The sequence below is a fragment of the Argentina silus genome (assembly GCF_951799395.1).
Source record: "Argentina silus genome assembly, chromosome: X".
Taxonomy (NCBI): Eukaryota; Metazoa; Chordata; class Actinopteri; order Argentiniformes; family Argentinidae; genus Argentina; species Argentina silus.
In genome coordinates this window covers 8,278,439-8,350,527 of record NC_139653.1, presented here as the reverse complement: position 1 = coordinate 8,350,527, position 72,089 = coordinate 8,278,439, and the positions used below count along the sequence as shown (strand labels likewise).

Here is a 72,089-nt window from a genome sequence, read left to right as displayed (position 1 = left end):
TCTGCTACCTGATTATACCAGGTAAAAGATTCCTTAAACAGAGATGTTGCCACTGTCCTTTATTTTCTTACAAATGGAGAGCCAGCCAGGAGACAATTGTAGAATAACATAGGATTTGATTCCAAAGCACTGGAATTGAAGAAGAGTAACTGGATCAACTGGATTCTGGACATTGTTATCGAACACTTAAACCATATTCCCCTCAGTACACAACCTAGGAATTAAAGGACACTTTGGGAACCTTTCAAGTAACTGGCAGATGGAATTGGGATTCTAAAGTACTGGAATTGGAAGAGAAGATTCAAAAGCATCAATATTTTGGTCTACTGTGCCGAACAAATTGAGGAAGAGGTTTGTAGTTCTCCAGAGTGCAGAGTCATAGCAGCCTAAAGTAACTGGCCAGCTAGGCCCACAATAGTAGACACATTTGGTTGTTCTCTTTTTCTAAAACAACAGGAATACAAGGGGGTTTAAAGCAGCAGCTTTAATAGTACATTATATTTAGAGATTTGGACTCTTATGTCAAATAGTTTCCAATCCTAAAGTAAATGGATGTGTTATTGTTTTACCTTAAAGTAGATGGGATAGGAGAGACAGTATATATCCTAAAGTAAATGAATATAAATCTTTTTTAAGGTAACAGACCTAAAGTATTTGATTCATGACTTTGAGTCCAAGGTTAGGGCCAATAGATGTGTGGACTGTTTCTAAAGTATTTAGAATATGGTTGGTAACTTGCTAAAGTTACTGGTTTTGTTTTCTAAAGTAATTGGATAGACAGCCATTGGGAACAGTTTCGTTTTGTTTTGTTTTTGAGCAAGGGATACAGTTTGAGTTTTTCATATTGGTTTTCATTAGATTTGAGTGTTGCATTGGTTTCACAATGCTATTGGGGCAGTATATTGATAAGCATGGGGTACATGACATACTATAGCGGTTAGACAGCCAAAATGAGCCCTATGTCTGAGCTCAACAGTAACACAAAGATGTTAAATAATAAGAAAGAAAAACTGGCCACAGCATTACAAGCACTCCTTGTTTCTCACAAAAAGTTCAAGACAAGAATATCTACACTAGAAAAGGAGAATAGTGTACTACAGGATCGGACCGAACAGCAAGCCTCTACAATCAAAACATGTCAATCGCAGGCTAACCTTAGTGCAGAAGTTCAGTGACAGCTAATGAAGGAAGTTGCTGGGCAAAAGGAAATCATGGCTGCCACACAAACATCCTTAGAGGACACATCTGCATATTTAGCGAAAGTACAGACAGCTTATGCAATAAGAGTCTAATAAGACAGTAACACACTTTTCCTCAAAACAGCGCTCTTCCTCAGAATATACAGACTAGGAATGCAGATGCGGAAGCTAGGAAAAAGGCTGTGCTTGCTGTATTGGGCACTTTTACAAAGATAAAGGAGGTAGAAATGGCCCCAAGGAATTATCCGGCAGAAAGAATTTAAGCTTTCAATCCATACAGTGGCATTGTTGGGCTAACTTAGCAGCACCCCCTTTTCAAGTCAGCACTGATTACACAGAGCGATGCTAACACACAACAAGCCCTTGCACTACACATAGATTCTAACACCCTGTACACAGACATAGTGATAACAATGACCAAAGTCTACAACACTACTGTCAGAACCTGAATGCCAACTACAAGCTACCCTGTAGCTGCTTATGGGGACACACAATGTTCCCACTTTGGTAGGAGAGCTTCAAGGAAGCATATGGGTTCCAATACCCCAAATGAAACATAGGGGCCGAGGAGAGAGAGACCCCCAACATATGACTCAGATTAGTATAATTGTATACATTATTGTATACATTATTGTTATTGTTAGTATAATTGTATAATTTCGGATGGGGTGGCAGCGGCATGTGCAATGGTACACTTTAGACTAAGGGTTTATGAGATCTTGTTCTGGGTTCTGTAGATAAACCAAAGACAATTCAGAAAGATTGAGTAACAAATTGAATTGGTCGGCTCTGAAAGGAAGGTCTAAATGTACAGGAACTGGAGTGATCCACTTTTGCATTAACTAATCAACTCTTGCAGCATTGCTTAATCATTACATTGATTGAAGGCAGCATGGTAGGCATGCGATCATGACTCACATGTTTGGTTAGATCACATTACCAATAATGTGATCTACCTCTGATAGTTTGCATGTTTTCCATCTAATGATTGTTTATAAATAATTGTCTAACTGCACATTTTGTTCGTGAATGGTCAATGTATTCCAAATAAACTGAATATCATTTACACATTACCCATGTACTTCAGCTGTAGTTTCTGCGTCCTACCTCTTAACTCTAACTATTACCATACACCAGTATTTCTTGAACATTACAAGTCGGCTCACCAAAAAGGACTGATAAACATAATGTTTATTGGTGAATCTGAAAGTCAGCTGCTCTGCATGTTTAGGGTCTCCATAGTAACATAGTAACAGGTCATCCCTAAGAGAGGACAAAGTAAGTACATACAGTACACCAGTGAATTAATCTAGGCATGATAAGATTGGTGAAAATACCTCAAAATGCAACTACAAAATGTATGAACTCACCTGGTTCATGTCCTTCACTTTTTGATAGACGCATCTTCCACCTCATGGGTCTGTGATACTTTCAGCTAAAACAATAGAAAAGATCATTGATTAGACTTTGATATGATACAGAAGTCTCTACAGGAATTAAAAACAAATCTGTTTATTTATTTATGTATGCATTTATTTTTCATATTATTTAGTAATCCCTAAGCCCTCCCCCAGCTGGTGGTAGTAGTTTGTTTTTTTATGATAGAGGACCTACCTTCTGCTCTTTTCCTCTGATCTTTTCTCCTGCCTGTGTCAGGTCCCCCTTGTGGTATATAATTGACAGTGATGTTAAATGAAGTCAGAGTCATAATAATGACACTTTAGTTCCAGTTCAAGGCCCAGTGGGCAACACCCACCTGTGGAATGTGGCTGGTCAACCTTGGGAGCACTGTCCATCAGAGCTGAAATCAACATAGTCCAGTCTTTGCAAACATACATCCAAATACACTCACCGGCCACTTTATTAGGTACACCTGTTCAACTGCTCGTTAACGCAAATATCTAATAGTGTGGGGGATATTTTCTTGGCACACTTTGGGCCCCTTAATACCAATTGAGCATCGTTTAAACGCCACAGCTTACCTGAGTATTGTTTCTGACCATGTTCATCCCTTTATGACGACAGTGTACCCATCTTCTGAGGCTACTTCCAGCAGGATAACGTGCCATGTCACAAAGCTCACATCATCTCAAACAGGTTTCTTGAACATGACAATGAGTTCACTGTACTCCAATGGCCTCCACAGTCACCAGATCTCAATCCAATAGAGCACCTTTGGGATGTGGTGGAACGGGAGATTCGCATCATGCATGTGCAGCCGACAAATCTGCAGCAATGACGCTATCATGTCAATATGGACCAAAATCTCGGAGGAATGTTTCCAGCACTTTGTTGAATCTATGCCACAAAGAATTAAGGCAGTTCTGAAGGCAAAAGGGGGTCCAACCCGGTACTAGCAAGGTGTACCTAATAAAGTGGCCGGTGAGTGTATATAGAAAGCATATACAGTAGATCCTGTTAAACCTAGAAAAATATCATACAGCAAAAAAGTATTCCTTCTCAGGATTCTTTGTCCTTACCCCATGCTTGACTGTGGTGAGCTTGTCTGCAGGCTTTTACAGGACGGCTGCTGGCCCTACATGCGCACCCTGAGTGCCTCTGCCCTGAACACTGCACTCTGTGCTGCTGGGATCATCTGTTCATCCTTAAAAGAGGGCAAAGGACTAAAAATATTGATGAAAATACCTAAATTAGAGTTATATTTACAATATATGTTGGAGTTGGATACGAGAAGGTTCTGTAGAACACTAAAACATTCCTGATTATAAAAACATGTCTGACAAGACTGACAGTGACAAAATCCACTCACATTGAGCCTCTTGAGCCTCACATTGAGTTAGTTTTTGAGCTGGTTCATTATCAACCTCTGTTGATCGTTTCAACAGTCTGCAGTCTGTTGAAGGCTGGTTATTGGCCCTACGGGCATGCCCTGACTGCCACTGGTCCCTCTGATCCCTTTGGCCTGGGCAGTGGGTTGACTGCAGGAGGGTGGTCTTTAGCTGAAGCTGCTGGTATCCTGACTGCATTAGCATCTGAGCGAGGGCTCCAGCACTCTGGAGCAAAATGAAGGTAAGGGCATACATCAGAGAACTGATAGAGTGAGCTGTGAATGACAGCCTGCTGTGTGGTGGACGGATTTACAAGTACAATATACTATATGTTGAAGTTGGATTTGGTGCAACAAAACAAAAAAGTCTGATTAAGAAAACAGGCGTATGTCTGGTAAGACCATGCTGGACCACCCTCTACCTCATCTGTGGACTGATAACAGAGTCCAATGATTTTGGAGGTGACTGGCGGGTTGTCTGAAGCAGAGACAGGAGTCCTCTTAGGACAGCAGCAGAAGGAGGTGGCCTGTCTGGCCTGGTCCCCTGGGGCCTGCAGTGTTTCAGGGACAGCTGAGGCAAACCTGGAGCACTGTGGTACTGTTAGGATCATCAGGGCATCCTTAAGTGAGGGAAAAGGTAAGGACATACATCAGAGAACGGATTCAGAGAATTAGGGCATCCTTAAGAAAGAGAGAGAGCAAAAGTATATAAATCAATGGACTGACATTGTGTGCCTGCAGTGGAAAAAATGACTCACGCTGGGGTCCATTTCTCTTGTGTAAACTGACAAATCTCCCACCTCATCAGTAGGGTTGGTCTCCAGGAGGAGCATCATACTGCTGAGCAGGGGCTCAGGCAGCAGTCCACTCAGTACCTCAAGACCGACAGGGAATCTATCTATGACTTTCTAACATACTACCTATCTTCAGACTATCTCACTTTCTTTCAACTACCCAGCAAATCTATCTTTTATCTAAACCATCTTTAAACATTTTCTCGTACCAAAATAAGACCTTGCAAGCCGACAAAGTTTGTTCTGGAGCTTCTTTTTCGAGTTATTTACAGTTATGGTTAGCAACCTAATACACATAATTGAGCAAAATGAGCATTCATTCCAATAAATAACCACACTATAAGTGTTGGTTTACTCATGGACCAATATGACCAAGATATTTATTTGCCTAAACTGAGTTTCTAATTGATCCCATTGGGAATCTAAAATATTGTTGTGTTGTATATGTTTGTATGTGTAGTATATGTATACTAAAATATATATTCAATTACATGACAATAAAGTATACTTTTTGCAGGTATACTACATTATAATTTAAAGTACATTCAATTCTAGTATACTTTTTGCAAGTATAGTAAAGCACAAATTTAATGGCATGACATTAAAGTATACTTGGAGTAAGTACACAAAAGTAGAAAGTCAATACAACTTTAGTGTACTTTAAGTATAGAAAAACATGAATACAGTAAGAATGACTTACTGTAGTGTATTCATCATATGTAGCAGAGAATCAATTACAGACTGCATGCAAATTCATCTTAGTTAATCATAAGCAACAGGGAATCAATAGCTGTGACAACAGTTCATACAATTTCAGCAAGTCTCTATGCACTCAATAAAGCTTCAGGGACCTTCAGTGGATCATTTGTTTTCAGATATTTTAACTGAAGTAGTCTCTGGGCTATATTTTAATGCCGTAAAAAACAATCAATGCTTTGTCTGAAATATCAGTGCTATTTTCAAGGCCAGACTTTTTCAGCGTACCTGATGGCACTTGACCTGCTCATTGTCATAAACACGCCTCAATTACTGCTACTCCACCCACCTGAGCACAGACTTCAGCACTGTAGTCATTACACCAGTTACGGGCGAAAACAAATTGCCAATACGCTTGGGTTTGAACTTGTGTGCATTTTGCGATGGCTGAAAATAGAGCCCTCTGAGTGCCTCTCTTTCAAACAGCGGTTCTGTTAAAATTCACATAGACAAGCACACTCAGTACATCGACTGTGATTATGATAGATCTCTCTGTCTCTTTCTCTGCAAGATCTATGATCTACAATCTTCAGTACTGGCTTGAGCTATGGTGAATGACTTGCAGGAGACCCAGGTTCAAAACCTGCTTGATCACATGACCTCACACAGCACTTTGCACTTTGCAATAGAAACTGGTTCTATTTGAGACGCTATGTGGCCAGTGTATTTTCTGTGTAGGAAAATACCAGCGAGAGAATAGATATCAGAGAGGTCCAATAGTCACATGATGAAGCCTGCCATATCTGTCTCTGAGGTTTCATTAAGGTAAAGACGAGATGAAATTACTGATCATTCCAGATCATTACTGGAAGTATGTCTGACGACCCTTTGACCTCTGTTGCTCCACCAACCACTTCCTCTCACCCCCCTACACACGCACTCCCCACACCACTTCAAGGCCCTTTGATCGCCTTGCTCACCTGAGAAACGCTTGTAGGCCTACTTCAAGCGCAGCCAGGGAAAGGCATCGATTGCATTTCATCCATCTCTATTTATAACCCACACCCTCTTCTGATTTCATAAAATAATACGAGAAAATGCCAATTACGAGAAAAAGCACAGTCTCCCAAGTTGTACCAAATTGGCTGTGGGTAAATGATGTCTATCACTTTTCCAACTCTGAACGTCTGTTCCACCTTGATCTTTCTTAATCACTGGCTTGTTTTTTTGTGCATTTAATAGAACAATCTGCCTCTGAGCCTCCTCTCACTGGGGTGCACATACACGCACACACTTCACAGTGGTCCAAGCCCAGCGCTGCGCAACAACACTTTAATACAGCACTCGGCGAGAAAAAAAAGAGGGGAAATCTCAAAGACAGAATATTCACTTTGCTTCTGAGGATGGCTGACTTCATCAACATGGTGGCTCCAACTGAGCTTACAAGCTTCTGTGTGTGCACCATCGCAACAGATCAACAAGAGAAGCTCAAGTAGACAGTAAAGACACTAGCCTTGTATGTGTTTGGCATATTTCATTACTTTATGAGGTAAGATCACATACATACAGTTCATTCCATGCACGTGTTTGAAAACTACAGGGGATGATCCAATCTGAGGTGAAAGTAATGAAAGCCATTTGCACTTCACACACTCCATCTCCCCCAGTGTATTTCTGCTGCCACAGAAACACGCCAGCGCATCAATTGAAATCCCCATATTACTGTTTGAAAAATATATAAATGAAATGAACTTGACAGACCAAGGTGTCTCATTGCTTGTGCGGATCTCTCAGTACATGAGGCTCTGTGCATGTCTACACATTGGGACAAGTATGTGACAATAATGAGTTAAATCAGGAGGTGATCACTGCTGCTTTATTTGTGCCGTGATTCACAGTCCCCTTTTAGACGATGTGTAAGGGAACAACGGGATGTATGTGAGATGAATTGATTTGCACGCTGTTTCATCATCATCGTCTGTCTGATTCCAGTCTGTTCACTCTCAGCTCAGAAAGGTCCAACATGGAGGTCTCAGATAGTCTGAAGAGTGGCCTTCTAGCTAATGGTCTGTAGAGGTCTGTACACCCCCTTCCCCAACCTCATCACTGTAACGTCACTTTTACAGTATGTTATATCTAAGGTCCAACCTCATCTCTGTAAAGTCACTTACAGTATTATAGGTTGAGAATGAATGTTGGGGTGTATGACAAACTTTACTCAAAAATAAGTGTGGTCCAAAAATATAATTATTTTGTGCATTCAAGCGTTATCACCTAACTTTTTTCCAGGAAGTAAATATAAGCCTATCATTAGGATATCTATGAGGCTTGGGTGCACAAAATAATAATATGTTGGGTCCATACTTATGGTGAGACTGATATACTTGAAAATAACTTTTAAGCTGAACATTACTGATGTTTGCAATAATTTCAGGTTGGTTGACCATTAGTTCTTTAGCTCAGCAAGTACAAGTAAAAAGAAAAGCTCTGGGATTTTATGTAAGTAAATTGTCAATATGAAAATACCTTATCTATCACCATAATTTCTTCAGTATATATTCAAATCCTGGGATGATTAAGAAGGTCACAGAGTCACAATCCGATAATCACTCTAGGAGTCACTGAAAGGGCAGAATTCCTTAATGTCCTTCCAATCACAAAACAGACATCAATGACGTTGTTAGGGATGACAGTGTTAGGGATGACGTTGTTAGGGATGACGTTGTTAGGGATGACAGTGTTAGGGATGACGTTGTTAGGGATGACGTTGTTAGGGATGACAGTGTTAGGGATGACAGTGTTAGGGATGACGTTGTTAGGGATGACAGTGTTAGGGATGACGTTGTTAGGATGGTGGCCTTGATTCAGCTCCAGAGAGTCTGTGAAGTGTGAGCTGTTATGGGGAGGGAGTGGTCACAGAAAAGCTCTAATAAACTAATGTCGATTTTTTTGTTTTAACAAGAAAAATTGTCAAAACTATGTTTAACTATTTATTTTCCTGACCCTCTTTTTCTCTTGGAAATACACAATCTGCTGAGTGTGTTTACAGACGTCATTAATATGCATGTTCCACAGCCCTGATTGGCTGACATAATGAGATTTTTAACCATGTATGAACCTGTCTGAGTCTGAACCTGAATGGGAAGACCTCAAAAATGCAAAACCACTGCAACAGATAGAGCCCTGCATGTATTTGTAAAATGACGCAGAACATACAGTACATTTCACATTTCCACAGTGTTTATTCAGTATCCCACTGTGCAAAGACCATTCAAAGTACAGGAAAATTAGACTTTTCCCTGGAGTGGGCCTTTAAGAAAAGGTCAGGGCTGGGTCACTGAAAACTGGTAATACGTCAACCCCTTCCTCATCACAAACGGCAGTATATGTCACAAACCTATGCAAAAAAAGGTCTTCCACAGCGAATCTAACACTTGAATTCTGAAGATGACTGATTAATGTTCAACAGCCTCCCACCCACACCACTGTCTTAGTATTCATGCCGATTTGAAATAAAGTGAAATAATTTAACAGAGGACGCAGCGGCCCACTCAGTCACCTATGACATGATGAAATGATGTTCTGCTTATAGAGAGCGAGGATTCTGGGACTTTGGGGGTGACCTCTCCTGTCCCAAATAGAATCCCATTAGAATACCAAATGAGGGCCGACAAAGAGGAGTAAGACAACGAAGCAGCAGCCGCCGCCGCCGCCACCGCCACAGAATGGGGAGTCCATCGGCCACCGTCACTGTTCATCAGGGAGCGAGGTTCTTACTGCCGCCTTTGTCTTTACAAGGAGCTGTTACGATATAATAACTTTACGGGCAATCTTCTCCCCTCATCCTCCTCCCAGGGGCTTATTACACAGTCAATGTTGAATGAGAGCAGAGCAGGCTGACGGGGTCACTCCATTCAGGAGGGCTGAGTGATCAAGGCCAAGACCATCTTACAGAACATCTGGTCTAAACAGGTTACATTAACATACTGTACTACACTATCACGATAGGCAAAGCTTAGTGCTCAATGTTAGAGAAGGAGAACGGGAGGCAGACTGAAAGAAAAAATAGATACACATACATTACAAAGGGCTGTCTCGGTTTTTCTCTGAATTTAGGTATAGTACAGCAAAAAGTGTAGATCGAATACACATTGAATTACAGGGTCTCTAGATGACTCCATAGTGTCCCCTGTCTGCATACAGGGTGTAGATGTGGAGATTGTGGACTCCTATAAGTGTCTCGGGGTCACACATCGACAACAAGCTGGACTTGGGCATTAACACAAACACACTTTACAAGAAAGGTCAAGCTGCACTTTTATTTTTAAGGAAGCTCAGGACTTTTAATGTTTGCACTAGGATGCTTAGCTTAGTTTTATCAATCTATAATGAGTCAGGAAGCCCACCCCTACATTGTGTTACGATGCAGCAGCAGAGCACCTTTAGCACAGAGATGCTTCGCTAAGAGATTCAAAAGGTGTTTCCTTCTGTTGCTGGAAGAATGTGTGGCACTTTTGTGCTTGGTTGAATCCGTGTTTCCTAGTAATACTCTACTCTCTAGACAGGGCACAAAGGAGAACACAGATACACAGAACACACAGATATCCAGTTTGTTTCCAAGCAAAGTGGATATAATCCATGTCCCGATAGAAGACAGAGGTCAGCCAGAGCTAACTGAGGTCTGTGAAGGTCAAACGGGTGGGCAACACCTCAGGACGATGATAGAGGGGTTCAGGTGTTTGTGTAGTGCTTCCTCTATGCATCCCCAGAGAACGCTGCTGTAATTTCACGCCCCGCCGCCCCTTAGCTTGGTGCTAATGCATCGAGTTTTACTGCTGTGATGCTCTGGTGCCCACCAATAAAAAGCCATCATTAAAGTTTAAGAGACAAATCAGTCGAGACACTTCTCTACACTCCTGTACAAACAAATGCCATCTTGCCCCAAGTTATTCTTTCCATGACATCAAAAATACATGTGCCAAACAATTTTGCCTTGTCTTAAAATATGAGTTAAGGTTGCAGCAGTGTAACTCGATCTGTCACTAGGAGAAAAAGACCTTTCAAAGAGACTGGGAAATGGGAGAGTGCCTTGAAGAACAATAAGAAACACATCCATACAACATTTCTATGTCTGTCAACTCATATCTGATTAGAGTAAATCTAACACACTTTGATTTGAGTCTTTATCTGTAAAAATCCATAGTATTGATGATAAGTGCTATCATAATTAACCTAAAACATGGCAGATTGCGTTGTGAAAGTCTGCCTTGGACTATAGAGTAGAAAATAATAAGAGGTGTTCAAGAGGGCCTCTCAATGGTATAGACAGGAAGTGTGGTTTGGTGTAAGTTTATGAGTCTCTGGAGTGTTCAGCACTCTCTCAGCCCCAACTCATCTCTCTCTCTCTCTCTCTCCCTTTCCTCTACAACTAAGCCACTGAGACTCTTTTCCTGGCACGCAAGTGCTCTGCAGTACACCCATCAGTCATTCCCTCCCTCAGCCTTTCTCCACCATTCTTTATCCTGTTAATGGCCCTTTAAACTGCCTGGGCTCTGCATTAAACCCCAGTCCAGTGCATTTAATGAAAGCCTCCACACACATCCATCAGCCATCATCCATCACATTATGGAGCTCTTAAGTGAGACTACACCAGCCAGGGAACCAGACGGTCAGCCATAGTCAGGAACTTAAAGGAAGAGCACTCATAGAATATGCGGGGAAAGTATGTGTGTGTGTGTGTGTGTGTGTGTGTTTGCATGTGGTGGGTGGTGGGGGAGTGGGGGTGGGTAGGCTGTGGCTAATTTAACTCACTGGGACGGATTGGGAGATTGACCACAATTCAATGTAATGCCCCTCATCAGAAGCCAAGTGCTACTGGTATTGAGATGTTGCTCATTACTGTCAGAGAAGACGGAGAGAGGCAGGGTGATAGGGAGGTAATTACAGTCATGACAAGCCCTCATGGATTTCCATTATGAGACTAATTAGTGTTCAGGCCACTCATCTACCACGGCCGCTGCCGCTCTCAACCAAAGACCCCCCTTGTCACATCTCTGGGCAGAGGCACTGACATGAGACGGAACGAGAGCTCTGCCAATTGACACTGCAAACACACACTCAGACACACACACACACAAACACACACACACACACACTCAGACACACACACACACACACACACACACACTCAGACACACACACGCAAACACAGAACAGCACACACATACAAAGACAAACATATAGACACAGACACACAAAACACACAAGATAAAACTGTGACAAGGTCTGTTGATTTAGCAGATCATGTCTGCCATGTTGCTGACAGAAAAGAGGCAAAGCATGATTCAGTTTGATGGCAGCACAGTTGGGGTTTGACTCCACAGCATAACTACAGCATAGCAGTAACCACTGCTCCTCCACAGTCGGTCACTAGCGAGTGCTTTAAGAACCAAAGACAGGTCTCCTAGGGACCTATGTTTGGAGGGCCTGGGCCATGTCCCAGTGTGCAACTAATTGCACAGCCGCAAGCTGCAGTCTGTAGACCTGTGACTCTGTGGAACCCAAGGGGTGATTGGGCGAGGGGCGATACAACTGAAGCTGGGTCATTTTAGTATCCTTTAATAAATCAATTAAAAGTATACAAGTGTGTGTGTATATATATATATATCTCGCTTGGGAAGGCTGTAGGACAACATCCAGAATAAGTCCAAATAGTCTCTCTCTCTTCCTCCCCTCGGTGAACATATAGCTCTAGATAGCACGTGGACTACCAGGTGTTTGGCAGCTGTCTTTATTGTCTTCTACTCTCACAGCAGGGAGCACTAGCTCTCCCTTTGAGGTGTTCAAGTGATGAATATCTGTAACTCCATGGCGCAGATGGATGGAGATTTTCCAGCATTATCACTCCTGCAAAATGGTGATAAAAAAACATGACTGGACTGCCCTGACCTGAGAGATAAATAGCAGGTGGGAAGCAGCTTTTATGTCAAATGTCAAAGTCATGTCAAAGTCTGGGGCACTGTGTCCTCCTTGTCTCTTCTGGAACTTTGCAGGTATTGTATGACAGTCGTTTTGAGACAGAGACATCTAACTGCTGTATTAACTGAGAGGCGTACTTCAAGATTCTCTCCCTTTGTCTTTCCCTTTCTCTTTCATTCTCTCTCTCTCTCTCTCTCTCTCTCTCTCCACCACACACCTTTCGTACTCATTTTGGCTGCCACGGTTGATCACACACCTTTATGAACAGAGCGCTTGTTAGCATCTTCTTCCTTCCCCCAGACAGTTGCATAGACACCCAGAGTGTGTCTAAGCGGACAGCCCACAAAAAGCCTCTCAGTGTGTGGCTATACCTGTTAGCCACACTGATCCTCATCCTGGGGCTTTTCTCAGGCCATGTGACCACTCGAGGTTGCTGTTGTTGGAGAGCAGATGCAATCTGATGCTGTTCTTATCAGCATGGCCATGCCTGAGGGATTAACTGGCCCAAACAAAATCCCTCTCCATAAGAGATGTGCACAGGCTTATGGAAGGGCAGGTGTTGTTTCCCCAAAAAGGGCACAACAGATGGAAGGACGGACGGACGGACATGTGTGTGTGTGTGTGTGTGCGCGCACGCAGGTTTGTGTATGTGTGTCTGTGGTAAATAACCTTTTCCGGTAGGTTTGTCTGTCCATGCCAGTGCAACTGAGTGGAGAAATATGGAGGTAGCGAGGGCAGCTGTTTGCTCTTGGCTGAAATAGTCCTCAGGAATTGCTGGAGAGACTGCATCTAATTCACCACCTGTCCCATGTAACCCCTACACCACCTCCACAACACATTGTCACTGAACCTCACAAATGGAGAGAGAAGTCTCTCCCACACATGCAAATTCTCATTTGACAGTAAAGGTGACGAAGTGCAGAACATCAATCATTAATAATAATGTGTGCTAGCAGAATGTGCCAATTTGGGAGTGCAGACTTGGCACACAGGCACAGCTAGCTCCTCTTTCTATACTCTGTCTCTGTCTGCCAGTGTTTGGTGCTGGGTAAAGGAGTTCAACAGCCTGAGTGTAGACCAACACAATGAGCTGTACTCAGCAATTACTGCCAATTAGGAGACGCTCTCCTCCCCTTTTGTTCATCAATCTTGGAGCAGAGGAAGTGATGTGTGTGTGTGTGTGTGAGAGGAGGAAGAGAGGCAAGGGGATGGAGTAGAGGAGAGGGGAGAAGGAGAGGACAAGGCCAGGGGATGGAGGAGAGGAAGAGGAGAGGCTAGGGTATGGAGGAGAGGAGAGGAGGAGGGGGAGAGGCCAGGGGATGAAAGAGAGGAGGAGGATAGGCCAGGGGATGGATGCGAGGCCAGACCAGGGTTGTTTCTTTCCATTGAGCTTAGTCTACAGGCACTGGGAGAACCTTCCTTTGGGAACATATCATCTTATGTTGTTTTTCCCTATGTCTCCCTTTCCTTCCTCTCTCTTGGTTTCTCTGTCTCTGCCTATGTTATTCTGTGCATCTTTTTCCTTCTTTTTTGATGTCATCCAAATTGGTTCCCACTACAAGGCCATGCAGCAAAGCGAAAATTGTCTATCTCATTAAAATTGATGAGCAAGTAAATTAGCTATTTAGTTATTTAGGGTTAGGCATACGGTAAGGAGTGAGGTTAAAGTTATGGTCAGGGGTTAGGATTAAGGTTAGGGTGAGCGGTTAGGGTTAAGGTTAAGGTTAGGAATGAGGTTAGGGTGAGCGGTTAGGGTTAAGGTTAGGAATGAGATTAGGGTGAGGTTAGGGTTAAGGTTAGGGTAAGGGTTAGTGTTTAAAATCGCATTATAGAGCACATGGCAAGATAGTAAATTGTGGGGAAAAAACTCCCTCAGAGGAAGAAACCTTGAGAGGAACCAGATTCCATGGGGACCCATCCTCCTCTGGCTGATCTGGTGCTGTAGAGTAAACTAATGTGGAATGTGGTGTGGTGCAAGAGTTCAGGGGTCCATAGTGACAGGCCGCTTTCTGATGGGAAACCGATGGGGCGGCAAGGATCAGGATATAGGGTGGAGTAGACTCAGCCTGGACTAATTCAGCGTGTCTCCTGCCTGTTTCCATAGTGGTTACCAGGATGCGTATGCTATTATGCTGGGAGAGAATACACAGGGGACCAGAGGATGGGGGAAGAGTCACACACCATGGCCTGTGAGCCACCTCTCTGAACAACAAGGCCTTCACAGAGACATGATAAAGGCAGAGTGTCACCACGGCCATGATCGCGCTCAGAACACAGTGTCCTTGTCACACAATTACTGAAGCCAGCCAGCAGCACTCTGCACACAATTGACACATACACACATTATTCCACTCCGTCAGGACATTTCACAGTGTGTTCTGAGGGTTGATTTGATGAGTTCTATTGATATTTTTGTGCCGTTATGGAAATGTCTAAAGAGCGACCACAGGAGTCAGCTCCAAATCCAATTATCAATATATGAAAAAAAGATGACATTCTCTCCACTTATCTCCCTCTCTTTGATTCTTTCTCTGCTTCCATATGCATCCCTCCCTCAACTCCGGTTCTGCTAAACTGATCTCATGGTAATTTCCTAGTCATAGTAATCATATTCACATCTCTTATCAGTTTGAAATGTACATGTCATGAATTTGTGAAATGACACAAAGGAAATAGCTGTGAGAATAAATTGTGAAAGCAATCTATCTATAATAATGGATTCCATGACAAACACAACCACAGAGACAGATAGATACAATCAAGAAAAAGTCTCTATCATAATTTCCGTTCTAGTGTAGTTAGCAAAATCCCCCACCTTGTTACCACTAGGCCCTTTCAGTCCAAAGATAACTTCGGTCAGTGAGATTCATCATCTGTCCGTCATCTTGTGCGTTCTGTTGCATGCTGACATCGGGCAACGGTGTCCCTCAACAGCTCTGGCGAGAAACACAAAAAGGAACATGAGAGGCTGTACTGGTCAATGAGGTGGGACTCACTCACATACTGGAGTTACCACTTCCCTTTACCTGTGCCATAGAGAGTGTTGTAATAGTGTCTGTTGATATTCAAGTTTGGCTTGAATAGTCTGGCTCACTGCCAGCTGTCCCTCACACCGTACCGGATATTTTTACTAAAATATTATGGGGAATGGGACCAGTTCATCTAGGGAATAGCTAAGCAGTACTCTTGTACTTTGGGCAGGACCGGATTTTACAAGCAAGATAGATAGTTAGCTGCTTGCTTAGCTGACTTGTTATTATAATAATTTGTATGAAAATCAACAAAAAAAACCTCATCAAATTTAAAGAAACTAAAAAGTATCTCATTCTCTCTATCCTCTTACTAATACATGTGAAATGTGTAAAACTATTATATTTATCTCTCAGTAAATCTCTCTCTTCTCCAGAATGTTGTACCAGAAAGAACTACACGCACAGTCAGTCAGTGAACTAGCTAGTCTATAAAAAATACACAAACACACAAAAACTAGCTAGCCTATGATTTTGATTGGACGGCCAGGATGTCAGTTTGCCATATTTGATGTGATCCCATGTTAAACCATTTGGGACCACTGTTGAGACAGACAGACATCAAACCTGCCAGTATTGCTCAAAGCTGTTTCTATCCACTGAGCTCTGGCTAAAATGTGCTGCGCAATGTAATGTGTCATCCATTTTTTTCTAAATGGAATCAAAGTAACTCAGCTGCTAACTTGTCTGTCCTACACTTTATAGTCTGCAAATGTGAGGTAATGACAGGTAAAGTGAGAAAGGTCTTACTGTAACTCTTATTTTGTAACTTTTGTTCACTGTGCCATTATAACACTTTTTGTGCAAATGATACTGCAAACAAATGTTCCCTTCAGGTACAAGTCAGTACAGTATGTAAATAAGTGTTTAGAAAATCAGGATGAGACAACCAGTACCAGAACATCTGTATGAACAACACAGATATGAACTCTGAGTCAGATTGAGTAAAATGAGTTGGCCAATCACTTAATTACACAATTCAACTTTTTGAGTAATTTGTTGACATATTTTGCATTTTAGCTTATTTTAGGAGAGCGACAGCTGGGGGGAGGTGTAGACTTTTTCAAACAGGTCTTCTCTGTTTTTCATTTTGAATAAATTATAGATTGTTTCTTTCTAAAGTGGCTAGTAGGCTGTGTCATATCAGTGGGGAAAAAATCCTAGTTTAATGTGTTTTGTGTCCAGGCTCTGTGTCAACAAAAGGTGAACATTTTGAAAGGGGGTGTAGACTTTATATAGGCGCTGCACTTGTCAGTGTCCAGGATCTACAACATTTTTAGCACATTTTGACATTTAGCAGACGATTTTATCCAAAGTGACGTACATTTGTCAAAAGTAAGTGAATCATCTATACATCAGTCATCAGAATTTTTTTACAATCAATGTGTGTTGCACCCAGTCACACATAGGAGCCAGTTAGTGTCTGTGTAGGGCCCAGACCTGGGCAAAATAAGTATTTTAAACAAATACATGAAACAACTACTTGATGTAGCTAGCCTTGTGTTAGCCTCAGCCTTGTGTCAGTCTCAGCCTTGTGTCAGCCTCAGTTAGCTAGCCTCAGCCTTGTGTCAGCCTCAGTTAGCTAGCCTCAGCCTTGTGTTAGCCTCAGCCTTGTGTTAGCCTCAGCCTTGTGTTAGCCTCAGTTAGCTAGCCTCAGCCTTGTGTTAGCCTCAGCCTTGTGTTAGCCTCAGCCTTGTGTTAGCCTCAGTTAGCTAGCCTCAGCCTTGTGTTAGCCTCAGCCTTGTGTTAGCCTCAGTTAGCTAGCCTCAGCCTTGTGTTAGCCTCAGCCTTGTGTTAGCCTCAGTTAGCTAGCCTCAGCCTTGTGTTAGCCTCAGCCTTGTGTCAGCCTCAGCTTTGTGTCAGCCTCAGCCTTGTATTAGCCTCAGCCTTGTGTTAGCCTCAGCCTTGTGTTAGCCTCAGTTAGCTAGCCTCAGCCTTGTGTTAGCCTCAGCCTTGTGTTAGCCTCAGTTAGCTAGCCTCAGCCTTGTGTTAGCCTCAGCCTTGTGTCAGCCTCAGCTTTGTGTCAGCCTCAGCTTTGTGTCAGCCTCAGCCTTGTGTCAGCCTCAGCCTTGTGTCAGCCTCAGCCTTGTATTAGCCTCAGCCTTGTGTTAGCCTCAGCCTTGTGTCAGCCTCAGCTTTGTGTCAGCCTCAGCCTTGTGTCAGCCTCAGCCTTGTGTCAGCCTCAGCCTTGTATTAGCCTCAGCCTTGTGTTAGCCTCAGCCTTGTGTTAGCCTCAGCCTTGTGTTAGCCTCAGTTAGCTAGCCTCAGTGTAGTATCTCAGAGTCTATTCCATTGCTTCCATTGTGGCTGAAAAGTTAAATCAGGCAAATTTGTCAAACATCTGAAACCAATTCGATAGCGTATTTTGTAGATGTCTGGTGGTACTTTGTCGGCTGGTGATGGGGGACTGATATCTCATGGATTTATAAGCCTCTGTCTGCATGGTGATGAGAGGGGATAGTTGGTAGCACTGCCTCTGACTAATCCTGTCTGTCCAGAGTGATGAGAGCTACGCCCCAGGGCTGTAGGGGAAGTGCTGTAACACACACACACACACACACACACACACACACACACACACACACACACACACACACACACACACACACACACACACACACACACACACACACACACACACACACAATTTGCCTCTCCAATTATCACTCCTCAGTCCACACCTGTGTAAACTCTAAGCAATTAGTCAGAGAGCAACTCATTTCTATCAGTCAGTCTGTAGCCTACATGACACCCAAAGAACCAACAAGCACACACACTTTACAATAAATTTGAGCAGAATACAGACACAAGCTCTTAGACTTCGACATACATGTACTCACCCCTATCAAACTGTCAGAGTGAAGTGCTATGGTGGTAGACAGTCATTTGGGTGTGTGTACAATGCCCATGTCCTGGCATTCATTAGGGTGTCCTTGACTGAGCGGCGTTGGTTATGTCTGACTGTGTCTAGAAAACCAGCAGACTCCCTGAGGACCGACACTAAACACGCCTCTGGGACCTGGTTTGATTGAATGTCACCAATTAGAACTATACACTATCCACAAAAACCCGTGCTCATTACCAAACAAATACTGCCCTTCAATAAGGAAATTAGCTGTCTGCACTTTTAGCACCCACTGAAATATACAGTTTTATTTGGTTATAGAAACTGTTGAGTATCTAGATTCTAAAGCAATATGGAACACTCAGATAACCAAGTCTTTTGTCTTTAGTCTACTTTACACCATTTGAAATGTCCTGGCATGTCCCCTGCTTTGGAATGTCAAGTCCAACAGGAGAGACAACGGTCATATTAAAAAAGAGGTGCAAAAGAGCTCAGGGAGTCTCATTAGTACCCGCTGCTCTGCTGTAGACTCCCCTCCAGGTCAGAGGCAGCCCTAATTACCTTGTTAAACCACTCCGCTCAGAGATGTTAATCAGCATGCTACAGAGATGCCATCCGAGGGGATTTTCAAATAGGAGACATTCCCCCTGCATGCCAATTGAACTATGTCGTTGATTGCCAGTCGTTGAGATGTGTAAGTGCTGTACAGTATGAGTAACTCCTGAGAAGCATTTCATTACCATTGCCATGACGATGTCTGGCTGGTGTGGGTTTACATCTAAGAATTGATCATGTGAGGAGAGATACACAGCAAATTCATGTGAGTAAAAAAATTCCAGTGTTAAGGCAAAAAGTGTGAGTTACACAGAGCTGTACACTAAACACAGTTCAAGTTGGTTCAAAGTACACCCTTGCTGGTGTATTATTTGGTGGTGTTTTGCCAGAGTGTACATGTGTATACTAACACTGTTGGAGTGTTGAACCTCACATTTTCTCATCCATGAGATGCAGTCACAAAAATCGATTGATGCCTAGGTAATTGGGCAACTACTCTGCTGCTTTTTATTTTGTACTAGCTAGTCACTTTATTTATATTAGTCTCAGACATGCAAAACTCTGTAAAATAGACATTAGATTGCATAAAAAGGCAGTCATTGTGGTCCATTAGACCCACCCTGTGAGGTCTGCTGGTCCACTTCAGTGCACCATGAGTTCATCCTGAATCATCATAGGCTCTAATAACTTGTCTGTATTCCAATCCATACTCTAAACTTTACCCAACAAGTGAGACAGCCACTGGATCACAGGCAATGGTTATGAGAGCCAGTCTTGTGTGGTGTAGTAAACAAATGTTATCACCTGCTGTTATTTCCCAACAGTAAGGGTATCTGTGATATCTACTGTTCTCAGCATATCTGGCCATCTTTCCTGCACCTAGATTTACGCCAGTTCACTTCTGCTACAAGTCTACTCTCAAGGATGCACTGCACTTCAATCATTACTGGAATAGCCTTGGAGAGGGTGCCTAATGATGGGGGTTCATTACCACCCAAAAGAAGCTTCAAAGTGCTAGATAGATCTATTGCCATGTCCTCAGTGTCGTCGACAGCACTGGCACGGTTTGACCAGGCTATGTCAAGCTTCAGTTTGAAACAATGAGTTCTCTGAAGCATTTCTCCCATCCCAAACATCCTGAAAAACATCTCTAGCCTGGGTACGGGAATGCGTTTGCTCATGTTGCTGCCTAACAGATTAATTTTGAAAAAGCGATTAAAGTCTGCTTGATTGGAACAGCAAAGCACTCTTTTCCTATATTGGTACTGGCTCAACAGATTTGAAACTCTCTTTAAAAACATTTTTTCTGTTTTCAGTGCATGCGTATTACAAGGCCTGAGAAAATCCTCTTTTAGCACATCAATAACTTTATTTATGTCATCTTCTGGAATTCCTAGTGTAGTCAACTTATCATGCAGTTTGTGAAACAAATTTGATTGGCTGATATCAGTTATATCCTGAAAGCCTTCAATTATTGTTTGAATAACTGATAATGGCAGCAGCACCTTGGCCTGCAAATTTCAGGTAAAACATGAATCTGCATCATTGTCTGTCAAAATCTCTGACTCCTCACCTCTATACTACTGTCAGTAACCTCAAATTGCCCACCCCCTACGTTTACCTTACTGGAGAGGCTTGGGGTTGAAGCAGGAGTCCAAAATGTCATCAACTAAACTTTTCACTGATCACTTCTTGAAATCTTAATTTCTAGGCAAGAGGCAAACAAATGAATGGGTCGCGAAAACAACTCGCTAGCTAGCTTGCTAACATTGTTTGCTCAACAACAACAGCTTAGGTAACATTAGCTAGCTAGTCAATTCAAATGTCTAAAAACCATGTGTGCAAATACCTAACTAGCTAGCCAGGTCCATTCTACATCATCGCCCATCGCAAAGTCCATCAGCTACAGCGCACACGTCATAGAATTGTAGCCAATCTTAAAACATGCGATACTGGCCAGACAACGGAATAAAATATCAAAGTAAAGCTGTGGTAAAATGAATGTTCCCATCCTTTGGTTTAGCTGTTGACAACACCAAAGGATGGTGGTCGATTTTCTGGAGTGTCGGTCTGCACTCTCAGTCTCACTGGTGTCAAGATAACGGTCAACAAGACGCGTTACTCCCGCTTGTTTCCTCAAAGATTCTTCACAAAGAATTCCATAAGTAAACAAGAATCAGGCCTTTAGTGGTAAATTGTAATAGAGCGTGTATAGTTGTATTGATTTTTCTTGAATTTTTCTTTTTCTTAAAAATCCATGATTTGACCATGAATGACATTAGCCATTTCTCCCACTCAATTTCATATTCGCCCATAATGCATTGTTCTGGTGTGGAAGCGCAGGTGTGGGCCACTGGTCATCTGGAGAATTCAGACATGTCCATGAATGTAACCTTGATGGTCTTTGACAGAAAAAGGTCAGACCCTGTGCAGTACCTAAGGAATAGTCTCTTTCTGATGAATTTCTCTGACAAATCTAAGAAGATGAAGAGAGGTGGTCGTCTCTACTGGTGACATTGATCTTGGGTATGAACTTTGTTAGACTTCTCGCCTTCAGTTGAAGATCAGCTAGGATCTTGTCCAGCCCCACACCACTCAAAGACCAATACCATAATCCAGTACCTTTAAGGACCGGCTTCCAAAACTTGATAATAAATTCAGGCTGTTGTGCCAACTCCTTGTGTGCAATTTCCTTCAACAGTTTTGCTCTGTTAGTAGAACAGTGCAGTTGTGACTGCTGAGTATGCTTTGAACTTCTTTAATGTCAGCCCCTTTGAAGTCGTTGAGATGCTTCTGTGAGTGCATCCTTTTCAGTTGGGCTGATGTAGTTGAAAACGGCTTTGGTGACAAATGGAGGAGTACTTAAATCTGCCATCCAAAGGCCACAATACAGCCAACAGCTTCCCACACTCTTTCTTGGTAGGTATGATGAAAAGTTGGGATATTGTATGTGGTTCCACAGGTTCTTGTTGCATATAAACTGCTCCAGAAATCAGTAAGACAGTCCATAACAAGCCCACTTCCAACTCCATTCTCCAACTCACCATTTTCCAGCACACGCTCAAATGTAATCTAGTATATTCTTGTCTGAAAATGCCTGAATCATGTCAGAAACACAATGCACTCCGCGAATAGTAATGGTCTGCTTTCCAACTATATTCTCTGGATTCTCTGAAATTTGTGGAGGGGCTGGTTGTGGAGACATGGTTTGAACTTGAACAGAGGAACTTGAGCTTTGGGCTTAATGTGCTGTCGATATTTCAGTGACAGGTTCAGGATTCTCAATTTCTGTCACAACTTGCTGAATCCTTCTGGCTTCATCTGCTCTTGATTGACTCTGAGGGAGGGTTCTGAATCCTCTGGTACTAGAGGCAGGGTTAGAATCCACTTGCTGAATAGCAGATTCATCAATGTTAACTTCCATTTTTTGAATAACTTCAATAATGTCATCTGATGCGTGCTGCTCAGGTGCATGGAGAGGTTGTAAAATTAGTGTGTCACAGAGAACATCAGAGGAAATGTTTCCATTTTCATTAAGGACAATAACTTTGTCATCAAGGGATAGACTTAATCTGTGTGTCGCGGATGGTTCGGTCTGGTGAGTTGGGATAGATTTAGAAGCTTTTTGATGCTACATTTGCATGCATGAATGGGCTGGAGCTACACAACGGCCATCAGAGGACAGAGAGCTCGAAGAACACTGAGGTGACATGGTATGAGAGCTGGATTTGGGAGAAATATCTGGCGGGGTAGGGAACTCTGTGATCTCTCTGGTGATTCAGATTGTGCTGAGGAGTCACTTAAATCTGTATCATCACTTTGTTTTTTCTTTGGACAAATGTACAACCAAAGTACTTTATGATGTGTTGTATCATACAACTTCCCAATTGTGTGTGTGCCATGTAACGGCTACTCTGAGTCCATAATACAAAGTGTGAAGTCTTTGTGTTGATTTCCCCTTGGGAAAGAATGTTTTCTTCCCATCCTCTAGAATTTTGTTCACAGTGTCAACTTTGTTCAGTGTCATCTTTGTTCACAGTGTCATCTTTGTTCAGTGTCATCTTTCTGCTCTTGTGCCCTACCAGTCAGTTGTCTAACCTGCTTGAAATTACCATCTTGATAATTCATCCAACCCAGTTCTATTTTCCTTGTTTTTCGTTCAGCATTCTTGTTCCCCAAACTAAGTCCTTGGTGAGTATGATTTGAAGAGCTTGTTGTTGCTTGGCCAGAGCTTGGAACATTTTCACCAGGGGCATATTCTTTTTGGAGTATGTGTTCTCTGAACGATTTTAATTAAAATTGTAATTTTGTCAAATCTAAATTGTAGCATTTTCCAGCTAAAAGACAACATTCTTTAAGGAGATACAAACCATCATGTGTAATATCATAATGGGAAATACAGTAACAGTTAGGGCAAAGCAAGTAGTCAGTGGTTAGCAGGATTTAGTGTAGACTATGTGAGAATAATGGGAAACAAAACAAACGTGTCTTTCCCTCTCTATAATGACAGTATCCTATTGATGTATAGCACACTATCGTGACAGTAAGGGCTTAAGTGTAAACAAATAGGAAGAATTTGGATCTTAGTGCTGCTTTTGACACTGTTGACCATTCAATACTACTAGACAGACTGGAAAACTGGGTTGGACTCTCCGGCACGGTCTTAGATTGGTTCTGGTTCTATCTGTAAGACAGGGACTATTTTGTTTCCATTGGCAACTACACATCTGAACGAACTACCATGACATGTGGAGTACCTCAAGGTTCAATTCTGGGACCTTTTTTATTCAACCTCTATGTGCCACTAGGCTTAATTATGCAAAAGAACAAAATCGCATACCATAACTATGCGGACGACACTCAATTGTACATAGCTCTCTCATTGAGTGACTATGTGCCTATAGACTCACTGCATCTGTGCATTGACCAAATCAATGACTGTATGTGCCAAAATTTCCTCCAACTAAACAAAGACAAAACTGAGATAAGTGTCTTTGATGCTAAAGAAGAAAAGCTGAAAGTTGATGCTCATCTTGATTACCTTTCTCCGAAGTCTAAAAACCAAGTCAGAAATCTAGGTGTTATTATTGACTCAGATCTAAATTGTAACACTCACATCAAGTCTATAACAAAAACATCTTAAACATATAGCAAGAATTAGAGTATACATGTCTAAACAAGACCTAGAAAAACAAATTCATGCTTTCATTGCCAGTAGGTTAGACTACTGTAATAGTCTTTTCTCAGGCCTTCCCAAAAAAGCACTTAGGCAGTTACAGCTCATTCAGAATGCTGCTGCTAAATTCTAACAAGGACTAGGAAAGCTGAGCACATTAAACCAGTTCTCAGGTCTCTGCACTTGCTACCAGTATGTTATAGAATTGACTTCAAAATACTATTACTTATCTATAAATCACTTAATGGTTTAGGGCCAAAATACATCGCTGACTTGCTTCCACACTATGAACCCTCTAGACTTCTTAGGTCATCAGGGTCTGATCTGCTAACTGTTCATCGGATTAAAACAAAACATGGTGAAGCAGCATTCAGTTATTATGCTACACATAGCTGGAATAAACTTACGGAAGATCTTAGATCAGTCCCAACTCTGGCTACTTTCAAAAATGGGCTAAAAACCTTTATGTTCGCCTTTGCCTTAAATTGCCTAAATTAACTAAGGTATTTGGGTTAGAGTCCCAAATAAAAATGTGTCCCAAACACCCGGGGAACAGGTAATCTAAGGTGAAGAAAACTAAATTGCTGGTAATAATTGCGCTCTAACCCTAAAATGCACTTTGACTTTTATTCTTTTTTTGTCTTTTATGCTCTTTTTTTATTTTTTTAATATTTTTTATGCTCTTTCCTTTTTATCTATTTTATGTAAAGCACTTTGAATTGCCTCTGTGTATGAAATGTGCTATATAAATGAACTTGCCTTGCCTCGCCTTGTAGGATGAGAAAAACCCGAGAGAAACGTGTTGGGTGCTTTTGAGGTACTATCTCTGAGCTGTACTATGGTGTTCTATGGAAGCAACAGTGGTGGTGTTACTAACAGTAGGAATGACAATATTCCAGTATATCTAGTGTCTGGGAAACATTCAGGATGTAGAGTTTGGATGTTGTGTACTCTTGCACCAATTTTACCTGTATTTACATGGCACTGATGTAACAATCTGCATCAAACACCTTGTAGTTTTCAGCTGATGCCGAATGAAGCATGATTTATCTTTATTCATATTTCATCCATATCGCAATGAACATGTAAAAAGCATGTACTGTATGTACAGAGCTCCAGAGTGGGACCATTTGGTCGCATTTTGCGACCATCTGACTTTGATGTGTGAGTAAAAGAAATTAGCTCATCATCATTTTTCTCATTAGCTTACATAATGTTTTTATAATGCAACATGTTTTCATTCACTCCTCTCCTTGTCATTGCCGCTTTTGAAAAACGATTCTCTGTGACGTTGATGTTGAGAAAGGAAAACTACAGACCAACCAGTCTCGCGCTGCAACTTCTTTGAACACCGAGGAACAGAAAATGATTCAACCTAAATGTTGATACCAAATAGATATAAAAAAACCTGATGAGGATACGTAATGAAGCTCTGCCATTCACAAGCACCAGCCAGAGTGGTAGGTGATCACTGCAAGATTTACCCTCCACAGGGTAATGTAGCCCATTTAGATTTACCCTCCACAGGGTAATGTAGCCCATTTAGATTGACCCTCCACAGGGTAATGTAGCCCATTTAGATTTACCCTCCACAGAGTAATGTAGCCCATTTAGATTGATCCTCCACAGGGTAATGTAGCCCAATTAGATTGATCCTCCACAGGGTTATGTAGCCCATTTAGATTGATCCTCCACAGGGTAATGTAGCCCATTTAGATTTATCCTCCACAGGGTAATGTAGCCCATTTAGATTGATCCTCCACAGGGTAATGTAGCCCATTTAGATTTACCCTCCACAGGGTAATGTAGCCCATTTAGATTGATCCTCCACAGGGTAATGTAGCCCATTTAGATTGATCCTCCACAGGGTAATGTAGCCCATTTAGATTTACACTCCACAGGGTAATGTAGCCCATTTAGATTGACCCTCCACAGGGTAATGTAGCCATTTAGCTCTTAGCAGGTGTTCAGGACCCTGCAAGTTGTGTGGCAATATAAGGATAATATAATATAATAATATATAATATAATAATATATAATATAAGGATAATATAATATATAATATAATATAAGGATAATATAATATATAATATAATAATATATAATATAATATAAGGATAATATAATATATAATATAATATAAGGATAATATAATATATAATATAATCATATATAATATAAGGATAATATAATCATATATAATATAAGGATATTATAATATATATTATAATAATATATAATATAATATAAGGATATTATAATATATAATATATAATATAATATAAGGATATTCTATCTTGCATGCACATTAAAAATGTCCAGTAAGAAAATACACTGTACCGGCCACTTTATTAGGTACACCTGTTCAACTGCTCGGTAACGCAAATATCTAATCAGCCAGTCACATGGTAGCAACTCAATGCATTTAGGCATGTAGACATGGTAAAAACGACCTGCTGAAGTTCAAACTGAGCATCAGAATGGGGAAGAAAGGTGATTTAAGTGACTTTGAACGTGGCATGGTTGTTGGTGCCAGACGGGCTGGTCTGAGTATTTCAGAAACCGCTGACCTACTGGGATTTTCACGCACAACCATCTCTAGGGTTTACAGAGAATGGTCCGAAAAAGAGAAAATATCCAGGGAGCGGCAGTTCTCTGGGCAAAAATGCCAGAGGTCAGAGGAGAATGGCCAGACTGGTTCGAGATGATAGAAAGGCAACAGTAACTCAAATAACCACTCGTTACAACTAATGTATGCAGAAGACCATCTCTGAATGCACAACACATCAAACCTTGAAGCAGATGGGCTACAAAAGGGGGTCCAACCCAGTACTAGCAAGGTGTACCTAATAAAGTGGCCGGTGAGTGTATATTTAGCTTTTCTCTCATGAGATCTCATGATCTGCAGTGCTTTATAATTTGTATAGACACTCTTTAACTTTATGTGTGGGTAGTTGTTTAAAAGTGTAATCTAACGTTCAATATTCTCTCAATTCAATATCCATATAACTTGTCTTGGCCTAAATTGTCAGTGTTGTGCATGCTGCCTGGAAGTGCCTTCTCCTGCATGCGATTGGGATGTCATGATCAAACAATGTTTTTTTTGTATTATTATTTTTATTATTATCAAAGAATAGGCAGTGTAGGCTATACAGCATGTAATGCATTTCTGTATGTGTTTGTAAACAGTAAGAACATTGTAATGAAAAGAGGAATGTTTAGCACACATACTGTAGCACAAGTTGTCTCCGAATGCAATGGCAAGTTCATTTCTAAGATGATTAGCCTCCTAATTATTTCTATTGCGTAATCAAATTTGGTGTGACCAAATCATGTGGTGGCACCGGTGCCACCAAGGGAAGAGCTTAGTTTGGAGCCTTGATGTACATAAAAGCAAAAATATTTAACATATGCACTTAAATGAGCACACTATACTGTATAAAACATTGCAAACTGTAAGATATGGTGGATATAACATATACACAAATCATGAGAAAAAAAGGCACTGTATGATATTGCATTGTTATGGAAATCGAATGTGGGCTAATTAAAAATGGAATGTGGACTTTCTTTCAACTCAATACTCTTATTTCAATCACACATAACCACTGATCATTAGTGAGCATACCACAAGGCTTGTTATACAATGGTTTCTTCAGAACAAGCATTGTCATTGGTCGAGAGGTGTTCGAAGCATGATTTAATCTATGCTAATGTCATGGTCAAATAACCTGTTATGATAGTCATACACCTCAGTAGATTTGTTTCTGACAATCCCTTGACAACAGTGGTACTTTGAGACCTATGTTTTTGAGCGCAGGGCAGAAACTACCACAATCTTTTACAAAATAAATACTTAAAAGATTGTTTTCTTGTCTGAATCTTCAGATTTGTAATGTATAAAAGCAATAATGCCCTTGAGGCCGTGATTTATCGTCAAGGTTTGGCGGCACTCCACTGCGCGTGGTGCCTAACAATTCCCCTACCGGTGACACTATTGACGATAAATCACTGCCTCTGGCATTATTGCTTAATTAACTTAAATTCTAAAATTCCTCTGTCTGATCCTCATGCTATTCACACTCATTAAGTCACAACAGCCGGCTTTCCACAGCAGAGCTTATGTCGTGCGTGCCAAGGCCAATTGCTTTTCCACAGTCACTCCTGGGCTTCAATGGTGCTAACTCTGGGCCTTTTCGGTGCTTAGAACTCAGGATTTTAGACTCCTCTACACCCTGGTTCTTATGAGGCCAAATCACTTTTTTTTCACATCGCATCACCGACAAACAGTCTTGTTCACTACAGTATGCTTGAAGCACTGGGCCCTGAGCACTAGCTGGCCGCTGGTAAGCTTTGCCACACACTGGCACCGCTGTCGAAAAGTGGCAATTGTGACTCTGGGGGACTGTAGGACTAATACTATACTGTATAGAGTCACCCATATGAGGTGCAGGGTACTCACGGCCCTTGAACGTTATTAATTAGCTATTACATCAAATTAAAAAAAAAATAAGGCCTTGCATCTTTTCAAACTTTTCAATTTGGAACATCATACTTGTAGATGTTCAGTAGTACCACAGAAAGCCCTAAATGCCATCCTGCTAAGTATTCTTCAACATATTGGCACGGTCCATTCGGTGATGTAGGGCCATTATTGCTTAAATGTTATTGCCTAAGACATTGAGTTTGGTTTCACGAGTCCTACATTTTGATTGAAGTTGCCCCTGAAAGTCCTTGAATTTGCCGTATACTGCATATACAGTACAGTGTAAAATCCCAGGCATTACCAACACAGATATATTGAGTTATGTGAACTTGAACACTTCCAAAAGTGTAGCCTACTCAAAATCTTTATGTGGTACTGACACAAACCTTGATGGGAAGTGAGGTGTAGTTAAGTTTTTAAATTAAGTTAACAAATGACCAACTTTTAAGTAAATGTAACATATTGCTTTTGAGTAACAATATCTCTGTTGTATTTAGTACTCCTAACAAAACAACATTTGTAAATTGAGCATTACTTTGCTAGTAGTTTCAACTAAATTACAGCATAATAGAACTAGATTTTGAGTAAGTTCAACTGTTTTCTTTTTTTAAGTAGTATCAACTCAAATCATTCAGTATAATTGTACTTTAAACATTTATTTTTCAAACAAGAGATTTTTACATAATTATGAACTTAATTTATTTTTGTGCATTAGTCTCTAAAATATGTTACTGACCCCAACAAAACACATGAACATGAGCGCAGATGTAATACAGTTAGAATCAAATAAGAACCAACATCATAGGTACATTGGTTAGTGAAATAATGCAAAATTACAGTTGCAAATTAAGGCTCTCCAGCTTTGAAGAACTATGTGGTATACTCTCAAAATTGTTTCTTTATTTTTTTCTTTTGAGGAGCCATATTGACCCCTGTAATAGAGCAACAGATTCTAACTAATTGCGTCAGCTTTTTGAGTAGGATGAGTTCAGTTAACGTATAAATACTTCTAAATACCCATTTGAAAACCCAAAGTACAATGTACTCAAAATATGTCTTATTAATTCAAAATTGTGGTCCATTTGGGGTCATGCGACCCATATGGTTTGTGTAGGGAAGACTCTAACCTTTTAAGTAACTACTAATCTAAAGTGAGTGCAAGGGGTAATGAGGGTTTACAGTGTGGGTGTGGGAACCCAGGAGGTGGGTCCAGCCTTTGAGCGTATGGGGATTCTCTTTTCCTCACCCATCACTGGCCATGCTGCCCCGCCGGCTCAGCCTCATGTCCACCACACCCAGCTTGTTGATGGAGCTCTTGAGTGTATTGCGGAACATGGAGCTGGAGAAGCAGTAGATGACTGGGTCGAGGGCACTGTTCAGGTAGGTGAAGGCAATGGACATGCTGAAGAGCTGGCTAGCCATACTATAGGCCACACATCTATCGGCCTTATTTCCTATGGCCAACGTAGCCAGGCCAGTTGCGATGCCAGGCATGAAGCAAATGACAAACACAGCTACGATCACCCCCACCACACGGATGGCCCTCTGGATCTGCTGTTTCTTGTCCATCCCGCGGTGGCGTAGGATGTAGGTGATTCTAGCCGAGCAGAAGAGCAGGAGCAACAGTGGTATGAAGAACTCTAGGATGAAGACCATGTAGTGAATCCAGATCGCTGGGGGGATGATGTTGTATGTGCTGAAGCTGCGACATAAGGAGTTGTTTTTGTGCTGACGTAGAAGGTTTGTGGCCAATAGGGGGAGCCGCAGGGAGATCACCACAGTCCAGATACCTCCCGCCACCAACCTTGCCTGTGTCGATGTCATGTAATTGATGCGGTTGTGTGGGTGGACCACCTTAAAGTAACGGTCGAAGGCCACTGCAGTCATGAAGGCAATGCTGGCTGAGCGGTTCACTGCCAGCATGAAGAGGTTGATCCGACACCAGGCCCCACCGAACACCCAGTTCTCCCCACGGACTAGGTTGTCAATGCGGAAGGGCAGGCCTATGAGCAGCAGGAAGTCAGCCAGCACCAGGTTGAAGAGGAAGAGGGTGTTGGTCCTCCAGGCCCTGATACGACAGCAGAAGATCCACAGAGCCACAGCATTGCCCGGTATGCCCAGTAGAAGCTCAATGATCATGACAGGAGGCAGAACTGTGGCCACCATGTTCTGGGTGGATATACAGGGCGTGGTATACGTGGTATTGGGCACTGTAGTCATTTCATCCATTGTCAGAGAAATTGCAGCTGTATGTTCGCTTCTGAGAAACTTTTTATTTTTTTTGCAGTCTGCTGTTTCCTGTTTTCAACACATCTCAGGGGAGGATCTATACAAAGGGCAAATGTGAGAGAAACATTACATCCAATTTCAATTGGGTCAATCTTTCAAAAGACATTCAGATAATTGGATTTTCTACAAATGTATTTACTGTTCAGTTTATCACTTTCTCAATAGTTCTTTGTAATCCTGTTCTGCAGTGGTGCAGTAAGACTTAAGATTGCAGGTTCTTATACAGTATTATATTTTCCTATCCGTGTTTGTTGCTGAAAACTATTTTTGTACACTCCCTATATATACAACACAGCTTAACTTCCTATTGTTTTTTTTAAATTATTATTAGACGGTTTTGACACATTACACACCCACTGTCTTTAGAACATTTTCAGTGTATTTTATAGCCTCACATACTGTACTAGGGTAAAGCTTTTTAGCTGGGAACAAAACTGTGTGTCCTCTAAACTCAACACGGACTCCTCCTTCAGTATGCTTGAAATACAGTATATTTGCTGGCCATGTCTGCATGTAAACATTGCATATTGAGGAACTGAAAAACAAAGAAAAAGTTCTCTTTTGTCCCTCAATGAGGGTTGGCGGGGGGTGATTGTGGCCAAATACCCCCCAAAAAACCATGACACATTTTATTCAACAGAGCTGCTAAAATAATGCTTTGATGAGAAATACATAAATGCTGAAATCTTAACTTCGAAAAAACGAATGGTATTCTTTTAATGGTATTTAATGGTATTTTATAAAATTAATGGTATTCTTCCTATACCACATAGGGTTAGGGTTAGGGTTCCTAGGGATCCTATAAGACATTGTTTTTGAACTATTGAACTATCTACCTACTGAACTTCGTACAGTTTGAACTACTATATGAATACAGTAGTTTTCACACGTCGAGAGGAACACCACATTCCTCTCGATGTGTGAGAACAACTGTATTTATACAACAAAGGTTTCATCAGTTTCAGAATGTTTTTCATTACTCACCAATCAAGTTTTTCGTCCGGCTTGGGGTCAGTTCGGAGGGTCTCTTCTCACAAGGGTAGAGTGGAGAGACTGAGTAGGTCTAAACTGTTCAGGCTTCTCTCTTGGTTTAGAGGAGTGTTTCTTGAGACAGTCATTTTAAGGCTGACTTCCTCTGATGATCTGTGACATCACTGAACATTGATTTTGAGCCAACTCTGGCAGTTTGCAGTCACAAACAGTCACTCACTGGTGTAACCGTGTTGAGATGGTAAACTCACTCCTCAAGTTCAAATACCCCCATGCATGCTTGATCGGGTTGAGATCAGGTGATTGACTCAGCCATTGCAGAATATAGCTCCTATAGCTCCTATATAGCTCCAGAATATAACTCCTGGGTTGATTTCACAGTATGTTTTGGGTCATTGTCCATCTGTACTGTGAAGCGCCATCCAATCAACTTTGCTGAATTTGGTTGAATCTGAGCAGACAGTATATCCCTAAACACTTCAGAATTCATCCGGCTGCTTCTGTCTTCTGTCACATCATTAATAAACACTAGTGATCCAGTGCCATTGGAAGTCATGCACGCCCATGCCATCACACTGCCTCCACCGTGTTTTATAGATGATGTGGTATGCTTCGAATCATGAGCAGTTCCAAGCCTTCTCCATACTTTTTTCTTCCCATCATTCTGGTACAGGTTGAACTTAGTTTCATCTGTCCAAAGAATGCTGTTCCAGAACTGGGCTGGCTTTTTTAAATGTTTTTTGGCAAAGTCTAATCTGGCCTTTCTATTCTTGAGGCTTATGAATGGTTTGCACCTTGTGGTGAACCCTCTGTATTTGCTCTTGTGAAGTCTTCTCTTTATGGTAGACTTGGATAATGATATGCCTACCTCCTGGAGAGTGTTCTTCACTTGGCTGGATGTTGTGAAGGGGTTTTTCTTTACCATGTGAAGGATCCTGCGATCATCCACCACTGTTGTCTTCCGTGGACGTTCAGGCCTTTTTGTGTTGCCGAGGTCACCAGTGCGTTCTTTTTTTCTCAGAATGTACGAAACTGATTTGGCCACTCCTAATGTTGCCGCTATCTCTCTGATGGATTTTTTTGTTTTTGCAGCCTAAGGATGGCCTGTTTCACTTGCATTGAGAGCTCCTTTGACCGCATGTTGTGCGTTCACAGCAACAGCTTCCAAATGCAAATGTCACACTTGGAATCAACTCAGACCTTTTACCTGCTTAATTGATAAAGAAATAACAAAGAAATAGCCCACACCTGTCCATGAAGCAGCTTTTGAGTCAATTGTCCAATTACTTTTGGTCCCTTGAAAAAGAGGGGGCTACATATTAAAGAGCTGTAATTCCTAAACCCTTCCTCCAATTTGGATGTGAATACCCTCAAATTAAAGCTGAGAGTCTGCATTTTATATAACTGTAACTTGAATATGTTTTGATAAACAGCTAATAACAAAAATGGTGTCAGAGTCCAAATATATATGGACCTAACTGTATCTTTGGGGGAGGTATAGTCTGAGGTAGTACACACAAGCTTGAAGAAAACATTAATTTCTATATGGCCTTATTGGCCTGCTCTTTCCTCATTTCCTCTGCCAATTCTCCATCCTATCTACTGTTATACTAAGGACGGTAAATGGAAAAACACAAGTGTTGGGTCATTTATTGCAAATGGCTTGAGGGCAAGACATTTGTGGGTATAAACTATTATTGTGCTGAGTTGAAATATAAAGATATACTTTTAGACTTCTGTGATTGTCTACTCACATTTGACCAGACCATATTATTACAGTATTACTAATACAGTATTAGATATAATGAGCTCTTCTAAATTAGGATGATATTTTACATTGTTGAGTTCTGAAGAGCAACAGGAAGTGAGGAAAGTTTTTAGTGGAATTTACCACACACCAATTGCAAATGACAGTAGTGAGTCAATACTTCCTGTGTTTTGTGAGAACATTCTATATGCATGTAATAATACATACTGATGGGTGTAAAATGCCTACACTAATTGCGATTCACCAGTAGTTTTCCTCCATAACGTTGAATATTTAACATTGAAATGTTACTTCCTTCTACTTTCACAGTATCACTATCTCACATGCACGCCCGCACACACACACACACACACACACACACACACACACACACACACACACACACATACTTTACTTGTTGGTCATTGACCACCACACAGTGTGCATAGTTCACACTGTGCCATGCGTCTCTGTCATAGAACTGGACTCTGATCCCTGGAGATCTCTACTTTATTACAGGGTACACAAAACAAACAGTGAGGGCCGAATAGTGGCGCCATCAACACCTGCTTCTCAACTCATTTATTGCTACTTGTATATGAAATTAAACTTTGGTGTGAACGTGCAAAAGGTGTGGTTGCATGTCCATATGTGTATATATATATATGGTGTGAGGCATACTTGTTGGTTGTATGACAGTATGTGCATTGGGATAAAGAGTGACAACATCTCACTTCTTCAGATAACATTAGATATTGCTGTTTCCTGTGTATTTTTAAATAAATGTTTTATGACTTCTGCTGCCTTGCTTAGAGTTTTCGTCACAGGGGATTTTATGTGCATCATCTGCAAATGTACAGTGCCTTCGGAAAGTATTCAGACCCCTTCACTTTTCCCCACATTTTGTTGTGTTATAGACTAAATTTAAAATTGATTAAATTAAAATAATTTGCCATCAGTCCACACACAATACCCCAGAATGAAAAAGCGAAAACATTTTTTTTGAAATTTCAGTAAATTTATTCAAATTGAAATACAGAAATACCTGTACATAAGCATTCAGACCCACTCTTAAAATTAGCTAAAATGCAAAAATGTCAACAAATCAACAAATCACTCAGAAAGTTCAATTAAGTCCATTTTAATGCAAGGATAATAGTTCATGTAATTTTGGAATTAATATCTTTGTTTTTATAGGGTCTCTGATTTGCATAGGAATCAATTACACACTGTGTAGATTAGGATCTCATTATAACGATGCATATGTTTAGGTCTGAGGGTAACTAATACAGTATTAGATACAGTGAGTGAATTAGGATGATGTTTTACATTGTTGAGTTCTGAAGAGCAACAGGAAGTGGGGGAAGTTTTGAGTGTTACACAATTCACAATTTATAATTGCCGTCTAGATTCTAGACCAGGCAACCCTAATCCCATGCATGAAGCAAGTTCTGAAGATGAGGAACTCTGCTTACACACAGCATGTAAACAGTAATCACAGACCCGTAACTAGTGTACTAGTAACTAGTGCAACCGTAACTAGTGTACTAGTAACTCGTGCAACCGTAACTAGTACTGTATTCTGTGTTTTTGAGTATGAATTTCATACACTCCCCTCTATCCCAGTAGATTAATGCCAATAAAATGTTGAAATGTTCCCCTCTATGGTGATGCTCTGTAGCTCCAGGGGACACACACTCCCTGTCCCTGTCCTCTGTTAAGCCCCTTTCTCTGAGGCAGTCCCATAAGACAGTTGAGCAAGGACCTCCGTTGCATACACTCTCAGTTTACTAACACACAAAGACACACACTCACATGCACTTTGTCAGTGATTGCCCAGGTGAGTGATAACGGCACCTGGGTCTCTTCCTCACCGCCTCCGCACCCAACCATGACCTTGTCCTGGAGCAGAGACATCGCTGTCTACCTCTGATTGGATGGACTGGCTTAATGTTTAGCCAAGGTTCCACACACACACACACAAACACACACACACACACACACACACACACACATGCACACACACACACACACACACACACACACACACACACACACACACACACACACACACACACACACACACAGACAGACAGACAGACAAGGAAACAGGATTAAATGCAAAGCCATTGGGATAACATTCACGGCTCAAGGATGGAGGCAGGAACACTACATGTAAGGAGGGTTCTAGGCAGTGAAACGTTGGGTGAGTGTGGTGTGTTGTATAATGTGTATAAAGAAAAAAATAAAAATAAAAATATATATATAGGGTATATATATATATATAAGGGTAGGTCTGTATAGTCATAACAGTGTTAGAAATTGCACCCCATATGTTATGACATAATGATGCCATTTGTGTAACTGTTTACATTACAATGAAATTGGATTTGGTTATTTGCAGACTAATCATACTGACTATGCTGGTTATAGAAGACTGCATATAGAGTTCATGACAACAGTTATGAATAGTCAATAGATGTGTTACAACAAAACAAGAGAGGAGCATTTTCTACAACGGATGAAAGAAAACTTGTTAAGGATTTTCCAAGCTGAGGATTTGCTAAACTGACGCTGTTAGTAAACTAATCCACTTTGGAGCAAGTGCATTGCCTGACTATAGAATCAGGAAGGAAAAGGCCTAAACTTCTCTGCATAGCATTCACAGATAATCCAAATAGTTAACAAGAAAATACATTGAAAGCATAGTAAGTTATATCTCCTGTGATTTCCCTGAAAGGTACCCAATCATTATCTACCTAAGCAATTGTTACGACCCTAGCTCGCTAGGGAAAAGAGAAGCAACATAAACCCGATGGTGTGGGTAAAATTAAAGTTATTTATTAACAGGGAAATTGAAATGTCTTTAGATATTTAGACATTAGACTTTAGACATATTTCACCAACTGGTAACAAGCAGTTTCCTGTAAATCAAATAACTAAGTTGATTCAATTACATAAAGGCATGACTCAAAACATACAGTGCCTTCGGAAAGTATTCAGACCCCTTCACTTTTTCCACATTTTGTTGTGTTATAGACTCAATATAAAATGGATTAAATTAAAAGAATTTGATATCAATGCACACCCAATACCTCAGAATGACAAAGTGAAAACACGTTTTCTTCTGTAAATTTATTAAAATTGAAATACAAAAATACCTCATGCACATAAGTATTCAGACCCTTTGCTATGACACTCATAATGTCACTGCAAAAATGTCATCAACAAATCACTCAATAAGTTGAATTGAGTCCATCTTAATGCAACGATAATAGTTCATGTAATTTTGGAATTAATATCTTTATTTTTATCGGGTCTCTGATTTGCATAGGAATGAATTACACACTGTGTGGATCAGGTTGTCAACTAACCCTAACCCTAACCCTAACTGCATTAAGCTGGACTCAATTCAACTTATTGAGTGATTTGTTGATGATTGCATTTTAGCTATTTTTAAGAGTGTCATAGGTGTCAACCACAAGAGTGGTTTTTTGCATTGTGCACAATAAGGAGCTTCAACATAGTCAATAAAGACCCTCCATTTCACCAGAACAAGACAAACAGACTACAGACACTGGTAGACATACTGCATATATATTAAATAATGTGGAGAATTAAATCATCAGGAATGAAGCTAAAGTATCTTATCATTATAACAGCATGATATCTCCGTTTGATACCTAAACAACATCACATCCTCTGCTGCCTACCATGAGGAAGTCAAACTAGTGAGAATCTTAGCAGAAAATCGTGCTGTGTCATCATCAGCCTGTTCAGAATCCTTGACATCTTGGCCATTTCATATTAGAAATGAAACAAATCTATAGGCTGTCACAACATATCTCATGTATGCCACCTAGTTTATTTTATTTTTGGATTGTATGTGACAACCTAGTATGCGACTTCAAAGACCATGCAGTGCTGAGCCTTTAAAATCCCCTGCATCTTTAACGTATAGTGTTTCAGTTTTTGAAATGTGTGACTGTTGGGACTACAGTATGTGTAACATGCACACACTGTATCTTACAGTGCACATTTTTGCAGTTTATTATCAACCTGATGTGGTAAAGAGGAAAGATAAGAAACAGGAATGATTAGATCATGTGTGTGTGTGTGTGTGTTTGTGCGAGAGAGAGAGAGAGAGAGAGAGAGAGAGAGAGTTTGAAAACTCAAGGAAATAAGGAAGTGAACGCTGTTTCAAGTAGAATAGTTATTAACACAAACTATCTTGTGTTATGAGCATACAGTATATAGAATAAGACTGAGATGTGTGCACTAAACCAGAGTAAGAAGAAAGACTGGTGACCCGCAATTACTGTAAATGGAGTTAGTACTTATCCAATGTGCACTACCAGTATCAACAGTACTATCTCCCAGCAGTCTGAATAGGCCAAGTGTACAGTAGTAGCATGAGACACATGTGTACAACAGTAGTTATCTTCCTGTTGCAGAAGAAGCTGATGATGAGGAAGCCCCCGCAGCGGAGCGGCTGTCACTCAGGCCTCTGGCCCGCCTCTACGTCTACGCTCTGCATGGTTGCCTGTGCGAGGTGGTCTTCACCGCACTCTGTGACTGGTGGGTCACCCGGGACATGAGGCTGGCCGGGTACACCAGCCTGTGGGCCCTCCCCATGTACGCCTCCGCCATCTTCCTCATGGAGCAGCTGCGTGGCAGGCTGCTGGCACGCCGGCACCCTCTACCGCTGCGGCTGCTGGCCTACACCCTGTTCATCTACCTGTGGGAGTTCAGCTGGGGCGTGGCGCTGAGCCTGTTGGGGGCGTGTCCCTGGGACTATTCAGGCTTCAGCTATAACGTGGCAGGCCTGGTGACTCTGGAGTACGCCCTGCCGTGGGCCCTGGCCTCGCTCATAGCAGAGCAGCATGTGATCAGGAACACTCTGAGAGTACGACTGGACAGCTCTCGTCATCTCTAGAGGCAGCCATGTAACACACAGCCATGTGTCACACATACTCACCTCCACCTCATTATACATACAGTAGTACACAATGGGTACTTCCCAATAGTCTGTCCTCTATTCCTTACATCCTCCTTCCCTGCTTCTCTCTCAAAACTCATTGGAGGAGATCTAAGTTTCCTCCTCTCCAATGCTTTTTGAGAAGCAACTAAGGAGAGAAAATGCGAGGACTACAGGAAAGACTATTGGGACCCAACCCATGTCACAACCATGCCATTCCTCATGAAGAGCTCCCCACAGACCCCACTAACTTCCATACACGGTTCTGAGCATGTGAACAGTCAACGTGGTAACACTTTCAAGGGAGGGAACACATCACATAACATAAAGGGTTAAAACCTGCTTTCAGACATGCTTTCAAACTCTATCTCTAATACATGCACAGACTTAGGCTGTGGTAACACTTGGTAATGTCAAAATCTGATCACAATCTGGATACACATCACATGTTAATACAGTACGAAGTGTAACCACAACTTTGGATTTCATGGATAGATATACAGTGCCCTCCATAAATATTGGAAAGAGGAAGCATTTTGTCTTCTTTTAGCTTTTACTCCAACAGTTTGAATTGAAAGGCACCAATAGCAGACTCCAAAGGCACCAATAGCAGACTCCAAAGGTGAATGCAAAGTCTAGAATCAAACCTAGACATTGACAGCTGTCTTATGCCTGAACAAATTATGTGATGGAACTTACCTGACTAGCCAGAAACACCTGCCAAGCCAATTTTCCAATACCTTTGGTGCCCTGAAATAGGGGGACTATGTATAAAAGGGTTGTCATTTCTAAATGGTGAAACCAGTCTGAAAATTCAAGATTTTACTACTTTAACCTCATAGTAATTATTTGACTTCAAATCCAAACTATTGGAGTATAGAGCTAAAAGAAGACAACATGCCAATACTTATGGAGGAACACTGTACATCAAAGGTGTGTTTAATACTGATGCAATTCTGAAACCAATTTCCAATAGCTGAAATTGCACAACTTTGGGCTTTCTTTGAAAGGTGTAATCTATAATTTCACAAGATAATCCTAAATGTAAAAGTGTATGTTGTCATGACAGCAAATAACAAGAAAAGTGCACTGTCGGTCAGCAGCAAGTTAAACCATGGCTGTATGTACTACTCATCTGCCCCTCCTGCCAAAGAAACCTCACACTTAATGTAACTGTAACCTGTTGGGAAAATAACCTTCTGTTTAGCAGGGCCATAAGACATGGTCATAAGCACAAATAAAGACTTTTTAATAACCACAGTTTCATAAACATATCTTACATACCCTCATAGGCACCTTCAAATTTTGCATCAACAAACCTTTACAAAGGTTCATCAAATAAACAGACAATATGCTGACACACAATATATCAGGTTAAAATTTTACAGAGGTATAGGAGTGGATTCTGAACTCCTCTGGGTCTAAATGACACAGACGATGTGTTGATGTTGATCAAGTGGAAGGGAAGTGCTGATGACAGAAATACAACTTGTCAACTCAGCTTCCTCATTTCAAATGCTGTCAGTGTCTTCTCGTTTTGGTCACAGACCGCATTGGGCCATATATTGCATTTAGCAGACGCCTTTATCCAAAGCGACTTACAACAAATACAAGTAAGTGAATCATCTATCCATCAGTCATCACAAGAAAAAGTCATCTATGCCAGGAATAGGACCAGGAGCTATTGGCAATCACAATGCTAGAAGAAGGAAGAATTACTGTAAAAATGTTTTTTTTTTTTCATTTATTAACAGGAGAGAAACTTGTACAGAGGGGAAGTGGGGTGAAGAGGTCATTAGGAGGGACCGTTAAGATGTAACCTGAACAGATGGGTCTTCAATCTATGGCGGAAGATACACTCACCAAACACTTTATTAGGAACACTATACTAATACTGGGTAGGGCCTCCTTTTGTTAATAATTCATTAACCAATATACTTATAAGTCCAATACAAGCAATAACAGAAAATAGGCAGATATATACAGTATATTTTTCAGTAGGAGTCAAACTTTTTTTTCACATCCTCCAATCAGGGTAAGGTGTGGTAGGGATTAAAAAATGAAATTAAAAAAGGAGAACACATTATGCAAGCAATGCTTTCTGATATAACTTAATTGCTCTCTTCACATTTCAAAGCTGATCTATCCTTAAAAAAAGTTCAAATTAGATGCGGGCCTGATTGGAAGACCGGACGGGCCGTTCTCTAGACCAACGGTATTTGACCACATTGTTCTTACGAGATATTTCTAAATAAAATTACATACAAACTAATTTACAAGTGTGTTTGAATACATTGCTTTTCATCAGTATTGGTATACAGGGTTGTTTAATGTGTGAGTGAACAATCTCAACTACACACAGTAAGGCATTCTATCACAGTACCATTTCCCTTCATATCTGATCTTGGACATTGTACACAGGTTGCCTATATTTAGTGTTAAGGACAGTTTTTAGGGGTTTGACTTCTAAAGCATATAGGAAATATCTCCTGCTGTCTGCCTCATCTGTCCCTCCTTCCTTAGTGTGTGTGTGGATTAAGAGTTATCAGAGGTCAAGGGTTACGTGCGCTTCCTCTCTGGGTCCTGAACAACCATCATGGCAACAGTCCCTTCAGCCCGCATCCACTGATACCTACAGTAGAGAAATCACAATAAAATAAACAAGTCAAACTGATGCCTCCTCACCACATAGTCATTAAAACATCCTTTAGTAGTTTAGCAGATGTCTCCTTCTCTCTGAGGCAACTTTTTTTCATAAGGCTATTCCCTCTGGGAACACGCACACACACATACACACACACACACACACACACACACACACACACACACACACACACACACACACACACACACACACACACACACACACACACACACACACACACGCCTCTTCTCACTTGTCACTTTCCTTCCCTTATACCCCTCTTATCCCACTCACTGGCTCTGTCCTGGGATGAGGAGACTGTCTCCAGCAGAGAGGGGGAACTCCTGGCCATCCATATTTACATGGGAGGATCCTTCCTGAGAGAGGAAGAGGAGATGGAGGGGGGGGGGGGGGTGCCAATGAAAAGTGAGGGGTGGAGAAGTAATGATCATCAATGATAATGATAACAACACAGAACTCTGATAATGTAATACATTAGTGAGAGAAGGACAATACCAGCTGCCATATCCAGACATCAGTTTCTCGTTTGCAACCTTCTGTTTGCCCAGGCCCATACAGCATTGTCTGTCACAGAAGAGTAGGAGTGATATCATCATCACCATCATCCTCATCATCATCATCATCATCATCATCAACATCATAAACATCATCCTCATCATCATTCATAAACTCAATTAAATCAATAGCTCATTGTCTCTGGCTGATAATACAATATTATAATTATGTCTTCTAATGAGACCACTAATGAGGTCTTTAAGTCCACACTACCTATATCAGCTCTGCAAGTCTGAATAGGCAGGGAGCTCCGAGTCTCAACGTATTATTGATTGTTTACATCGTATCTCAATTCAAGAGAAAGGTTATCTGATAGGCAAGTCATGATCAAAACCCTGTGTGTGTGTCACCTCTGTCTCAAATTGGGCCCCAAACATGTCGATGGGACGTCCGCTGGCCAGAGAGGGGCGCTGTTTCTCCACCCAGTGTCTGAAGCTGAAGGGAGTCATCACATGCATGGTGCTCAGGTGGAAAGGAGGTTGTCTGAAGACCTCATCTACACAGAGAGATAGCGATTAAGAACACCATACACTAAACAACCTAAGCTGTACTGTCACAGCAGCGCATGTACAGTGCTCAGGTTATGTGATATGAATACAGTATATCATTATCAATAATACATGTTTCTTCAACAAAGTGCAAAGCTGACATTAACCCCAGTCCACTTTTCTTAATACATAGTTTGTACGTGGGATCGAGGGACTTACCTGGGTTTGGTTTGCCTGTTTTATGCTGTTCTGATGCCAAAAACCTGAGAGGGTACACACGTACAAACACACGTATTCTAGGTACAACAAGTCCATCTAGAAGGGTCATCAACCAGACAGTCAGAGGAACAGAACAGAGCCTCCCAGCTGTCAGGAAACAGTGACAGAGGGTGTCTGAGCCCCACTGTGTGTTCTAAGTCAATGTGGAATTATGTAACATATATGATCCGTCTGCCTGAGGCTGGATTCAAAACCATGTCACACGATAACAGCATACTCTTGAAGCAGTGTCATAATCATTTCCATACCAAAACCTAGTGCATCAGTACTCACACAATTGTGTTAAAGCAGCTATCAGTGATTTTTTTAGTAAATAGGCTAGTTTAAACATTTTTGTTGAAGGATATTTTGTAAACTAATGATGTTTTGAACAAGTAATGCCGCTCTTATGGTAATTCCTTGACCACAACAGATAGGTAATAGTACTCAAGTGCTGTTTGCATGTTAAAATACCCCATTGTGCCCCATACATTTCCCCATTGTTTACATTTTGTTGGTGATCAACCCTACATGCAGACATCACTGATAGTTGCTTTACAGCCTGCATGGCACAGTCAGAGCCATGCAAGACTCCCCTTGTCTTGTAAATGGGGGACCACAGCATTGGCTCAATCTGTCCTCTTGGGTGAGCTAAATGTTTATATAAATCTATGTGGCATGCAATATATCTATGTATGTCTTACTCCTTGATCACTGGCACCAGCTGTGTCCCCAGGTTTTCACAGTAGAACCACCTTTCAAACAGGATGTCTGTAGAGTTGTCCACATAATACCTGAAATCAGAACCACAATGTCAACATGTAATCAGGCTGTGAAACCTTGAATGCCAGGCTCACAATTTCTCAGCAGACCTGGGTTCAGACCTGTAGCTGTGTTTTATTGAGTGTGCATGGCACAATGAAACCAATTTTTGACCCAGGTCTCAGTCAGTCAGTCAGTCAGTCAGTCAGTCAGTCACTAAGGGGGGTCGTGGTGGGAAAGGGGACGATTAGTGTTTTAGTCCTTTGTGTAGTCATGACCTGTGGTAAAAGGGTTAGGGTTAGGGTTCAAAGCTCAAATCCTACACACTGGACCTTTAAGAAGAGTGGTAGGTAAAGGAGAATATGTGTCATGAGGACGATGGTGGTATTGGCACCTTAAACAGTCTGTCTCAGTTTTAAGCCTCCTTCTCTCCACCACCAGGCCCACAGTGTTAGCCTGTCTCTGGGGGGAGTGGGGGATCCTGGCCGGGAGAAGAAACATCTGAGGATCAGGAGAGGACATGGACATGGGTGTATGAAGACACAAACACAATGCACTGCCACTCACACAGAGAGTAAATGTTGGATCTCACGTGATGGGTTTCTCACCTCTCCCTCATGGATGTGCACATCCTTGTGTTTGCCATTCTCAATCACTTTCAGACACATGTCCCCTTTCACCTGGTAAAAGAGCTGTGATAACAGACACATGTACATAATTCTTAATAATATTACAGCAATGAGTAGAGATTGTAGAGTACACAGGATATGGAAAATACTAAGAAAAATATGAAAATCTCCAGATATGATTACACTATGAGGTATTTTTCAGTATATATGGTCCCAGAAGGAATCACTGTTGTTAGCGCCATGCTCTACCAACTGAGCCACAGAGGACCACTTCACTCCACCTGAGCTGCTAGTGTTCAATATGAATGTGCTTATGCTGTCCTCCAGTGGACAAATGATGTCTTTGGAAAGACAATACTGGGAAAATGCCCTCAAAATGAATGGTGACATCAATCTGAACAAAATCGTGCAGCAGTTTTCAAAACTGCACATGCACATGAACAGAGACACAGAGACAGGTTATTTATTTGTCTCAACTCCTTACATTGATTCAAAGACACAATACTTGACACGGCTTTACTCAGGAGGACTCCAACAAGCAGAGTACTAGTGAGTAAATAGTGGTGACCAAAAGGGGATATTGCAACACTATTGCGGAATTTGCCCCTATGGTGGTAGAAAGTGCTTTGATGTGCGGGGGTTGGGGGTGTATGTGTGTGTGTGTGTGTGTGTGTGTGTGTGTGTGTGTGTGTGTGTATGTAGGGGGGGGGGGGTCATAAAAGCTATTAATGGATCTCTGAATCTTTCTTTGAGGTAGGGATGTTTTGTAGGAATTCTATGTTCTCATACAACATCTTTTGGTCATAGATATGAAGTTGGTCATATTATGGCAGTTAGTCTGCAAGCATGATGAAGTGTGTGTCACAAAAGGTCAAACATCAGTTAAACATCTGTAACAGTAAGTTACTGGCAAGTGTGATATGTTAATGAGATTTATATCACCTCCTCCCCTTCCTCGATGTGATAATCCTTTCTGGTATTAGGACCTCCAACAAACATGATGTTCAGCTGGCAAAAATGCCTATGTAAAAGAGAAAACAATGTATACACACTGTAATAGCATTCTTTAGTACAGTATTCATAGACATAACATGCAACATTACTCTGGCTACTGTATACTGTAGGTGGGTTACAATGAACTAACCGTTATAACACATATGGCATCACCAAGGCTTACAACTTCACTAAAACTGACACTGTCTGTAAAGAAAACCAGCCAAAGCAGCTACTCACATGAGTTTGTTGCACACCGGTGGCAGAAAGGCCTTCTCATTCTCTGCTATCCATTTGTCCACGTTAACAAGAAGTTGATCTCCACTCATAATTGCAAACTAATGTGAAACTGTCACTTTAAAATGTCTTTTTAGGGATTGATCCACTTTTTATGAGACCCTGATTCTCTATTTAAAGTCCAAAATGCAGAAGTCAGCAATGAATAACAGGGGAGGAGTTCTGTCCTATCCAACAGGACGGGTGAAAGGTTGCTTACATTCTCACAATCAGTAAACTAGTGTTGGCGACCACTAGAGACAGGAGTACAACGCTGCCAAGTAGGCTCCAGGACTATGTACTAGAGTGAGCCAGAGGCAAATCCTGGCATTTGAGTAATATAGAGCCGCAGTTACATTTGACTCTACAACAGCATTATAGCAAAGACTTGTGTTCTTATTGTTTACATCTCTTGTTAAATGAAGAGTAAAGTAAAAACTAAATGTGTTTTGTTTAGTATGCTCCAGCTAAGTGGGGGATGTAGTATATGGAATTACAGTGCATAACTGTAGTGTGTTTCAACCGCCAATCATAATAGCCTTAGGTTGAAGGTCAAGTATTATGCAAATGAGCAGGTGTTTGTCCTGATGTGTGCCTGCGTGCACGTTATGTGTTTACGATGCCTCCTTGATATTGACATATAAAGTATACTAAAAGGTACATTCAGTCTCCGTTGCCAAGTTAATTTCTACCGTGCATTATAGAGCACGACACAAGAGGAAACACTTCTTCGTGAAGTGGTGGAGAGAACACATGTTTAAAAAGTGACCAAACTGACTTGTTTGTTTGGTGCAAAATGATATCCCTATAACCCTTGAGCCACGTTATCACAAGACACTCGCTTAGTGTGACCATCAGTTCAGCTAGCTAGCATGGATAGGTGACGTAGCTAGCTAGCTTTGCTAAGGTAAACAAGCCATTTGATAGGCTAACCAGAAGCAGTAGTTACTGAAAGTATCAGAAACAGTCGTCAGGCAAGGTGATGTGTTTTCCTGATAATCCAATTGATAGAACAACGTCAAAACAAGAATTTTATTTACATAGAGTGTTCATAAGCTCAACTGCTGAGCCGTACCAATGGAGCTCCAGTGGCGCAATCGGTTAGCGCGCGGTACTTATATGACAGTACAATGTAGAGCAATGCCGAGGTTGTGAGTTCGAGCCTCACCTGGAGCAGTCTTTTTGTTAAAATGAGAAAACAACGGTAATCAAATCATATAAAAATGTTGTCGTAATAACGTAGCTACACATGATAAAACCAATGGCGTTTCTGGCAATTGTGTACAGAAGAACTTCACAGTACATTACCAAGGATAACAGAACAATAGCCTCTTACTGCTGAGTTTACATGATAAATGATAAGGTGAGATTTACATACATGCTTGTCTGTGTTGTTGCATAGATCATTGTCATAGATCATGTTAACAGCTGACTTCCACCGTAATTTAATGCAAATATTATCTCTATTAAATGTTGTTATTGCTATCCTCTGTTGTGTAATTTTATTATTTAAATCCAGGCTATGATATGCAAATATAGAACAACTGGTGTAATGTTTTTTAGTTGCAAACCTAATATTTTTTACATTGGTTTTAGAATAGGTTACTTCATCAACTAAAATGAAGTAGTTCTCTCTGATACCAGTAGGAGGCAGCATAGCATGATGATATTTTACATTTACATTTACATTTATGGCATTTAGCAGACGCCTTTATCCAAAGCGACTTACAAAAATACATTTGTTTAAGTAAGTGAATCATCTATCCAACAGTCATCATAAGACAAAGTAATCAATGCTCACACCAGGGGCCATTGGTAGTCCTAATGCCAGTAGGCTATTATTAATTTTTTTTCTTTTTAATTTTTTTTAAAATTTATTAGCAGGAGAGAACTTGTACAGGGGGGTAGTGAGGGTGAAGCGGTCTTTAGGAGGGACTGTTATATCATATAGTATGATATATGATATAGTATTTCCACATTCTTTAAGTTTGAGATGAGAAGTGGGAACTTTAAATTCCCATTTAAGCACATTTTATAAGAGGGTGCTGTTTGACATTAGTTGTTCAATTATTCTCCAACAAATTGAGTAATCAAATAAAATCAAACTTTATTAATGTAGCACATTTTGTACACGGATGCAATACAATGTGCTTCACAGAATAAATAAATTAAAAACAAACAAATACAACAGACGGAGACTAATGCAGTAGGTACAATAGATAGTAGTACTGTAGTTTCTGTCCTCAGAGCACAAATCACAATCTATGATATACTAGTCCATAATGTCCTGTGTCCACTGGAGGGCGCTGCTGTCTGGGGTTTGGGTGGGCTGTGTTTCATCAATGAGGCTTAGTGGCTGCTAGAATGTGACTGGCTACACCTGTTTTTTTGAATGAAAACAGTATTTAGCCACATCTGACTGGTGCCCTCCTCTATGTTGATGTAAATGTAGGTGTGTGTGTGTGTTTGTGTGTGTGTGTGTGTGTGTGTGTGTGTGTGTGTGTGTGTGTGTGTGTGTGTGTGTGTGTGTGTTATTAGATTGTTTATCAGTTAGTAGAGAAACACTGACTAGGACAAAGAGAAACACTCCACATGTATCATTGAGTGAAGCACTCAGAAAACTCAATTAAGGTGATGTTAGGGAGATGTTATATACATTTTGATGTGAACAGTACTTTAAAACGTCACTCTGCCCTGCTGTGAAGAGTGAAGACGTTTCCATATGCGTGCGTGTGTGTGTGCATCAACAACTGCTGATGAGTGTGGAATGGTCCTCAGTGAACAAGAACAACAAGTGAGCATGAGAGGAGGAGGGAGACTGAGCAGAGGGCTAAGACAGCTGGCCACCCCTCCTCTCCTCCCCTTCTCCCTTGACCCCAATACACACACACACACACACACGCACACACACACACACACACACACACACACACACACACATCATCCCAAATTAAATGACTAAGATTTATATAATTTACTATTACAGGGAAAAGAACACAGCTGATTTAAAAAACATGGTCTGCGGAGGGATTGTACTTTCCTCCGTTTGGTGCCCTCCCAGGAACAGTTGAGGCCAGATGCAATTAGCATGAGATCAGTGGAAAACAGGGTCACAGGAGGGACCAAGACTTTCATACAAGGCTCTATCTCAGCCTCTCTCAATAGGAATAGTTTAGGAATTTGCAATGAGTACACATATACTGAAATACCAATGTTCTTGGAGTGTTCTTAGGCACTATCTGCTATCTCTCTGAATTTGGAGTTTGTCTGTTCACACAGATACACATCCTATGTGTGCACACACTTGCACACACTCTCACACACACTCACACTCTCTCTCTCTCTCTCTCTCTCTCTCTCTCACACACACACACACACACACACACACACACACACACACACACACACACTCACACACACACACACACACACACACACACACACACATAGACAGACAGTATGTTCTGTCGTCACCATATCCTGTCAACACTTGTAAAGGGAGTGCACTGTATGCCAGCTTGTCTGTTCAGCATAGACAGGTTCTGATGGAGGACGCCAAACACACTACCATCATCATCATCACCACAACGCACTTGTCTGTTCAAACATTTACAGGAATTTTATCTCCCCTCTCACACCACATTTCACTTCTGGCTCGACTTAAACCTGTCCTAGGGTGCATATGGTTCTTTGCTGTGTGCTGTGTTTTTGTTGTGAGTCAACTGTAGATGAACAGCACAGTTGTTACTGTGTTTTTCTTCTTGTTTCTGCTTATGTGACACAGGTATGTGTTCCAGAGAGGTGGTACAGTGTCTCTGTCAGGTTGTACAGTTGAACCTGGTGTTGGATTGGTTACCCACACAAAGGTTATGCCTATAGTACATATGAAAGGGTACATTCCTCTTAAAATCATATCAGTCTAAGAACTTAATGGGGCATGATGCATTTTCTTATGTAAGTGTTTCTTTAGTAATGATAACTCTACATTGACATTTCTGCCATTTCAAGGAAAGGAGACATATTCTATAAAAGGGTGAGAGGGTGGTGAGACTTTTTGAAGCATGTTGATAGTAAGGGTAGTGCCTGTTGAGCTGTCATTCAGTGCACGCACACACACACACACACACACACACACACACACACACACACACACACACACACACACACACACACACACACACACACACACACACACACACACACTCACACACACACATACAGTTTCTAGTCATTTTCAACCGTAACACACACTGATATTCTAGAGTAGTGAACACAGTAATCAGTCAAGGGAAGACTGACTGCTGTGTGTAGTTTAAAGAGACAGCAGGATCAATGTTAACACATGAGGTAGAAAACTTTATCAGAGGTAACCCACCACACCTGTAAATTATAGATTGAAATTGCAAATAGTCTATTTCCATAATTGATATGAGCCCAGCACCAACACTGGATTGATTCAAAACTGTTGCAATTATTATGTATGCTTGCTAAGAGTAGTGAACTAATCTTATATGGATAAAAATGGATGTTGAAAATACTGTGTATTCACTATCAAAAACAGAATCATAATTATGTCTTCAAAGCCAAATAAAATGGTACCCTTTTGCAGTACTACAATGGCAGTTCCCTAATGGTTGTAGAAATTGTCCTGTGAGTCTTCATGTTCTGAAAGGCCTCCTGCAACTGTGTGCCAAGGTCTTTAGATCTCTCCCCCTCATGACTAACAACAGAGCTATGTGTCATAGGCTATAATTCACATGTGCCTTTGGTTAGCAGTGTGAGTGCTCAATGGGAGTCTGGGACCAGTGTGACAGCTCATAGTCTTGCTGTTATGTATGGTGGCCCGGAGGCTGTACTCATTATGTGTGAAGGTATAATTATTATCATTATTGTGTTTATTTTTTTGGGCTGGTTGATATGAAGGGCCTGTCAGCCTGCCAAAGGGAAGTGATGTCATTCTTCTTGGCAGGAGAACACCAGACTAGAGGTCAGAGGTCAGTATTGTCAGAAAAAAGGGAAAAGGTTGTTGTTGTTTTCTTTTCTCCTCCAGTTTGAGGACACAGGGTTGAATGAATGAATGAATGATTGAATGAATGAATGAATGAATGAATGAATGAATGAATGTGTTGCACTGAGGGAATTTAAAAGGTTAGGCCTATGTTTTTGTCCTTAAATTAAGTTGTTCTGTGAATGCTCTCCCTTAAAAAATGCTTGGCCCCATTGCTTTGAGTGCCGTTGGAGGTTCAAACCTCGGCTCTCTTGTATTGTGTTTCTCACTTAATGATGACTAGACCTAACATTGGGTTGCTCAAGTCACAAAGGAACTCTGAATAATAGCTAGCTCCCTACCTCCCAGTTGTTGTGTGTGTGTCTCCTCAACTGAGATGAGCGATGGGAGATGTAGTGTGGGAGATGTGAGATGAGCAGGCATGATCTGCTCTGAGAGACACAGAGCAGCAGGAAGGCAGTGTAAGCTTCCAGAAGACTCAGAGGGAGGAAATGACTTGTGCTGAAGAACACTGTGTTAGTGAAAGCCAAGTATACTTTGGAGACAGAGATGTCGATGGGGTGGGGTCCTCAGGTTGTGTGTATAAGGTCTATTGGCCTGAACCCCCCCCCCCCAACCCACCCCTCCCCCGCATCCTTAACCTGATTAAACATCCCTCCAACAGCACCGCTACTCTGCCAACCCCCATCACATAGCCCCATTCTCCTGGAAATGACTATGGATTTACACAACTTTTACCACTTCAGACTTTATTTACAGCCCCTTAGCTCTCAAATGAGACCCTTTGCACATTGCACAAGAGTGTAATGTGTGCATATGCGTGTAGGTATAATATCTCTTTATATCTTCTTACAGTTTGGAAACGTAATGTTCGTTCCCTGTAACCTTCAATTGCATCTCCCATAACTCTCCAAGGCGGTGCTGTTGCTAGGTTTACTACTGGTTTCTTTATGGCCTGAATTTCCATGCCATTTATCAATGAAAGATTGTTTTGGAATTCAGTGTGTTGTATCAGCCAGGCCAGAGATAGTTTGTCTGGTCTGGCCTATGAGTCTGAGCCTGACTGGCCAACCACATCCTCTGGCCATGGCTGCCCATCCAGATACATGTCATGAATAATGGGGGCTCATTGGAAGGGCTGCTTTTGATTTATGTGTGTGCGGGGCCTCTGGCAGAGGATGTGTGTATCCTGATGGAGGTCCAGAATCCCCCCCCCCCCTCCTCTCTCTCTCTCTCTCTCTCTCTCGCTCACATACACACACATGTACGCACACACACACACACACACACACACACACACACACACACACACACACACACACACACACACACACACATACACACACACACACACTCACACTGCTTTACCCACATCAGAGTGAGACACAGACTCCCCTCAGGTCAGTGTGAGTTGTTTGTGGCTGCACCATTTGTGTTTGTCTATGACAAATTGTGCATAATGTAGACTTTAAAACAACAACAAGTAAAGCAGATGTTTATGGTTGTACAGTGTTGTTGATGATGACCTTCGGTATGGCAATACAGTACACCAGGAGAGGAGGCTAGGACAGTTGGATAGTGTTATGTGTGTGTGGGGAGGGGGGATCTGTAGACTGGACAGATCAGTACAGGGGCAGCAGGAGGATCTTTCGGCGCCGGGGCTATCACTCCCCATGGGCACATCAAGGCCCGGTATGGCGGTCGGGTACGAGAGCTGCTGACACCACCGCCCCAGTTCAAAGAGATCAGCCAGCAAGATCCTGGCAACGCAGGGCCGGGGCAGCCAAGCACAGGGAACAACGCTCCCCTTTCAGACCCTGGCCTGGGAAAACATAGGGCCTATAAGCCTAGGAGGAGAGACCCCCCCCCCGCTCCTGCTCTCTCAGGCAAGTGGAGTTACAGGTGCTGCACACCCCCTCTACTCCCCTCTCCCCGTTCCTCCTTCATGCACTAGAGTTGGCAGGGCTTATTTTTCCATTGGCTGCTGCTGCCATCTGTAATAGCCAGAGTGTTGCTATAATATTGTTATTCTATTAGCTCCCTCTAGCAGAGCACCATTGTGCAAAGTATTGTACACAACCGCTGCATGGTTCACCCCATGTTCCATGTTCCATGTTATTAGCATGTTCTTGTGTTTGGCAGCCAATATTGTTTTCTTTGTTGCCTCTAGAACCTAAAGTGACATTCTAAGTTTCTTTTTCTTCTTCATGTTTTCTCCACAGGATTATTTATAACACTTAGCGTACAGTGATTAGGATACAACTTGTTACTGGACATGGCTACAGTGTGTATTGGCACCACTTGTCAGATGTCATTCATGCCCCCATGCTGTTTTATTAATACTGGGACATTATTTCTCTGAATGGCCTAGTCAGCACAGCCGCTTCACGCTCCAGCTCAGTGCAGGAGCAAAGAGAAAGAAAACCGTGTGTGATTTTAGTGGTGGCTAAGGTTAGCCCTCTCTCTCTACTATGACAGTGCCAGTGTCTGATCTGAACCTCCAGGGGGGGTGAAGTGGGAGGGGTGGTGGTGGTGGTGGTGGTGGTGGTGGTGGTGGTGGTGGTGGTGGTGGGGGGGGGGGGGGGGGGGACTGACATCACTCCTTCCAGTGCTGTGGGGGTTGTTTTTGCTGCAATTCTGGGCTTCGGGTGCTGGAGCTAGTGCAAACATTCTGGGGGACTTCACAGGGACTCTTGTCATTGCACCGCCACATGTACTGTACACACGCATGCGTGCACACACACACACACACATACACACACACACACACACACACACACACACACACACACACACAGACACACACACACACACACACACACACACACACACACACAGACACACACACACACACACACACACACACACACACACCGTTAGTCCCACACACAGCCCGTAGATTAATTATAGCCCACAGGGACTTGTGGGTGATACTGTTGCATTATCACTCCCCAGCACAACCACCTATTATGGCTGTAAATCTGCTCATCTTAATAGGCCACTGTTGTGCTGGCAGTGGCAACAGCCTGAGCCTTGTGTATCACTAAACACGCTCCATTTACATTGGTTGCTCACACACACAAAAACAAACACACAACTAGAGACGTGCATATACTCTACACACACATTCACAAACAGGTATAGTTAAAAACTCACAGACATGCCTTTAGGCAGTCTGAAGAGATGGTGAGAAAACACAATTGTAATTGAATCAACTTCTCAATTCATGCAGACTATGTTGGGAGAGTGAGATTGGAGAGAGGGGGGGGGGGGGGAGAGCAGGTGTCGCTTGGGCTAGGTTGAAATGGGAGATGTGTGATCTGTGGAGGGAGACTGTCTGCATCGCTTACTGACACAAGAGAGCTGGTCCACTGCCTAGCTCCCCGCCTCTGACCTTGGCCCTGTGTGTATGTGTGTGTGTGTGGGTGTGTGTGTGTGTGTGTGTGTGTGAGTGGGTGTGTGTGTACTCAGTGCTCACGGTGGAGATTACCCTGGCTTTGATGGGATGGCTCAAACATTCCTCCCTCGCATTCCTCTCTTCACACACTTACACACACTTACACTTACACACACACACAAACACACACACACACACACACACACACACAACGAGACCAGTGCACTGATCCCTAGGCCACTGCTCAAACCCACCTCCTCCACCTCCACCCTGGCCACAACAGCCTAACATGCCCCCCCCCCCCCTGTGGGCCCCAGTGTAGCGTAGCCCTTAGACCTGTTGAACCAACACACAGCCCAGGTCCATTGTTCTCCGCTCAGGCCCAGAGGTTGATTGTTGGTTTGGCCCCGCCGCTTGGTTCGGACAACGTTTGGACAGAGTTTGATCCAACTTAATCCCAGAGAGCGAAAGCTAGGCTGGAGCACTGTGTCCACATGGTCTTACACCTGCACAGCCCCCTCTCCCTCTCACTTGGATATCAGCACTAGGCCTATTATTATACAGTGCCCTGCGTAAGTAATGGGACAGTGAAGCATTTTTTCTTCTTTTAGCTCTACATTCCAAAAGTTTGGCTTTTAAATCAAACTATTGCTATGAGGTTAAGGTAGAGATTTTCAGCTTGTATTTGATGGTATTTGTGTACATATTGGTTTCACCATTCAGAATGTGCATAGTCTCCCTATTTTAGGGTACCCAAAAGAAATGGGAAAGTTGGCTGGACAGGTGTTTCTGGTAAGTCAGGTGTGTTCCGTCACATCATTTGTGCAGACATAAGAGAGCTGTCAATGTCTAGTATTGATTCTAGGCTTTGTGTTTGCCTTTGGAGTCTACTATTGGTGTCTGTCAACATGAGGTCAAGGAAAAAGTCAAGTTAACCATTATTAGGCAGAAAAAAAAAACTAAAAAAAAAAACTAGCCAAAACCTTAGGCTTGCCTAAATCAACAGTTTGGAACATCATTAAAAATAAAATAAAAAAAGAACTGGTGAGCTCAGCAATCGCAAACGTGCTGGTAGGACAAGAATGACTTCCACAGTGGGTAACCGAAGAATGCTCACCGTAATTAAGAAAAACCCTAAAACAACTGTCCCACAGGTCAGGAACACTCTCTAGGAGGTAGGCGTGAATGTGTCAGAGAATACCATCCACAGAATACGTCACCAGCCGAACTACAAACATTGCAGGTGTTAGGTTTGAGAATGTATCGATGATATCATGCTATCATGCTGTGATGCTATGAAACTATCATGCTATCATGCTATCAAACTATCATGCTATCATGCTATCATGCTATCAAACTATCAAACTATCATGCTATCATGCTATCATTCTATCATACTATCAAACTATCATGCTGTCATGCTATCAAACTATCATGCTATCATACTATCAAACTATCATGCTGTCATGCTATCATGCTATCAAACTATCATGCTGTCATGCTATCAAACTATCATGCTGTCATGCTATCAAACTATCATGCTGGCATGCTATCAAACTATCATGCTATCATGCTGTCAAACTATCATGCTATCATGCTGTCAAACTATCATGCTATCATGCTATCATGCTGTCAAACTACCATGCTATCAAACTATCATGCTATCATGCTATCAACCTATCATGCTATCATGCTATCATGCTGTCAAACTACCATGCTATCAAACTATCATGCTATCATGCTGTCAAACTATCATGCTATCATGCTATCATGCTGTCAAACTACCATGCTATCAAACTATCATGCTATCATGCTATCAAACTATCATGCTATCATGCTGTCAAACTATCATGCTATCATACTATCAAACTATCATGCTGTCATGCTATCATGCTGTCATGCTATCATGCTGTTATGCTATCATGCTATCAAACTATCATGCTGTCATGCTATCAAACTATCATGCTATCATGCTATCATGCTGTATATAGCTGAATTTATAGCTGCCACTAGAACTTTCTAACTTGTCTTTTGTTATTGTAACTGCTGACAGCAGCAGCAGAATGTATTTTGAAGTGTAAAGAACCATCATGTCTGTTTGAGTGAAAGCAAAAGCCTGTAAATTCATTGTACAGTAAGAATGACTCAAAACATACTGCCATAGCATCTAGGGAGTTTTTCAGGGCCAAAAAGTGGAAAGGTCTTGACTGGCCAAGTCAATCTTCATATTTAAATCCAATTGAACATGCATTTCCTCATGATAAGATTTTAGGCAAAAAATATCTCAAAACAAACAACAGGACTGGCAGAGCATCACCAGTGAATAGACCCAGCGTCTGGTGGGGTCAATGGGTCCCAGACTTCAGGCAGTTACGGCAAGCAAACAATTGTCGACCAAATACTAAACATTTGCTTAATTTGGACATTTGATAAATCTGTCCCATTACTTTTGGGGACCCTGAAATAGGGGGACTGTGCATAAAAAGTGATGTAATTTCAGAATGGTGAAACCAATGTACACAAATACCATCAAATAAAAGCTGAGAATCTCTACTTTAACCTCATAGTAACTATTTGATTTCAAATCCAAGTGTAGAGCCGAAAGAGGAAAAAATGCTTCACTGTCCCATCACTAACCCTGTATATGGTGGAGTGACAACAGAATATTGACGACTCCAGGGTTTAACACATCCATTTCTCTCAGATATTTCCTAGTCTAGTTCAGACGAAAAGTCATTATTTTCCCAAATACACTAGGAAAGGAAAATAAGTCCTTGTCCCGCCCTCGCATCTGGGATCACTCCTGCTTGTACTGACAAGGCCTTGCCTGAAAACCTTTTTGTTGCTGCATTGAAATATGGTATTTTGACAAATATTGTCTTCAAGATTCAATTCACAAGCATTGTTCTGATGGTAAAAGCCACAATCTAAATTTCACTGTCGTACCATATTTTAATGTGGGTTTCAAAGCCAACCCATTGAAACCACTAGCTTCACTCACATGCTGTAGACCTGACCATAAGAAAACTGGACCCAGAATTTCTCCTGGCCCTGCCTACAGTATGGGTATCAATGTAATATAATGAGACTGTGTTCAGTGTAGTTCTCTTGTGTGGGTCTGTGCTGTTCTGTATATACGGCCAGAGGTAGGCTGTTGATGGAGATGCTATCATGCTGTGATGCTATCAAACTATCATGCTATCATGCTATCATGCGGTCAAACTATCATGCTATCATGCTATCAAACTATCATGCTATTATGCTACCAAACCATCATGACGTCATGCTATCATGCTATCAAACTATCATGCTATCATGCTGTCAAACTATTATGCTATCATGCTATCAAACTATCATACTATCAAACTGTCATGCTATCAAACTATCATGCTATCATGCTATCGAACTATCATGCTATCATGCTATCATGCTATCATGCTATCAAACTATCATGCTATCATGCTGTCAAACTATCATGCTATCATGCTGTCAAACTATCATGCTAGCATACTGTCAAACTATCATGCTATCATGCTGTCAAACTATCATGCTATCAAACTATCATGCTATCATGCTATCAAACTATCATGCTATCATGCTGTCAAACTATCATGCTATCAAACTATCATGCTATCATGCTGTCAAGCTATCATGCTATCATGCTGTCATGCTATCATGCTATCATGCTGTCATGCTGTCATGCTATCATGCTGTCACCCTGCACCTCTCAGGAGGGTTAGTGGAGTAGGTGGAGCCAGATGTCAGGACATCAGGAATACTGGTTCAATACTGGTTCACACTTTTTCTCACTCTCTTGCAAAATGTGTCTTTATTAAACATCCAAAATGTACTTTCATTCTGACATGAACCCCTTCCATATTACCTGGTGATTTAATTGTAATACAGTATAATAATAATAATAATAATAATAATAATAATAATAATAATAATAATAATAATAATAATAATAATAATAATAATAATTAATAAAAAGTGAAACAAAAGAACAGTCAGTAAAAGCAACAATAACAATAGTTAAAGATTAAAAGCATGTTTAAAAAGATTGGTTTTGAGGAATCGTTTGAAGGCGGATAGCGTGCTGGATTCCTTGATGTGATTTGGGTGTTCCAAAGAGTGGGGGCTGCCGGTCCCCCCAGGTCCGATGCTTAGTCCTGGTGATGGGGATAAGGAGGTTGGCATTAGCTGACTGGAGACTGTGGGTAGGGGTGTGCTGGAGGAGGAGGTCAGAGAGGTAGGAAGGTGCCATGTTGTTGAGGTCTTTGTAGGTGGTGAGGAGAACCTTAAACTGAATCATCTCTGGACTGGGTTCTAGTGAACAGGTGGGCAGCTGAGTTCTGAACGTGTTGGAGTCTGTTGAGGACTGTTGGTGGCCCCAAGTACAACACTGCATGAGGATCTGTGCATCACTGAAGGACAGGGAGGGTCAGAGACGGGCAATATTCCTGAGGTGGAAGAAGGCCGTTTTAGCTATGTGTTTGACATGAGGTTCAAATGAGAGGGTGGAGTCCAGGAGGACACAGAGCTTATGAACCTGGCTTGATGTCCAGACAGTGAAGCCATCAATGTTGAGAGTGAAGTCTTGGATAGAGTGGGAGAGGAACTTTGGGCCAAGTATGATTTCAATGATTTCAACAAGTATGATTTCAGTTCAATTTGAGGACGTTGCATTGCATCCAAGACTTGATGTCAGCAAGGGTTGAGTGAGTGGCTGGAGTGGTAGTTGTGGTGGTGAGGTACAGTGAGTGTCTTCGGCATAGCAATGGAACTGGAGTGCATGGCAATGGATAATCTGTCTGAGAGGGAGCTGGATGGAGGATGAAGAGGAGAGGACCAAGCACCGAAACATGAGGCACTTCTTGGGTGACAGTGACTGTGTTGGACGTGCAGTTGTTGATGAAGAAATAGTGGCTTCTGTCAGAGAGGTAGGAGGTGAGCCAGTTCAGAGCAGTACAAGTAATGCTGAGGCAGGACTCAAGGCGAGTGGTGAGGATGGAGTGGTTGATGGTGTCAAAAGCGGCATTGAGGTTGAGGAGGATGAGGATGCTGAGGGATCAGGCATCAGCGGAGAGAAGTAGATCATTAGTGTTTTTTAGGAGTGCTGTTTCAGTACTGTGTTTGGATCTGAAGCCAGACTGAAGTGGCTCATAGAGGTTGTTGGAGTCCAGGTGGATTTTTATCTGGGAGGCGGACACCACGTTCCAAATATTTTGGACTGGAAAGGGAGGTTTGAGATGGGTCTATAGTTGTTGGGGCTGCCCATCCAGGTTTTTTAAGTATGGGAGTGACAGCAGCAAGCTTTAGAGTAGTGGGAGCTGAGAGGGAGGAGTTGACAGCTTTGATGATGAGTGGACTGATTGTAGGGAGGCAGGCCTTTACCAAGGTGGATGGAATTGGGTCCAGGGCAAAGGTTGAGGTATTCATGTCTGCAACCACCTATGCAAGGTCAGAGGTGGTGATTTCAGAGAAACTTGTGAGAGAGCTCAGTTGAGGCAGAGGAGGTGGCCAGTTGGTTATAGATTTTGTCGATCTTGGTTTGAAAGAATGACGAAGTCAGAGAGATTGTCCATTGATTTGAGGAGTTTGTGCTGAACAGTACTCTGGGATGGGTCAGTGCACAACCGCACTGAATGACAGCAGTGTAGTAAGAGGAGTGGGCACTTTGGAGAGAATCTCTGTACAGCTGCTGGTGTTGTTTGTAGGCGTCAGTATGTACAGTGAGAAAGGTTTTCTTGACGAGTCGTTCAAGTTGACGTCCTCTAGATTTGAGTTGATGCAGCTCAGGGGCGTACCAGGAGGTGGAGTGTGTGAATGACACTGACCTGGTCTTCATGGGGGCTAGTTGATTCAGGCAGGTGGACAGAATGTCGTTGTAGAACTTCACGAGTTCTGTAGGAGAGTCTGACTCAGTTGGGGGAGAGGAGTCAGAGATGGACTCAGAGACACAGGCAGAAAGAGTCAGTGTTGATGGCCTTGAAGTTCCGGAACACGATGGTGCGTTTCTGCTTCGGGTCAGGAGTGGGGAGTCTGTCTGCCTGGACCCAGGGTTTCTCACCTCAGCAGTTATTGCATGAGGGATGGCATCTCTGGATGAATTAGACTTGATGGATTTCTGCCATCCTGCTCTCTTTCCTCTGTATGTTTTCCACTGTCTTGAGAAAGCTTTAAATTCCACTGCAATTGCAATTTGCATTTTTTGAAAGCTATGCAAAAATTTAGAGGAGTAGACTAGCTGGGTACTGTGGTGGAAGTCTAGGATTTACCACTCTGTACTTCAGCTCTTCGGAGGTAAGAATCAAGAAACAAGTCCTGAGTAGACACAATATCTGAGTCCGGTATTTATTGCTTGCAAACAAGAGACAAGAGCGTAACAGCAGCCCAGTGTAGATCCGGGGGTCCGTTCAGCACAAGTCTGAAGAGACGATTATCAGGGTTGTCTTTTATACAGTTTAAACATAATGGTAGACGCCGCCAAGGCTATCGGCTGATGGGCTTGTGCTTACGTGAGAGAGGGCGGGAGAGAATGAACAATGGGGAGACTTTCTTACTGATCAATTGGCGTTCAACATTTCACACCTATTGGCAAGATATGTCTGTTCCCCCATTACTGCGCTCCCTCACCACTCCCTCCGAAATCACCGCTGTTCATATGGTAAATTATACAGTGCTTCTCAGACCAATGGCTATAGAACTTTAGAGGTGTGGCAAGAGAAAATGTAATCACAGTATTTACACAAGTTGTATCAGTCATATGAAAGTGTATAACCTGAAAACAGTTCTATCAATGTATTTTCCATAACAATCCCTCCTTTTAACATTTAATTCCTTGAATGTTAACAACACGTTCTCATATCCTCCTCGTCCACATCAGATAAGTTGTACCTGGGAAAGGGATCCAGGTTAGAAAGGTCATCCCCTGTCTCATGTTAGTTGTCATTATGTGGGTGGTCGCCCTCCTTGTACATGCCTTGCAAACCACCAACGTCACTATACAACAGGTCATCAAGGAAGCGATAATTGCACATATGGTAACCAGCAACTTAGCTATAGAGGCCCCCCATGGCCCGAGCACTTGACCCATTGATGTGAAAACATCAAAGCCATGGGTTTGGTGGAGCATCTCTATACCTCTGTGTGTTCCCTCTACCAAATCCTTTACCTGGCTAGTGGCATCTGGGATGTATGTACAACATTCGGTACCAATAGTGTGGCAGACCCCCCCTTGGGAAGCCAAAATCATGTCCAGAGCCATTCTGTTTTGCAGGGCCATCATTCTAGTCTCATCTAGTTCTTTTGCTACTACCGAAATAGCCACTGTGGTAAGATTCATGTGTTTCTCTCGCACCTGGGAGAGTGCTTTGATTTCTGCCTGGGATGTGTATGTACCATAACTAGGGACTAGGATACTCAGAAATCTTTGGCCAAAAGAAAGTGCTCTCTTGTGTATGTACGAAGGGCGATACAGTGATGCCATTTCCCTGTCATCTGCACGCCTGATTAAGGGCATCAAATATGCCAAATAACAAGTCCCACCTGCATTTTTAGATTAGATTAGATTAGATTCAACTTTATTGTCATTGTGCAGAGTACAAGTACAGAGACAACGAAATGCAGTTAGCGTCTAACCAGAAGTGCAAAATAGCAGAAAGTGCAATGAACAGTATATACAGGTAGTGCAATATATGAGCAGTAAGTAGTGCAGTATAATATAAGTAGTGCAGTGTAAGCAGTATATGAGTAAGCAGTAGCATTATAAGCAGAATAAATAGGTTACAGTATGAACAGTGTAGCAGCATATGAGCTGTATAGGTAATGCAGTCTAGCAGTATATATGTATTAACAGTAACATAAGGTAGATAGCAGAATAAATATAAATATGGAATGCCGTATGAACAGTATAAACAGGTATGTACAGTATGTACAGATATGTGCAGTGTATTAACAGTAGTATTAAAGAAAATATAGGGATATGTGCATTATGTGCATTATGAACAGTATAGACAGATTATGAACAGTATGGACAGATATGTACAGAAGAGCAGTGGTATTGAGTAAGAGCAGTGGCACAGTAATAGTGCAATTGTCCGGGTGGGGGGGGGGGGGGGGTGCAGGGGTTGCAGGGGTTGGTAGGTTGTCACGTAGGTGCAGTGTTCGAGTTCAGTAGGGTGACAGCCGCAGGGAAGAAGCTGCCTCTGAACCTGCTGGTTCGGGTGCGGAGAGACCTGTAGCGCCTCCCGGAGGGGAGTGCGGTGAACAGTCTATGGTTGGGGTGAGAAATGTCCTTGACGATGCTGCGTGCCTTACGCAAGCATCGTTTGCCCTGGACAGCCTCAATGGAGGGGAGTGAGGAACCGGTGATGCGTTGGGCAGTTTTCACCACCCTCTGCAGTGCTTTCCGGTCAGATGCCGAGCAGTTGCCATACCATACTGTGACACAGTTGGTAAGGATGCTCTCGATGGTGCAGCGGTAGAAGTTCACCAGGATCTGAGGAGACAGGTGGACCTTCTTTAGTCTCCTCAGGAAGAAGAGACGCTGGTGAGCCTTCTTGATCAGGGTAGAGGTGTTGAGGGTCCAGGAGAGATCCTCAGAGATGTGGACACCAAGGAACTTGAAGCTGGTGACTCGCTCCACAATGTGTGTGTGCCAGCTTTTGATTTCCTGAAGTCCACAATGAGCTCTTTGGTCTTCCTGGTGTTGAGAGCCAGGTTGTTGTCGTCGCACCACATTGTTAGGTGCTGGACCTCCTCCCTGTAGGCCGACTCATCGTTGTTGCTGATGAGACCAATCACCGTTGTGTCGTCTGCAAACTTGACAATGGTGTTTGAGCCATGTACAGGTGTGCAGTCGTAGGTGAAGAGGGAGTAGAGGAGGGGGCTCAGCACACAGCCCCCTCCTCTATTTTAGGTACACAACTGTAAGCTTTTGGACCACAGACTAAGTACACTTGCTCTGGCAGTGGTTTAGCTGCGGTGAGGTCGAATTGGGTTTGGTTTCCTGCGTTATCCTGACAATCACTCTTTCCCAGATAAACTTGGCCTCTTGTCTTATTAGAGAAACAGTATGTCACATTATGTAGCTCATATATAGCCACTGGGGATCGTGGCACCGAACAGTTCCATGGTTTCAGGGGATCGTGAGGAGGCAGGGATGTGTTGGCAGATCCAACAATCAGTCATGTTACCTTGTCTAGCGTAATCCACCATTATTCTTAATGCCAGATTGTCTCTGCTCGCATGTGTCGGAGCCTCTCCCCCAGGCTCGGCTCCTCCAACAATAGTGGCAACAATTAGAAAACATCCGCTCACCCTCCTCACCCCTCCGGAACCCCACTCCGTAGGCCGCAATTGTCTCGGTGGTTTCATGGTGTTTCAATTATATTGGAATCAGAGGTTGCTAGCACATGATTCCTGTTGGAGCCCTGCGGTGGCTCAGTGTTGTCTTTGTCTCGGGCCTTACTACTCCTCTCCTCCTGGCTGGTCACTCCTCGTTTTGGGCCCGGTCCCATCGGGTTGCCCCTGGGCTGGCCGCTGACGTCTAGTCTTGCTGGGTCGCTCCTGGTCTGCCCGCTGACGTCTGGTTTCACTGGGTCACTCCCGGTCTGCCCGCTGATGGCTGGTCTCGCTGGTCTCTCCAGTGGTGGTGCCTTCTTGCAGTGTGTGGCATGTACCCATGTGCCTCTCTCTGCGTGACGAGATGTACCTGGAAAGGACCCAACCACCATGGACTGCTCCAGTTTTTTTCTTCTGCAGTTCTTGATCAGCACCCACTTCCCTTGCTGGATGTCGTGGAGGGGTCCCCCTAGTGGTGTGAGGAATGCCTCCTTCACGGTTCTGTGGATGCCTCTGTAAACTCTGGTCAAGTTAGCACAGTATGTTAGCATAGAGTAATTTGCATATTCAATGGTTAGCTCACACCCATTATGTGGTGCACCTATTCCTGTGTTCATTGGTCTCCCAGTCAGGATCCCATGAGGAGACAGGCCGTTCTTTGCCCTAGGCCTCCCTCGCATAGCTGTGAGGATCAATGGGAAAGCTTTAACCCAGTTCAGTCCGGCTTCTTCACCCTTTTGTCAGTTTCATTTTGATTGTCCTGTTCTCACTCATCACTATCCCTCCACTCTGGGTGATAAGAGCTGTGAGTTTTTTCAAGTTCACCCCTAAGTATTCAGACATTTTGTGTGACCAATCGTCACTCGACAATTTCCTAGGGAAATTGTGGCACTACTTCAGTTACCAATGCTTTCGCCACTGCTGAGGAATCTGCTTTTCCCGATGGAAAAACCTCAACCCATTTAGAAAACATGCCCACAAAAACTAAACAATATTTCTTTCCCTCGCAGGGGTTTAACTCAACAAAGTCCATCATAACATGATCAAATGGGCCATCAGGGGGAGGATGGCTTGATTGGGGAACCATTTGCCCTCTTTCTATGTTATGCCAAATTCTGTGAATAATTTGAAAAGTCTTGGGTGTACCAATGCTTATTTACAATATCCGTCATCCCCCCTTTTGACACATGATCTTCTCCATGTGACAACACTTTATAAAAATAAAATAAACATTTTGGTAAACATGGGTTATCATTCGGGCCAACCCAAAACAAAAAATATAACAGGTGTTTCTGAGTAATTATCTTAGGTATTTTAGTGATTGCGTCTATTCTGTTTGTACTCAGGCTTTTGCCCTCCCTGGTGAGCTTATGGCCCAAAAACAAACAACAACAATAGCAACAACATTTACAAATAGTAATCTCTGCAAGCTTGCCTTGTGGCTCTGTCCTGCCAAATATGTTAAGGGATGTTAAAATATGTATATATATATTATAAAATATGTATATATATATTATATCATATCATATGACTTATCCTTAAAGCGAAATGCGAACCAGAACTGGGAATCCTTATGTACAGGAATACTGAAGAACACATTAGCTAGGTCGACCACTGAGAAATATGTAGCTTTGTATATGTGTAATTAGTATATGGATCCGTAACAATAAGGGCGCGCGCTTGGACTGCTTCATTAACCTTTTTAAGATCCCGAACAAAGCGCCAGGTTTGTGGTTGGCCTTCCTGTTTGGCCTTTTTTACGGGGAACATGAGAGTACGACAAACGGAGGTCAGGACATGCAACAATAATGCCTCTTTTCAATAATGCCTAAAAAGCTGGTGTAATATCATCTATGGCTTCTCTCTGAACCAAACTTTTTCAACACTCATCCTGAATTTCCGAGACCTTAGCTGTACAATGAAAATGTATCTGTGAAAGTACAATCTCTAATTCTTAGCTCGGCTTCTGCCAACAATTTCTGTGCAATTGATCTCAGCCGAGAGACGGGCAAGTTCTATCCGTAAAAATAATTTAGCGATGCATTACCCAACGACATGTTTTGATTGGTTTTATCTCACCGGGTAATGTCGTTGATGGGACCCCTCCCGCCTCCTTCTCATCAGCCTGCGGTGCCGTCAGGGGCCAGTACCGTGGTGGGCGGACAGAGAGGCGGTCAAGATCCACATCAACCTGCTCAGACAATAAAACTATAGGACACTAGTTAGAAGACCCTAGCCTACCTAACTTGTGGTTACTTTCCTGATTCAACTTTGCGTCTACCTTCTTGATTCAACTTGCTTTACCTTCTAGATTCAACTTGCTTTACCCTCCCTGGCTTCCCCTTACCTTCCTCTTTCATTGTTAGCTGCTTCGCCTGTTTCTTGTTGTGACCGTCTAATTGTCACCTCCGATTTCCAACCCCAAACCTTCCAATCTACCGTTCCGTAACTTCTTCATCTTACCAGCAACATGATTTCCAAGCCTATCTTTTAGTATGTTAATCTGTCTCTTGCTAAAACTCCCGTTCAATGGAAAACCCGAAATCCCCCACATAGGCAATTGTTCGCATGTCCATTGACCATATTTTTCAATTAGTATCCCTCTGTGCTCGAAGGCAGTGGTGCGCTTTACTAGTATAGTAAAGTATAGCAACTTTTTCAGGGATTTTAGAAAGGTTAAGTGTTGTCAATGACAGTAGGTGCGTTCCTTACCTTTTATTCACATGTCTCCACACCGGTCTTTTACGCGTTTGCAAACAAAATGTGTGTGTCCTCCTCACGTTGAGTGTCCCTGACACCTCTTCTCGATTCCTGGTTTTCGTGACTACTGCACAACCAACAATCATTAATTAGCCCGTCGGCCCTCAACAAGAATTTGATCTAGATTCAAAAACTGTGTGTCCTCCACACAAGTGTCCTCCACACTTACCTATGCCAAATAGGATTTTCAACAGTACACCCATACCAAATAGGATTTTACAACTGCCAACCTATTACCAAAATAGGATTTTCAACAGTACACCCATACCAAATAGGATTTTACAACTGCCAACCTATTACCAAAATAGGATTTTCAACAGTACACCCATACCAAATAGGATTTTACAACTGCCGACCTATTACCAAAATAGGATTTTCAACAGTACACCCATACCAAATAGGATTTTACAACTGAAGGCCTGTTACCAAAACAGGCCTTTACACTGAAGATTTTATAACAGCAACCCAGCACCCAGCTGGGGTTTTTGCTAGCACCTAGTCCTACCCGAGGGCTGGGATTTTTAGTACAAATATTGTGGTCTTACCTCTTCCGAGTTCAATGTCTTTATGGACTCGCCGTGCCTGAGAACTCCGTCCCTCTCCTTTCAGGTGCCTTTCTCTCAACCTTTGCGTTCTGAACTGTCAAAGGGAGGATTTCGGCTCTAGGAATATATCCTGTCCGTATACGAGTTTTGACCTTCTTGGCAGAGAGATGACGAACTCAGGGCAGGCGGTCCCGGGCGAGGCCCCCAAATTGTGGTCGAAGTCTAGGATTTACCACTCTGTACTTCAGCTCTTCGGAGGTAAGAATCAAGAAACAAGTCCTGAGTAGCCACAATATCTGAGTCCGGTATTTACAAGAGACAAGAGCGTAACAGCAGCCCAGCGTAGATCCGGGGGTCTGTTCAGCACAAGTCTGAAGAGACAATTATCAGGGTTGTCTTTTATACAGTTTAAACATAATGGTAGGCGCCGCCATCGGCTGATGGGCTTGTGCTTACGTGAGAGAGGGCGGGAGATAATGAACAATGGGGAGACTTTCTTAATGATCAATTGGCGTTCAACATTTCACACCTATTGGCAAGATATGTCTGTTCCCCCATTACTGCGCTCCCTCACCACTCCCTCCGAAATCACTGTTGTGAATTATACAGTGCTTCTCAGAACAATGGCTATAGAACTTTAGAGGTGTGGCAAGAGAAAATGTAATCACAGTATTTACACAAGTTGTATCAGTCATATGAAAGTGTATAACCTGAAAACAGTTCTATCAATGTATTTTCCATAAGAGTACCCATGTTGTAATAGTCCAGTTTATACTTGAAGTTTACGTTCTTTTTTAAGAATATTGCAGGCTAAACAATTAACTATCAAAAATAATTGTAATAATTGTTCAAAATGAATTCTCATAAAAAACTAACAGAAAATAATTAAAATACAGTGAAGTTAGTGAGAGCTAAGCAACCAGGCAGCTATTAAAGCGCCTATTACCTGTTGATTTAATTATAGTACAGTATTCTGATGTGCCCTCACTCTATCTTACACCCACCTCCAGTCTCACTGTTACTCTACAACTTTATTGACCACATTCAAACAGACAGACAGATGCCCTGTTCTTCCAACCTCAGTTCCTACACACTTTGGTCAAAGTAAAGAGTGAAGAGTTAAGGCTTGGGTCCTTGTAATCCACACTGCCCTGTGAATTCTGTTTAAACAGAGGAAAGAAACTCAGAACATGCTGAACGCTTTTGATTTATGAGAGCAGAACCACATTTGATATTCATTTCCGCAGCTGTGACCAGCTAAAAAAACACCCACAAATAGACCAGTACCGACAATGAAGCAGTGTAACTGTGTGTGCGTGAGTCACTCCTATTTTAGGAATGTTTCTGGGCTTTTTTTTATTATCTTCTAGATTTGCGGCAGATGTTCCTGATTTTACAGATGTTTATATCTGTGATTATTAAAAACACCTTTTGGTTATTCAGTATTGTGTGGGGTTTGTCTTGTGTAATCAAAGCTGCAGTTTTTTTCCCCTGAAGGAGTGGGATCTGAGAATTTCTTGAAAGCTAGCAAAACCGCCTCACAGTCAGAATTTCCTGAGCAGAGGGCTTAAAGAAATATTCCCATCCTCACTCGCTGTTCACTGGAGATAGAGACATGGAGGTCTAGAGATATACACAGAGAGAGAAAGAGATCAGAAGTGATGATAGCTAGTCAGATGGTAACATTTTTTGTGATTTAGTCGTTGTGAGATTGGAGGAAAGCCTTGCATGATTGCCCATTGTCTCCCTCACGTTTTTGGGATATACTGTATGTGCCTCTGTGTGTCTGTCTAATGTCAAAAACAATATGCTTGATGATGAATTTATTGTTTAAATTTGGACAAAGAAATTTCAAATATATCCCATTCCCTCTGTAAAAAAAAAAGACGTGTTATTCAATTGAGCCCCAGAAATCTGTTATCCTATGGACTGACAAGGATTTCTAGCACACTCAGCTGCTACAGGCTACTGCTACTCTAAAGTACAGTTTGTTGGTCTACTAAACAACATTTAGTTTGTGTGTGTGTGTGTGTGTGTGTGTGTGTGTGTGTGTGTGTGTGTGTGTGTGTTTGTGTGTGTGTGTGTGTGTGTGTGTTTGTGTGTGTGTGTGTGTGTGTGTGTGTGTGTGATATTACTGAGAAGAAGGCTTGATCATAATTCCTAGGTAGCTACGTCTGCTCTGAGACTTTGTAGCTAGCACACTTAAGGCCACTGCCGGCATGGTCCCTGTAATGGTGGGAAGCCATGGAGATAAAATTGATAATTGCCAACAACAGTGACTGTAATCTCATGAGTTAGTTGGTTGGCTATTGTTGTAACCTGGGAGAAGACTCGATAACACAGACCTCTGATTTGTGACATTTGTTATCATAGAATCATAATTACCTTCCAGTAGATTTTACAGTTCATTCGGTCCCATGTATTAGCATAAGATATTTTTCCCATTGATTTAACATGGGAAGGCGAAGTTGTAAAAAAAGGATTTGAATGAAAACTGTTTCATATTCAAACTTCTATACATTTCGATGCACTGCTTTATGTTGCTACCACATTTTCTAGGGGCTTCTCATACAGTAAATATTTTTTTTGTTATTTATCCACAAAATATTTACTATAGAAATGCTACATTTTCACGCTTTCAACAGCTAAACAGATCTTTATGATATTTGGCCTGTATTTAGTCTGTCACAACTCGGGTGGACGTGCCAAGCGTTTCTGAGAACTATTCAGTAACGGCAGAGAAATGATGATAGGCAGAGCGGCCTTTTCAATGTAAAGTGCATATTGTGACACACAGCTGTTACTTTTGTTTGATAAAGTTTATTGACTTATGTGTACTATTCAATCATATTATAGAGTAAAAAGTGTGTGTGTGTGTGTGTGTGTGTGTGTGTGTGTGTGTGTGTGTGTGTGTGTGTGTGTGTCTGTCTGCGTGTGTCTGTCTGCGTGTGTGTGTGTGTTTAAGACAGCGATGGGAGACTGCATGGGGGTGGACACACTGGATCTGATTACGGGGTGGAATAGCTGGGAGGGTTTGCGGTGAAGCGCTTTCTCAATAGTACATTCCAGTGTCGAAACAAAGCACGACTGCTCTGCTAGCTGCAAGCCAGGGCAGGATCTCCTCCCTCGCTTGCGCCAGAGGGATTGTGCAAAAGGCCCAGTAAAGGGAGCAGGCTAGAGCTGTGGAATAGCAGTCCTGCCATAGATGAGTCATTTACACTTAGGCTACAGAATGTCCTCTGTGACACTGCCTCGCATTTTCATATAGTTAGAAATGAGCTCAATATATATCTTTACAACAGGTTCAATGACAGAATACTGTTTTTACAGTGCTGGTTAACTTTCACCTGCCCTCTGAAACCATGAAACAGCTTTTAGTGGATGGACACTCTTGGGAAGCTCAGAGTAGAGTAGTCTAGCGTATGTCTATGTCTGCCAGCATGCCATCAGAAAACTGCTTACCACTGTAGAAATCTGCCTTTTAAAAGTCAACAGCTGTGTGCCAGCCCATCCCAGCCCAATGGACCCTCCCCTCTCCCAGCAGCCTCAGCTCCCAGCACAGCTACGGAAAATTATTTTCCCCTCCTTTTCAGGCCCGTCCAGCGACCCTGACCTCTGCCCAGGCCAGCCTTAACTCCACCCGACTCACCTCAAACTGTCCTCACATACACACTCCGTCATATTGCTAGATGTCGCCCCTAGCACCTGGGCCTTGACACACCTGCCTGTGGCTCTGACTGAGCCGGTCTGTCTGTCTGTCTGTCTCTGTCTGTCTGTCTGTCTGTCTGTCTGTCTGTCTGTCTGTCTGTCTGTCTGTCTGTCTGTCTGTCTGTCTGCCTCCTGGTTGGACTTGCTTTCAGTTAATGGCTGACTGTTTATCTATTCTTATTTTGCACTCTCTCTCTCTTCCCCCCCCCCCCCCCTCTCTCTCTCTCTCTGTGTCTTTCTTTCTCTCTCTCCTTTCTCTCTCTCTCTTTCTCCCCCTCCCTCCTTCAGGCCCAGATTTGGACACAAGTCAGTGAACAACACAGAGTTTCCCATGCTGAAAGTTGATAAGGATGCCTTCCTCCTTGGCTGTGCCAGGCTGTGTGTATGCAGGCGGCGGGGCAGGGTAGGGCCGCGAAGTAGGGGTGAGAGCGGGCATGCCTTTGTTCTCCTGCTGCTCCTGCTGGTAAATAGCTCTCTGACTCACAAAGAAAATCTCCTGTACTCAGTTTTGATTTACTACGCAAAGGAAATAACATTAACATTCTCTTTTTCAGTCTTTGTTTCACTGGTTTGTTTACTATACTATTTGCAATGTGGAAAATCCTTGAGGAATGTGGAGGAAGTGGGTGTTTCCTTTTGTAGCTGCCTCTTAATGGGTCTGGGGCGTGGATATGGGGTGGGGGGTTCAATTCCTCAATCCCATAATGCCCCAGGTGTTTAGTATATGGGTGGGCGGAGTGAGCTTTTGGTTACTGGAGGCAGTTTTTTTTTAAGATTCCTCAAGCTGCATCATATACAAGTCTAACAGTCAATTTAATGACACCTACAAAGTCAAGGAAATTCCCTCTCATGTCTTTCATGAAGTCTTCCTCTCTCCATCTTTCTGGGCATCATGAGTAACATCCCAGTACTGTACTACTCCACCAACCGTACTGCATTATGGTTCACTGTTATGGCCTTGTGGCCTTTTTACCTTTACCTACCTGTAAAACATACCTTTGTGGTCTGTGGTCACATGCAACTCCCATCCCTTACTGTTACCCCTTGTGGTGGAAGGTAGGGGTCATGGGTCATAGCCCTCATAACACTCAGCCTCATGCTCCCAGCCTCTTCTCTCTCCTTCAGTGGGCTCACTGTGAAAAGGGGCTGAATCATCTGTGCTAATGAGGGCCTCTCTTTCTGACAGCGTCTGCGTCTGCATTAAACCGCTAAAGAGCTAAAGCTGGCCACAGAAATGCCTGCGAGGGGAATGCCTGGTTCTTTGGGACATGTGTGAGGCAGTAGCACAGCGTGTATGTACCTCTGCTGAAACTAAGCTGCAGCAGCAGCTGACTCCAGGGTGGCTCACTTCTGAATCATGTACCTGTTACTGCAGGCCATCAAGTTTTATTATGAGGTTTTGTGTGTGTGCGCGCGTGCGTGCGTGCGTGTGAGTGTGTGCCAGTGCGCATATGCGTGTGTGTGTGTGTGTGTATAAGGAATCCTGCCCCCTCTCCTACACCGTGCTAGTGAAGAAAAGAGCCTCCTTTAAATCAGAAGAGTAACGGCAGACAATCTATAAGTCTGTTATAGTAATCCATCCTCTCATACTAGCTATGATTGACTTACTCCCCCCCCCCACACTCCACCGAAAAGGAATGTTTCTGATTAGGGATGGTCAAATCAAATGTGTTTTTCACTTCGGTAAAAGAATTGAGATTAAAAGAGTTCAGCCTGTAAACATAAATTAAAGATAGTAAATCCCGGCAGTAATGTGCAGTCCCAGTTTTGAACTCGACTCAGTCTTGTGAGGGGAGAAGGCGCATGCAGAGCCTGTTTTGTATGAGAGTTGCCATGTCTAATTGAACTCAGAGGCTTTTTTTTTACAGGAACTGGTAATCTATACCTTTGTACGTACATACAGCCATGCTATAGATGCTAGAGATAGCATGTAATGGTTAGGTGCATTTTGGATCTATACTTGAACTCTAACTGAATCATGTGACTGAATTGATGATTGAGTTAAATAAATACAGACCACAAATGTATGTTAACAAATTGAATTTTGGGGACGGGGAAACAACAAACCAAACAACCTATAATCCAGTTTGGGTTTGAAACACAACAGGGGTCACGTCCACAATCAGGACCCAATGCTGAGGTCTTAT

The 72,089-nt window shown here is 42.3% G+C and overlaps 3 protein-coding genes across 3 annotated transcripts; 1 reads left to right on the top strand and 2 right to left on the bottom strand.

The window, feature by feature from the left end:
• Positions 1–29,520: 29,520 nt before the first annotated feature.
• hcar1-3 (hydroxycarboxylic acid receptor 1-3) lies at positions 29,521–30,812 on the bottom strand. Its single transcript, XM_083696406.1, has one exon. The coding sequence runs from the start codon at positions 30,773–30,775 to the stop codon at positions 29,789–29,791; it is 987 nt and encodes a 328-aa protein (XP_083552532.1). The 5' UTR covers positions 30,776–30,812; the 3' UTR covers positions 29,521–29,788.
• A 4,914-nt stretch (positions 30,813–35,726) lies between these two features.
• On the top strand, positions 35,727–38,508 carry LOC310823369 (transmembrane protein 229B-like; the record flags this gene model as incomplete). The annotated part of the gene is made up of 2 exons (XM_083696212.1): positions 35,727–35,778; positions 38,027–38,508. 2 exons carry the CDS (start codon positions 35,727–35,729, stop codon positions 38,506–38,508), a joined length of 534 nt encoding a protein of 177 aa, XP_083552338.1.
• Positions 38,509–41,109: 2,601 nt separating this feature from the next.
• haao (3-hydroxyanthranilate 3,4-dioxygenase) lies at positions 41,110–45,229 on the bottom strand (the record flags this gene model as incomplete). The annotated part of the gene is made up of 10 exons (XM_083695514.1): positions 41,110–41,182; positions 41,489–41,571; positions 41,711–41,779; positions 42,121–42,266; positions 42,478–42,521; positions 43,221–43,310; positions 43,673–43,779; positions 43,887–43,970; positions 44,850–44,928; positions 45,141–45,229. 10 exons carry the CDS (start codon positions 45,227–45,229, stop codon positions 41,110–41,112), a joined length of 864 nt encoding a protein of 287 aa, XP_083551640.1.
• Between the last annotated feature and the right edge of the window lie 26,860 nt (positions 45,230–72,089).

Bases quoted from the DNA above. Each gene is read 5' to 3' on its own strand.
- hcar1-3 (XM_083696406.1), bottom strand. From the start codon at position 30,775: ATGGATGAAATGACTACAGTGCCCAATACCACGTATACCACGCCCTGT.